The sequence below is a fragment of the Monodelphis domestica genome, chromosome Y (genome assembly GCF_027887165.1).
Source record: "Monodelphis domestica isolate mMonDom1 chromosome Y, mMonDom1.pri, whole genome shotgun sequence".
Taxonomy (NCBI): Eukaryota; Metazoa; Chordata; class Mammalia; order Didelphimorphia; family Didelphidae; genus Monodelphis; species Monodelphis domestica.
In genome coordinates this window covers 1,005,588-1,077,676 of record NC_077236.1, presented here as the reverse complement: position 1 = coordinate 1,077,676, position 72,089 = coordinate 1,005,588, and the positions used below count along the sequence as shown (strand labels likewise).

Here is a 72,089-nt window from a genome sequence, read left to right as displayed (position 1 = left end):
CTATTTAGTGCCATACTCATTGAACTCCCAAAAAATTTCTTTACTGATTTAGTAAAAACCATAAGAAAGTTCATTTGGAATAATAAAAGATCAAGGATATCCAGGGAAATAATGAAAAAAAACCCACAAATAATGGTGGCCTTGCAGTCCCAGACCTTAAACTATATTACAAAGCAGCTGTCATCGAAACAATTTGCTACTGGCTAAGAGACAGAAAGGAGGATCAATGGAATACACTGGGGGCAAGCGACCTCAGCAAGACAGTATTCTATACACCCAAAAATCCCAGCTTTTGGGACAGAAATCCACTATTCGATAAAAACTACTGGGAAATTTGGAAGACAGTGTGGGAGAGATTAGGAATTGATCAACACCTCACAGCCTACACCAAGATAAATTCAAAATGGGTGAATGACTTAAACATAAAGAAGGAAACCATAAGTAAATTGGGTAAACACAGAATAGTATACATGTCAGACCTTTGGGAGGGGAAAGACTTTAAAACCAAGCAAGACATAGAAAGAATCACAAAACTTAAAATAAATAATGTTGACTACATCAAATTAAAAAGCTTTTAACAAACAAAACCAATGTAACTAAAATCAGAAGGGAAACAACAAATTGGGAAATAAATCTTCATAGAAACCTCTGACAAATGTATAATTACTCCAATTTATAAAGAACTAAATCAATTGTACAGAAAAATCAAGCCATTCTCTAATTGATAAATGGGCAAGGGACATGGATAGGCAGTTTTCAGATAATGAAATCAAAACTATTAATAAGCACAGGAAGAAGTGTTCTAAAACTCTTATAGTCAGTGAGATGCAAATCAAAATAACTCTGAGGGATCACCTCATGCCAAGCAGATTGGCTAACATGACAGCAAAGGAAAGTAATGAATGCTGGAGGGGAATGTGACAAAGTAGGGACATTAATTCATTGCTGGTGGAGTTGTGAACTGATTCAACCATTCTGGAGGGCAATTTGGATGCCCAAATGCCCAAAAGGCGACAAAAGAATGTCTACCCTTTAATCCAGTCATAGCATGGCTGGGTCTGTACCCCAAAGAGATAATGGAGATAAAGACTTGTACAAGAATATTCATAGCTGCGCTCTTTGTGGTGGCCAAAAATTAGAAAATGAGGGGATGCCCATCAATTGGGGTTAGCTCAAGAAATTGTGGTATATGTTGGTAATGGAATACTATTGTGCTATTGTACTATTGGCTCCCTCTCTTTCTCTTCAGCTCCTTTTAGAGGTATTTCTCAGCCTTCTGCCCACCCCACCCCAACACACCCCTCTTTCTATTCTGTCCTTCCCAACTTTCATCTCCTCTTTCTTCTCCTTTCCTATCCACCCTCTTTCTCTGCTCCTCCCTTCCTGCTCCCTTACCTCAGCCTCCTATAGTTTTTCGACTCTGTATCCAGTGTGGGTCTCTTCATCCCACTGCTCTCATCCTCTCCCCTCTCCCCATCTCTTCCTTTAACTCTCTTTGCATTATTTTTTCCCCTCTCCCTTCTCTATCCCTTTTTCTCATTTCCTCTTTTCCCTCTCGCCTGCCTCTTTGGCGGACTCCCAACTTTCTCCCTGGTCTCGCCTGCTTCTGCTGCTCTCTCCTTCTTCTGCCTCCAGCCCCTGCCCTCCCATTTCTCTCCCTCTCTCTCTCTTCTTTCCATTTTCGACCCCTCATGTCCCCTCCCCCCTTCCTCTAGCCATACTCCTCTCCTCTTTCCCCCTCTCTACCTTTTCCTGCTCTGTCTTTCCCAACGTCCATCCCCTCGGCTCTTCTTTCCATCCAACCTTTCTCTGATCCACACTCCCCCTTCCCCCCTTCTTACCTCCACAATAATCCTCATCGTCTTTCTACTCGGTATGCTGTCCAGATCTCCTCAGTCCTCTAGTCTTCTCCTCCCGTTTTTTCTTTTCCTTTTCTGTTTTCTCCTCTCTCTTACCTTCCTCTTTCATTGCCAAACCCACCCCGCACCATTTCCCTTCTTTACGTCTGCATGCGCCTGTTCTCCCCTGCCCTCCTTAGCTTCTTTCCTCTGCGTGTCTCTTTTTTATTCACCCCTCTCAACCTCGTTTTCCAAAAGTCATGAGAGGATTCAAGTCAAATAAATCAAGTACATTACCGCTCAGGAAAAGAAACACAAGAGGCACTGAGGCTCAGAGATACAGCCTTCCACTAAGGAAGGCCCTCCCAGCTGGTAGATAATTCATTCTTTCTTATATAATAAATAATGGTTCCAGAATTGAATGTCTGGGTTTCTATACTAGCTTTATGAACTATTTTACATCACTGTTGATCATCAATTTTTCTGGAAGTCTCTTGACCAATTCCTATATAAAGTTGGTTCTTCTGAGAAGAGAAAAATGTAATTAAATAAGAGTAATTATATTCTGAAATCTGAACTCTTCTATCAGTTATTTTTCCCCCACCAAAAAAAGATCAAACCAAGAATCAAAAAATATAGATTCAGTTTTTTATCTCCATCTTCAACTTATTTCAACCATGTACTGTGCCTATATTTATCCATGATAATTTATCCTTGCTTGATGAACACATTTTAGATATTTTGGTAGGAAAATTCCCTGTATCACTATAGTATTATATCTATGTATTTTATCTTATTTTGTCATCAATGGAACTTTTCCCACTTTTGTCGATTCTAAGCAAATAAATGAATGTATAATCTGTTCTTTCTAGTACGAGAACGGTGCACAGAACTTCATTTTATGTTCAAAAGGTGTCATAACAATTGTCTTTCCGCTGCAAATCTTAACACATACCAAACTAATTTATCTAAAATGAGAGGTAATAGCAGGATTTGCTAAAAGGTTTGCTGATAGTGGAATTATAAGAACTAAGTGGAGGAAAAATTAGAGTTTTAATTCATAGAAAGACTCCTAAATGTATTAGGAATGATCAAAATCATAAAAATTATTTTTAATTGCAAAATTAGATTTAGTACCTTAGTTTCTGTTTTGAAAATGATACATTTTTTAAAACCAATATTAAGCTTTGTTTGTAGACATAGCAACATGATTTATTTGACAACTCAGGAGAAACTGTTCAATTTACCTTAGTTATATGTGGACATTTTCTCTGTCTCCTATAATTATAGTCAATTTCCAGCCCATTATTAAAATTCTACTTCTTGTGTAATTTCTGACTGCATACAGAATCTTCGTTGCTTGAAAATTGCAGGTATTATAGAGTGGAATGCTCCGAGTTCAAAGTTCAGAAACAGAATTTTCTGGAAGCTTTCCCAAAGGTACTTCTGTTTCTGAGTCCAGATCCAAGTGTGGCAGATATTTCAGTTATGGTTTTTCTCAGAGCATACGCAAAAGTGAACACATTTGATTTACTATCCCACATATTTTATTTTCGATGGAGATATTATATCTAAATAGATGATATAGATTTTATTCATTGAATATTACATATGCAATATAGAAATTGTATTATGATGAAATTATGTTTCCTAGATTACATAGAAATATTTCAAAGAAGTCATATGATTCTGTAGAAAGTAAATTAATCTTTTAGGGTTATTACAGATTTAAGTCACTTAAATAGATTTTCATTTTCCAAAGTTTCGTCAAGTAATTTGCTTCCTGTTTATCTTCACTTCAGTCATCCAGCAGTCACTTTATCTTTAATAAATGTCTTAGGCGGTTTTCAAAGTTCTAATTAAGTTGAAAGTGCTTTGTAATTTGCTTTTCCCTCTGGTGTTTGGAAAAAGGAAATCTGGGGATGACAAGTCTTTCCAATTGAAGCATACTTCCTGATACTGTATTTAATAATTCTTAGTTTAAACTACTTAAAGATGGCAGGATAGATAAAATCTTGATGAAATATCTGGGTCAGAATGTGACTGAAGAAATTACAGGTTTTCCGACTGACTCGAGGCACGATACTTAAACTCTGCCTTAATGTTCTCCTCCATAAGATGGACCTAAGGCTATAGAGCATGTCATGTAATTTCTAACCCTAGGAACACAAAACATAAACACAGATGTAAGCTTGGAAGAATGATAGTTATATTGTATATTGGATGGGAGGCCAGTCCAACAACAAAACCCTTCTCCTGTTCAAGACCAAGAGACCCTGAAAAGTATGAGAGACCTTATTTTCTACCCCTCAAATTAGAATTTTTAAAAATAATTCTTTCAACATCATTTTATTTTGTCATTTTCACACATTAGTCATTGGAAACAAAGATACTTTTCTATTCCTCCCCGCTGACGCAAGATTCCACTGGATATCACGTGTCCTTGATTCGAACCTATTTTCATGTGGTTGGTATTTGCATTAGGTTGTTCATTTAGAGTCTCTCCTCATTCATGTCCCCTCAACCCCTGTAGTCAAGCAGTTGTTTTTCTCAATTTGTCCTCTGCTTGTGGCTACTGTTTTTTCTTCTAGTTCCCTCCAGAAAGTTCAGGGACTATGTATTGACAATAATTGAGAAGTCCATTTCGCTCGGTTGTACCACAGTGTTTCAGTCTCTGTGTATGATGTTTCCCTAGTTCTAATTCCTTTCACTCTGCATCACTTCCTGGAGGTTGTTCCAGAGTCCCATGGAATTCCTCCGCTTTATTATTCCTTTTAGTACAGTAGTATTCCATCACCAACATATACCAGAATTTGTTCAGCCATTCCCCAATTGAAGGGCATCCCCTCATTTTCCAATTTTTGGCCACCACAAAGAGTGCAGCTATAAACATTCTTGTACAAGTCTTTTTCCTCATTATCTCTTTGGGGGTACAGACCCAGCAGTGCTATGGCTAGATCAAAGAACACACTGTCTTGCCCTCCAGAATGGTTGGATCAATTTACAACTCCACCAGCAATGAATTAATGTCCCTACTTTGCCACATCCCCTCTAGCATTCATTACTTTCCTTTGCTGTTATCTTAGCCAATCTGCTAGGTGTGAGGTGATACCTCAGAGTTGTTGTATTTGCATCTCTCTGATTATTTTCCCCTTGAAACATTTTATTTGGTCATTTCCAAACATTATTCATTGGAAACAAAGATCGTGTTCTTTTCCGCCCCCCAAACCCCACCACCTCTCCCATAGCCGACGCACGATTCCACTGGGTATCACATGTGTTTTGGGTTTGAACCCATTTCCATGTTGTTGGTATTTGCATTAGAGTGTTCATATAGAGTCTCTCCTCAGACGTATCCCCTGCCCCCCCCCCCCCTAGTCAAGCAGTTGCTTTTCCTAGGTGTTTCTCCTCCCATAGTTTATCCTCTGCTCATAGATAGTGTTTTTTAGATCCCTGCAAATTGTTCAGGGACATTGCATTGATACTAAAGGAGAAGTCCATGGCCTTCGATTATACCACAAGGTATTAGTCTCTGTGTACAATGTTCTCCTGGTTCTGCTCCTCTCGTTCTGCATCGCTTCCTGGAGGTCTTTCCAGTCTCCATGGCAGTGCTATAGCTGGAGCACAGGGCAGACAGTCTTTCATCACCCTTTGGGCATAGTTACAAATTGCCCTACAGAATGGTTGGATCAATTCACAACTCCACCAGCAATGAATTAATGTCCCTACATTGCCACATCCCCTCCAGCATTCATTACTTTCCTTTGCTGTCATGTTAGCCCATCTGCTAGGTGTGAAGTGATACCTCAGGGTTGTTTTGATTTGCACCTCTCTGATCATAAGAGATGTAGAGCACTTTTTCATGTGCTTATTAAGAATTTTGATTTCTTTGGCTGAGAACTGCCTGTTCCTGTCCCTTGCCCATTTACCAATTGGAGAATGGCTTGATTTTTGGTACAATTGATTTAGCTCTTTGTAAATGTGAGTAATTAAACCTTTGTCAGAGGTTTTTATGAAGACTGTTTCCCAATGTGTTGCTTCCCCTCTGATATTAGTTACATTGGTTTTGTTGGTACAAAAACTTTTTAATTTGCTGTAGTCCAGATTATTTGTTTTGCATTTTGTGACTCTTTCTAATTCTTGCTTGGTTTTAAAACCTCTCCCTTCCCAAAGGACTGACGTGTATACTATTCTGTGTTTGCCTCATTTTCTTATAGTTTCCTTCTTTATGTTCAAGTCATTCACCCATTTTGAATTTATCTTGATGTAGGGTCTGAGGTGTTGATCTAAATCCAATCTTTCCCACACTGTCCACCAACTTTCCCAGCAGTATTTATGAAATAGTGGATTTTTGTCCCCAAAGCTGGGGTCTTTGGGTTTGTCATATACTGTCTTGCTGAGGTCACTTACCCCGAGTCTATTCCACTGATCCTCCTTTCTGTCTCTTAGCCAGTACCAAATTATTTTGATGACCACATATCATTTATTAGCTCAATGGTTCTATCACTTTCGATTTTATTAATTTCTCCCTTAATTTTTAGGATCTCTAGATTTGTTTTCTTCTGACAAGTGTCAGTAGAAGTAGGGAAATATGGGGTCTGAACCTGAGAAATAGCTCAACTCTCCACATTTTGTACAGTATTCTGCCCAGATTCCATGTGATCTGAATTGCTGGTAATATTCTGTTTTCTTTTTTACTTTGTTTCATAGCTTGCCCTATGAAATGCCATTCTTCTTTAGTAAATACTCCTCGTTCTGAAATGTTAGGACGACATTTCAATATAACTTTAAGTAAGGCCTTGAGCTAACCTTCTGAAATCTTAATTCCTACTTTTAAGGACTTAACAGTCCTTAAGCCAGCAGGAATCCTCCTTTGGGGCAGCCCTAGCACCTAGCACTGCAGTCAGTAAATGGGGATCCTTTGCTTGCTTGCATTGTCTCTGGGTCTCCATTCTTGGCGGATTTTCCTGAACCCCACACCCTTCGTTTATTGTGTCTCTCTCCCTCTCCATTTCTCTCTCCCTCCCTCCCATCTGTGTCTTTTTCTCACTGTCACTTGTCCTCTCTGCCTCATCATCTCTGTGTCTATCCTCTATCTCCATTTTTAATACATCTCATTCTGTTTCTGTCTCTCCCAATCACTGTCTGTCTCTGTTTCTCTGTATCTCACCCTCTGTTTTTTCTGATTCTTTTCCCTTCTATCCACTCCTCTCTCCTCTCCCTTTATTGCTCTTTCCTTGCTTTTGGTATCTTCCTCTTCCTCTCTAAGCCCTCCCTGCCTTACTTCTAATCTCTGTCTCCGTCTCTTTTGCTCTCCCTAAGGACCCTGGGCCCAGAATGGGATCTTGAAGTCTATCTTGTCCTACAGGGTAAGAAAGAAGTGCAAACTAAGGGGGGTAGGGAGGAGGGAGTGAAAAAAGGGAGGGAAGGAGAGGGGGGAGGGAACTTAGCAGACCCTAAAGAAACAAGAAGGGAACAAAAAAAGAGGGCCAGAAAGGGAAGCATGTGAACGGAGGGGAATAGGAGGCTTGACTAAAAGTAAATGACGAGGTTAAAAGGATAAAGCAAAAGATAAAGGACAGAAGTAGGGAAGGATTTCGAAATGCTAGGAAATTCAAAAGTGACAATCATAACTTTGAACGAGAATGGGATGAACTCACCCATAAAATGTAGAAGAAGAAGAGAGTGGATTAGAATTCAGAATCCTACCATATGTTATCTACGAGAAACACACCTGAGGGGGATATAGACTCACAAGTGTCAGAATTAATGGTTGGGGTAAGACCTATTGGGCCTCACCTGATAGAAAGAAGGCAGGAGTTGCAGTCACAGTATTTGACAAAGGCAAAATAGACCTGGTTAAAAGGGACAGGGAAGGTAAATACATCCTGAGGAAAGGGATGATCGATAATGAGGAAAAAACACTCATCAACCAGTATGCACTGTGAATCTTAAAATTTCTCAGAGTCTACCTTAGAACATTTGCTTAGGGCTATTCCCCATTTTAAACAATGAAGGTACTTAAGCAGGAATGTATTGGGAACTTTAAAATTACTTCACCCATACTTAGGCATACTTTAGGGGAAGGTAAAGTTGTAAAACTCCTTACTGAACAATGAAAAATTACTTAACTCATACTTCGAGTGAGGCAAAAGCCCTTAAGTTTGCTATATTTTTAGATCTAATACAAAAGGGTAAATAAAGTGGAACAGGAAGTACATAAAGGAGATTAATTTATTTCTTCATGCTTTAGGGCACTGACAGAGTCCCTCCAGGATCCCAAGCTGCTCATGCAGGAGGTAGGATAGAATCCAATTAAACTAAGCCTGAGAAAGGAAGATCAGGGAACAAAGGAAGATCAGGACAAACAAAGAGATCACAATGGAATGCAAAGTAACACATTGCTAACTATGGATAACTAATTAGGTATCTGTAAAAGTCAATAACCCCTGAGTTTTATCCACTTATCCCTGACCACACACAACTGTGCATGACCTATGTGTTATCCACTTATCACTTACCACAGACATGTATTTATGATAAGCTTGCTTGGTTGAAAAATAAGGACCTGTATGGGAAAGGAAATAGCCTGGATGCTCGTAACTTATATAAACTGTCTCGTAATGCCAGTCGGATACCATTTCCTCTAGGGTAGACTGTTCCGGTTTGTAGGTATTTTATTCTCTCTCAAACAATAAATAACAATTACAAGAAATGAATTTCTGGTTGTCTGACTTAGCTTTAGGGTGTATCCCACATCACTCTGATGATCAGCAATTTTTCTGGAAGTCTCATGATCAATTGCTATATAAAGTCAGCTATTCTGAGGAGAGAAAAATAATCATCAGTAAGAGTAATTATATTCTGAAATCTGAACTCTTTTATTCCCACAAAAAATTAAACCAAGAAACCCCCAAAAATGCACATTCAGCTTTTTATCCCTAGCTTCAATTTATATCAACCTTGTCCTGTGTCTACATTCATCTGTGATAACTTGCCTTTCCTTCTGAACTGATTTCAGATATTTTGGTAGGAAAATTGCCTGTATAACTATAGCTATGTGGTTTCTCTGGCTGGCAATTAGGGAGTGCCCTGGTGGAGGGCAACCTGACATGCCTTCAGGACTCCTTTCCTCCCCTGGCAAAACTCCCCCGCCAGCTCCAACAATCTCAGTGGGCTGGCCCAATTACCCTCCAACATTTCCCTTTTGGCTCCCTCTCATTCTCTTCACCTCCTTTTAGTGGTATTTCTCTGCCTTCCGCCCACCCCCCCCCCACACCCCTCTTTCTATTCTGTCCTTCGCAACTTTCATCTCCTCTCTCTTCTCCTTTTCTATCCACCCTCTTTCTCTGCTCCTCCCTTCCTGCTCTTTTCCTTCAGCCTCCTATACTTGTTCGACTAGGTATCCAGTGTGGGTCTCTTCATCCCACTGCTCTCATCCTCTCCCCTCTCTGCTGTGTCGACAAATTTCATTAGAAAAAACCTCTGAATAAGTTATCACCCTTTTAGGTTTAAGTAGTTTACACGTTGCCCCACCTTTATAGGTACTCAGAATCTCATTGTATCAATTCTAAAACAGTCATGACTCAAAAAACTTCCTGTCCCTTCCATAAGCATGGATCAAAGTACTTTTCATTGTTCTCAAGGAGCTCTCTGTCCTAAAGCAGGCCTAAGTAGGGTGTTGTAGGGATATTCCCAAGGCAAGGAGCCCCCACACTCAAGTAGAGTTCTCACCATCTGCTAGGGAATTTTTTTTAAGTAGAAGATTCCCCAATGGGGGAAACCCCTAGCATTCATAAGTCTGAGAAATTTTGAGGTTTACAATGGTGTTTAGATGAGTGTGCACAAAGACACTTGTGTGTGAAGGAGATTGAAGTGGAAAAGTCGATGCACAGAGACAGTCCCACTCTCTCGGCATTGGAACCGTGGGTCAAATATATAATGTTGCTCTATCTACAAACAAAGCTTAATATTGTTTTCCAAATTTTGTGTGATCTTCAAAACAGAAACTAAGGAATTAAATCTACTTTTACAATAAAAATAATTCCTATGATTTTGATCTTTAACATTTAGGATTCTTCCTATAAATTAAAATTTTATTTTTTCCTCCACTTAGTTCTTTCAATTCCACTATCAGCAAACAGAAAACTTTTTCATTCCTGCGTTTACCCCTCATTTTAGACAAATTAGTTCAGTATATGTTAATGTTTTCATAGTAAAGACAATTGTTATGACACCCATTGAGCATAAAATGATTTTTGTTCATTCTTCTGGTACGAGAAAGAACAGATGATGCATTCACTGATTTTCTTAGCATCAAACAAATGAAAACATTTCATTGCTGAGAAAATAAAAAGAGAAACCACATAGCTATAGTTATACAGGCAATTTTCCTACCAAAATATCTGAAATCAGTTCATAAGGAAAGGCAAGTTATCACAGATAAATGTAGACACAGGACAAGGTTGAAATAAATTGAAGCTAGGGATAAAAAGCTGTATGTGCATTTTTTGGGGTTTCTTGGTGTAATTTTTTACCTAATTAGTTATCCATAGTTAGCAATGTGTTACTTTGCATTCCATTGTGATCTCTTTGTTTGTCCTGATCTTCCTTTGTTTCCGGATCTTCCTTTCTCAGGCTTAGTTTAATTGGATTCTAGCCTACCTACTTCATGAGCAGCGTCACGGACCCCACAACTGTATCTGGGCGGGACCCGGATAGGGGGGAACCTCGATAATACTAAGATTAACTTCAAGAAATAGGGGGGGATCAATAGAATAATCTTTCCCATATAAAGATACACATGGGAAGGGGAGGGGAAGAACTCTCATATGAGAAGGAGAGGAAGAGAGTGTGAAGTGGAATTACTTAAACCTTACTCTCAGTGAAATCAAATCTGAGAGGGAAGAACATCTAGATCCAGTGGGATCCTGAATTCTATCTTATCCATTAGGGCAAGAAAGAAAGGAAAATCAGGGAGGGGGAGAGAGGAGGGAGTAGAAAAAGGGAGGGAAGGAGGGGGGGAGAAGGGAAAATAAAGAGGGTGGGGCTACAAAGGGAAGCATCTCAAAGGAGGGGACTAGAGGGTCTGACCTAAAGTAAATCACTGGTTCAAAGGGAGAAAGCTAAAGAAGAAAGGTCAGAACTAGGGGAAGATATCAAAATGCCAGCGAATCCACAAATAACAATCATAACTTTGAACGTGAATGGGATGAACTCGCCCATAAAACGTAGACAAAGAGCAGATTGGATTAGAACCCAAAACCCTACCATTTGTTGTCTTCAAGAAACACATATGAGACGGGTTGACACTCACAAGGTTAGAATTAAAGGTTGGAGTAAAACCTTTTGGGCCTCAACTGATAGAAAGAAGGCAGGAGTTGCAATCATGATATCTGACAAAGCCAAAGCACAAATAGACCTGATCAAAAGGGATAGGGAAGGTAAATATATTCCGCTAAAAGGGAGTATAGACAATGAGGAAATATCACTAATCAACATGTATGCACCAAATGGTATAGCATCCAAATTTTTCATGGAGAAACTAGGAGAATTGAAGGAGGAAATACACAGTAAAACCATATTAGTGGGAGACTTGAACCAACCACTATCAAATTTAGATAAATCAAACCAAAAAATAAACAAGAAAGAGGTAAAAGAGGTGAATGAAATCTTAGAAAAATTAGAGTAAATAAATATATGGAGAAAAAAAAATAGGGACAAAAAAGAATACACTTTCTTTTCAGCTTCACATGGCACATTCACAAAAATAGATCATACACTAGGTCATAGAAACATGGCACTCAAATGCAGAAAAGCAGAAATATGAACTGCAGCCTTTTCAGATCACAAGTCAATTAAAATATTGATTGGCAAGGGTACATGGAGACCCAAATCAAAAATTAATTGGAAATTAAATAACATGATACTCCAAAATCGGATAGTTAGAGAAAAAAATCATAGAAACAATTAACAATTTCGTTGAAAACAATGACAATGGCGAAACATCCTTTCAAACCTTATGGGATGCAGCCAAGGCAGTACTTAGAGGAAAATTCATATCCCTGAGTGCATATATTAACAAATTAGGGAGGACAGAGACCAAGGAATTGGAAATGCAAATCAAAAAACTTGAGAATGAACAAATTAAAAACCCCCAGAAGAAAACCATACTAGAGATCCTAAAAATTAAGGGAGAAATTAATAAAACAGAAAGTGACAGAACTATTAAGCTAATAAACAAGACTAGAAGCTGGTACTTTGAAAAAACAGACAAAATAGACAAAGTACTGGTTAATTTAATTAAAAAAAGGAAAGAAGAAAGGCAAATTAACAGCATCAAGGATGAAAAGGGGGATCTCACCTCCACAGAAGAGGAAATTAAGGCAATCATTAAAAACTACTTTGCCCAACTATATGGCAATAAATATACCAACCTAGGTGATATGGATGAATATTTACAAAAATATGAATTGCCTAGACTAACAGAAGAAGAAATAGTTTTCTTAAATCATCCCATATCAGAAAAAGAAATCCAACAGGCCATCAAAGAACTTCCTAAGAAAAAATCCCCAGGGCCTGATGGATTCACCATCGAATTCTATCAAACATTCAGAGAACAGTTAATCCCAATACTATACAAACTATTTGACATAATAAGCAAAGAGGGAGTTCTACCAAACTCCTTTTATGACACAAGCATGGTACTGATTCCAAAACCAGGCAGGCCAAAAACAGAGAAAGAAAATTCTACACCAATCTCCCTAATGAATATAGATGCAAAAATCTTAAATAGGATGCTAGCAAAAATACTCCAGCAAGTGATTAGAAGGGTCATCCACCATGATCAAGTAGGATTTATACCAGGGATGCAGGGCTGGTACAACATTAGGAAAACTATCCACATAATTGACCACGTCAACAAGCAAACCAACAAGAACCACATGATTATCTCAATAGATACAGAAAAAGCCTTTGATAAAATTCAACACCCATTCCTACTAAAAACACTAGAAAGCATAGGAACAGAAGGGTCATTCCTAAAAATAATAAACAGTATATATCTAAAACCATCAGCTAATATCATCTGCAATGGGGATAAACTAAATCCATTCCCATTAAGATCAGGAGTGAAACAAGGATGCCCATTATCACCTCTATTATTTGACATTGTATTAGAAACACTAGCAGTAGCAATTAGAGAAGAAAAAGAAATTGAAGGCATCAAAATAGGCAAGGAGGAGACCAAATTATCACTCTTTGCAGATGACATGATGGTCTACTTAAATCAACAACTTTAGCAAAGTTGCCGGATACAGAATAAACCGGCATAAGTCATCAGCATTTCTATATATTCCAAACACAGCTCAGCAGCAAGAACTAGAAAGAGAAATCCCATTCAAAATAACCTTAGACAAAATAAAATACTTAGGAATCTATCTCCGGAGACAAACACAGGAACTTTAAGAACACGACTACAAAGCACTCTCCACACAACTAAAACTAGACTCGAACACTTTGAAAAAACATTAACTGCTCATGGGTAGGACGAGCCAATATAATAAAAATGACCATCCTACCCAAACTTTCATCTAACTATTTAGTGACATACCCATGGAACTTCCAAAAAATTTTTGTTACTGATCTAGAAAAAACCATCACAAATTTCTTTTGGAAGAACAAAGGATCAAGGATATCCAGGGAAATAATGAAAAAAAAATTCAAAGGAAGGGAGCCTGGCAGTCCCAGATCTCAGACTATATTATAAAGCAGTGGTCCAGAGGAGATGAAAGTTGCGAAGGACAGAATAGAAAGAGGGGTGTGGGGGGTGGGGGTGGGGGTGGGGCTGAAGACAGAGAAATACGGCTAAAAGGAGGTGAAGAGATAGAGAGAGAGCCAAAAGGGAAATGTTGGAGGGTAATTGGGCCAGCCCATGGAGGTTGTTGGAGCGGGCGGGGGAGTTTGGCGAGGGGAGGAAACGAGTCCGGAAGACATGTCAGGTTGCCCTCCACCAGGGCACTCGCTAATTGCCAGCACGTTCCTCCTTTTGCTCCTCGGTTTCCCCGGGTAGAGGTGGGGTGTTGGGTATCTCTGGCCTGCAGCCAACCCAGGCTCGTGGCGCCTCTCACCTCCCCATTCCCCCGCCACCCCCGCTGCTTACGACGTTGGAATTGTCCACTCTAGGGTCACTGACGTGTCCCTTTTCCAATCAGAATCTTCGCTTGGCATTGCTAGGTGGGCGGTTCCTTTCAGTTCCTTTCTCCCCATACTCCTGGGAGAAAATTGAACTCCCTCTGATCCAACTTCCGAGTTAACCCTTTCAGTCCCTTGGAAAGCAACTCTGGCTTTGACACTATAGGTCTTTTGTGAGCTGCTCTCTCTGAGCCTCAACTGCCTTCCGTGGTTCTTTTCCTGAGCATCACGTACTTGATTTTGCAGACCCGAACGCTTTCATGACTTTTGCGCTCATTTGCCCAGAATCCCTTTTGCAGAAGAGGCTTGAACACCCTTTTCCCTTCTGGAGAATGTCTCTGGATGAAGTCGTGTTTGCTTCGGTGAGCAAAATTCTGGGTGAAGGCGGAGGTACTCAGCAGGGGGCCCACGGTGGTAGACTCGAGCGATGAAGAGACCTAGACTGGATGAAGACTATAAAAAGTATAAGAGTGAGGTCAGGCAGGAGATGAGAAAGAGGGTGGTTAGAAAAGGAGAGGAAGTTGGGAGGGACAGAATGGAAAGGGGGGGGGGCGAAGGGCAGAGAAATCCGGCTAGAAGGAGGTGAAGAGAATGAGACGGAGCGAAAAGGAATTGTTGGAGGGTAATTGGGCCAGCCCACGGAGGTTGTTGGAGCGGGCTGGGGAGGTTGGCGAGGGGGAAAACGAGTCTGGAAGTCATGTCAGGTTGCCCGCCACCAGGGCACTCGCTAATTGCCAGCCCGTTTCTCCTGTTAATCCTCGGTTTCCCGGGGTGGAGGTGTAACGTTTTACATCTGGGGCCTGCAGCCACCATCTCCACCCCCGCCCCTTTGTGGCCCCTCCCAGGAACTCCCCCTTCCCTGCCCCCCACGGCTTTCACCTTTGGAACAGTCCACTGTGCAGTTCATGGGCCTGTCCGTTGTCCAATCGGAATCTTTGTTTGGCGTTGCTATGGGGGCGGTTCCTTTTAGATTCTCTGGGTTTTCAGAGGAGGAAATGTAACTCCCTTTGATACAACTTCTGAGGTAAGTCCTTCAGACCCTTAGAAAATGATTCCGTCTTCTTCACTATGGGTCTTTTTTGAGCCTGTATCTCTGAGCCTCAGTGCCTCCTGTGGTTCTTTTCCTGAGCAGTAATGTACTTGATTTTGTTGACTTGAACCCTTTCATGACTTTTGCCCTAACTCCCCCCCTCATCCTTCCTGTAAATGAGGCTGGAAGACCCCTTTCTCTTCCGGAGAATGGGTCTGGATGGATTTGTGTTTGGTCCAGTGAGAAAATTCTGGGTGGAGTCGGTCGTCCTGTGCTGTTTCGAGCAACCCTGTCCATTGCGGGGCTGTTTCCCGCATTTCCCCTATCTACGGAGAAGCCATTGATTTCTGTCCCTTTGCTGATCATGGAGGTGTGATTGCTGTTGACCCCTGAGAGTGTCAATAAAATACCGGTTTCCCCCTTGGAATCTCCGGTCAAACGGGAAGTGGAAAAATAGGTTGAGAGGGGTGAATAGAAAAGACAGAGGAAGGAAGGTAAGGAGGGAGGGGGAAGCGGTACACAGAGGGGAGAAAGCAAAGGAAGGAAAAGGCCCTGAGAGAGTATCAAAAAAAAGTGCATTGAAAGAGGAGAACCATCAGGAAATGGGGGGGGGGGGGGCGATGTAGTGTGGAGTTGGGAAGGAAAGGTCAGGACAGGGTAGGCTTAGCGGAAGGAGTGAGAAGGGTGACAACGTGATGGATCAGGGGACAAGACGGGAGAAAGAAGAGAGAATCAGAAGAGGGTGAAATGAAAGAATGGAAAGACAGTTGAAGAAAAGAGAGAAGGGGAGGAGAAGAGTAGAGGGATGAAGAGATCCGAGAAAGCACACAGAGTAGGAAAAGTATAAGAGTTGTAGTCAAAAGGGGAGAGGGGTAGGATGGATCAGAGAAAGGTTGGATGTAGAAGAAGAGGAGAGGGTCTGAACCTTGGAAAGGACAGAGCAGGGAAAGGTAGAGGGGGAAAGAGGAATTGAAGATGGCTAGAGGGAAGAAAAGAGAGTGGGAGAGAAAAGGGCATAAAATATGTGGGATAGTGAACCAAATATGTTCTCTTACCAGTCACCAGAATGTTGAAAATATATAAGTACTCAAAGATCTTTTTGCCTCTGGTCTCAGCAATATAACAACTGAAATCTCTGCCACACTTTGACCTGGCTCTGACACAGAAATAGCTTTGGAGAAGTACACAGAAAATTCTCTTTCAGAACTTTGAACACTGAGCATTCCACTTCATAATAGCTGCAATTGTTCAACAAAGTAGATTCTCTCTGTAGTCAGTAGTTACCCAAGAAGTACAGTTTTAATACAGGGCTAGAAATCGACTAGAAATTGAATATAGAAGTCAGAGAAAATGTCCCCATAAAACTAAGGTAAATTCACCAATTTCTCCTGCGTTGTCAAATATAGTAGTAGTCCTCTCTCGGTAACCGAGGATGACGATTTTCTCTGTGCGTTTTCGTTTATGGTGTGAGATTTAAAATGGTTGAGGTCTTAAACTGTAGTGATTAAAATCGTGGAAGATATAAATGATGATAGATATAAGAGAGGGTGAGTAAAATTTGACCTCAGAAATATGTTTCACTACAGTATCTTGGGTACAAAATCAAATATAAGGTGGTCGGCAGGGAAATATTCCCAATTATTCAAATACCCATGTCATTTGGGTTTTATAGAGATTTTAATTAACAATACAATGAGTAATCAAAGAAAGAGATAGAGAGTAAGAAAGGAATAAGTAGGAAGGGCCTCAAAGCCAGTATGGCCTAGACCTGAGCCTTAAAAGAGAAATCAGACAGTTTTTTATAACTCATCATAATATCTGTTTAAGTAAGGATTTTTTTTTAAACCCTTACCTTCTGTCTTGGAGTCAATACTGTGTATTAGCTCCAAGGCAGAAGAGTGGTAAGGGCTAGGCAATGGGGTTCAAGTGACTTGCCCAGGGTCACAAGGCTAGGAAGTGGTTGAGGCCAGATTTGAACCTAGGACCTCCCATCTCTAGGCCTGGCTCTCAATCCACTGAGCTACCCAGCTGCCCCCTAAGTAAGGATTCCTAATGACACCAGGCCAAAAGCATCTCAGCTACTTTCACCAGCTCCCTCCTCCATCTGAATGTTTCAGAAGCAGTCTCCTCAGAATGAGTCTCAGGCTTAGTTTAATTGGATTCTATCCTACCTCCTGCATGAGCAGCTTGGTGTCCTGGAGGGATTCTGTCAGTGCCATAAAGCATGAAGAAATGAATTAATCTCCTTTATGTACTTCCCATTCCACTTTATTTACCCTTTTGTATTAGATCTAAAAATAGAGCTAACTTAAGGGCTTTTACCACACTCGATGTATGAGTTAAGTAATTTTTCATCGTTCAGTAAGGAGTTTTACAACTTTACCTTCCCCTAAAGTATGCCTAAGTATGGGTGAAGTAATTTTAAAGTTTCCAATACATTCCTGCTTAAGTACCTTCATTGTTTAAAATGGGGAATAGCCCTAACCAAATGTCCTAAGGTAGACTCTGAGAAATTTTAAGATTCACAGTGCATACCGGTTGATGAGTGTTTTTTCCTCATTATCGATCATCCCTTTCCTCAGGATGTATTTACCTTCCCTGTCCCTTCTAACCAGGTCTATTTTGACTTTGTCAAATACCGTGACTGCAACTCCTGCCTTCTTTCTATCAGTTGAGGCCCAATAGGTCTTACCCCAACCTTTAATTCTGACACTTGTGAGTCTATATCCCCCTCAGGTGTGTTTCTCGTAGATAACATATGGTAGGATTCTGAATTCTAATCTTCTCTCTTCTTCTTCTATGTTTTATAGGTGAGTTCATCCCATGTACGTTCAAAGTTATGATTGTCACTTTTGAATTTCCTAGCATTTCGAAATCCTTCCCTACTTCTGTCCTTTCTTCTTTTGCTTTATCCTTTTAATCTCGTGATTTACTTTTAGTCAAGCCTCCTATTCCCCTCCCTTCATATGCTTCCCTTTCTGGCCCTCTTTTTTAGTTCCCTTCTTGTTTCTTTAGGGTCTGCTAAGTTCCCTCCCCCCTCTCCTTCCCTCCCTTTTTCACTGCCTCCTCACTATCTTCCTTAGTTTGCACTTCTTCCTTACCCTGTAGGAGAAGATAGACTTCAAGATCCCATTCTGGGCCCAGGGTCCTTAGGGAGAGCAAAAGAGACGGAGACAGAGACTAGAAATAAGGCAGGGAGGTCATAGAGAGGAAGAGGAAGACACCAAAAGCAGGGAAAGAGCAATCAAGGGAGAGGAGAGAGGAGTGGATAGAAGGAAAAAGAATCAGAAAGAACAGAGGGTGAGATACAGAGAAAAGCACACAGAGACAGACAGTGATTGGGAGAGACAGAAACAGAATGAGATGTATTCAAAATGGAGATAGAGGATAGACACAGAGATGATGAGGCAGAGAGGACAAGTGACAGTGAGAAAAAGACACAGATGGGAGGGAGGGAGAGAGAAATGGAGAGGGAGAGAGACACAGTAAACGAAGGGTGTAGGGTTCAGGAAAATCCACCAAGAATGGAGACCCAGAGACAATGTAAGTAAGCAAAGTATCACCATTTACTGACTGCAGTACTAGGCGCTAGGGCTGCCCCAAAGGAGGATTCCTGCTGGCTTAAGGACTGTAAAATCCATAAAAGGAGGAATTAAGATTTCAGAAGGTTAGCTCAAGGCCTTACTTAAAGTTATATTGAAATGTCGTCCTAACATTTCAGAACGAGGAGTATTTACTAAAGAAGAATGGCATTGCATAGGGCAAGCTATGAAACAAAGTAAAAAGAAAACAGAATATTACCAGCAATTCGGATCACATGGAATCTGGGCAGAATACTGCACAAAATGTGGAGAGTTGAGCTGTTTCTCAGGTGTTGACCCCACATTTCCCTACTTCTACTGACACTTGTATATTACGATTACTCTTTCAACTTTTATGGCTTTAACTGATTCTATCAATTCTTTTCCTAACTTCTCACTGGAGACTGCTACAGAAGCTGTGAGGAAGTCTGACCCTCCCTCACCTTAGAAGGATTCTCTCCATCCTCTCTTCCTCCCACTCCTCCTAAATTACAACCTCCACCTCCACTAAAAACCTCATGCAGGATTGCAATCATCCTAAATCTAGAGAAGAAAGTAGGTACATCAGCTTCTCCAATAGAAATTAGGGATCAATCTGAGAATGCAGAAGAAATTTAGAACAGCACAATAATGTTGCCAGTGCCTAGTTCTGCAATTCATCAATTCATGTCAGAGGATAGTCCTGGAGAAGACCATATTTCAGGATATAGCATCAATTTAAAAGACACCCATGATATCTATCCTCTTTAGATCCTGCTCTAATTCCTGTCATTCTGTTCCTCCTCACCACTATTTCAAAAACTAGTGACCATTTTTTCCCTGAAAGAAGATACTCATTTTACTGGCTGCTGACTCTAGATTACAAACCAGTGCAAAGGAGCAGGAATAATCAGTGTAACCTTCTCAGATCACAATGCAATGAAAACAACAATGAGTAAGGTTACATGGAGAGGCCACTCCAAAATTTACTGGAAATTAAACAATCTGATTCTCCAAAATTGGTTAAAGTACAAATCACAGAAACAATAATTTCTTTGAAGAAAATGACAATGATCAGACATCCTTTCAAAATCTATGGAATGCAGCCAAAGCAGTTCTCAGGGGGAAATTTATGTCCTTGAATTCATATATTCCCAAGGTAAAGAGGGAAGAGGTCAAGGAATTGGGCTTGCAAATTAAAAAAAAACAATAGAAAATGAACAAATTAAAAATCCTCAGATGAAAAGTAAATTAGAGATCCTAAAAATCAAAAGAGAAATTAATAAAATTGAAAGTGAAAGTAATATTGATTTAAGAAACAAGACAAAATACTGCTCAACCTCATTAATAAAAGGAAAGAAGGAATCCAATTTGACAATATCCAAGATGAAAAGTGAGACCTCCCCTCTAATGAAGAGGAAAGTAAGGCAATCATTAAAAACCATAATGCCCAATTATATACCAATAAATATGGCAGTCTAGGTGATATGGATGAATATTTATAAAAATAGAACTTGCCTTGAATAACAGACGAAGAAATAGAATATCTAAACAACCCCATCTCAGAAAAATAAATTGAACAAGCCATCAAAGAACTCCCTAAGAAAAAATCCCCATGATCCGATGCATTGACAAATGAATTCTATCAAATATTCAAAGAACAATGAATCCCAATTTTATATAAACTATGTGACAGAATGAGCAAAGGACTTCTACCAAATTCCTATTATGACACAAATATGGTACTGATTCCAAAGTCAGGCAGGAAAAAACTGAAAAAAAAACCCCAACAACTATAGATCAATCTCCTTAATGAACATAGATGCAAAAATCTTAACAAGAATACTAGAGGAGACTTCCGGTTAAGATGGCGGCTTAGAGAAAACTAAAGTTCAGATCTCCGGAAAACCCTTCTCGACCGATCTCAAACTATAAGCTCCTAAGGCGCCGAAATTCAAAACGATCAACAGCACAGACCCTGGGAACCCTCTTCCTGGACCTGGACCCGGATCGAAAGGTACGGCTCCCCTCAAAAGCCAGAACCCGAGATCACTCGGACCTAAGGGGTAGGAGCGCAGAGTCCAAGGCTCCCGGAAGACGCAGCCCGGCCTGGCTCAGAGAGCAGTGTCCTCGGAACAACAACCCTCAGGGCCTTCTATCTAAGTCCCAGTGAAAGTCACTGCCTGGAGCAAGACAGCCTCAAGGGCTGGATCCTGCTATCCAAGTCTCAGTGAAAGTCCCTGCCCTCGGAGCTTGGGGAAGCTGCAGCCCATCCCCCCGCATGCCGACGAAACAGCCTCATGGCCAGCGATTCTGAAGGCAACTTCCGGAAAGCAACGTGGTCCGACCCTTCCATTCCAGTTCCAGTGAGGCATATTCAATTTAACCCAGGGAAAGCTTACAGAACCGACAATCTGCCCAGGACTAAAGCCTCTGAACACCAGACAGAGATAAGAAAAGCTAATCCTCCACTTTCAGAGATGGCAAACTCCACAGAAGCACAGAAGCCCCCAAATACCAAGAAAAATAAGAAGAAAGGGGCGACTTTGGACACATTCTATGGAGCCAAAATACAAAATACAGAGCAGATAGAAGATAATATACAAGAAAATGCTCCAAAACCTTCCAAAGGAAATGGAAACTCTCCACAAACCTATGAAGAATTTGAATCAGAAATGACCAAAAAGATGGAAGCCTTCTGGGAGGAAAAGTTGGAAATAATGCAAAAGAAATTCACGCATCTACAAAACCGGTATGATGAAACTGAAAAGGAAAACCAGGCTTTAAAGGCTAGAATCAGACAGCTGGAAGACAACGATCGTGTAAAAGAGCAAGAATTAATAAAGCAAAGCCAAAATACCAAGAAATTAGAAGAGAACATAAAATATCACACCGACAAGGTGATAGATCTGGAAAATAGAGGGAGAAGGGATAATTTAAGAATAATTGGACTCCCAGAAAAGCCAGAAATAAACACCAAACTGGACATGGTGATACAAGATATAATCAAAGAAAATTGCCCAGAGATTCTAGAACAAGGGGGCAATACAGCCACTGACAGAGTTCACAGAACACCTTCTACACTAAACCCCCAAAAGACAACTCCCAGGAATGTAATTGCCAAATTCCAAAGCTATCAAACAAAAGGAAAATCCTACAGGAAGCCAGAAAAAGACAATTTAGATATAAAGGAATGCCAATCAGGGTCACACAAGACCTTGCAAGTTCTACTCTGAATGATCGTAAGGCATGGAACATGATCTTCAGAAAGGCAAGAGAGCTGGGTCTCCAACCAAGAATCAGCTACCCAGCAAAACTGACTATATACTTCCAAGGGAAAGTATGGGCATTCAACAAAATAGAAGACTTCCAACTTTTTGCAAAGAAAAGACCAGAGCTCTGTGGAAAGTTCGATACTGAAAATCAAAGAGCAAGGAATACCTGAAAAGATAAATATTAAGGAAAGGGGAAAAATGTTATCTTCTTCTTTTACTCAAACTCTCTTCTATAAGGACTACATTTATATCAATCTATGTATACTAATATGTGGGGAAAATGTAATGTATAAATAGGGGGTAAAGAAAGACCAAATAGAATAATCTTTCTCACACAAAGATTCACATGGGAAGGGGAGGGGAAGAAAACTCCTATAAGGAGAGGAACGGGGGGGTTACTTAAACCTCAATCTCAGGGAAATCAACTCTGAGAGGGAAAAACATCCAGATCCATTGGGATCCTGAATTCTATCTTACCCAACAAGGGTAAGGAGAAGGGAAAACCAAGGGGGGGAGGGGGAGAGGGAGAACAAAAAGGGAGGGAAAGAGAAGGGGGAGGGAGAGGGAAGAAAAAGGGAGGGACTAAAAAGGGAAACATCAAGGGAGGGGACAACGGGGACTGATTCAAAGTAAATCACTGGACTAAAAGGTAGAGCCGAAGAAGAAAAGGTTAGAATTAGGGAAGGCAATCAAAATGCCAGGGAGTCCACAAATGACAATCATAACTTTGAACGTGAATGGGATGAACTCACCCATAAAACGTAGACGAATAGCAGAATGGATTAGAATCCAAAACCCTACCATATGTTCTCTTCAAGAAACACACATGAGGCGGGTTGACACCCACAAGGTCAGAATTAAAGAATGGAGTAAGACCTTCTGGGCCTCAACTGATAGAAAGAAGGCAGGAGTGGCAATCATGATATCTGACAAAGCCAAAGCACAAATACACCTGATCAAAAGGGATAGGGAAGGTAAATATATTCTGCTAAAAGGGAGTATAGACAATGAGGAAATATCACTAATCAACATGTATGCACCAAATAATATAGCACCCAAATTTCTAATGGAGAAACTAGGAGAATTGAAGGAAGATATAGACAATAAAACCATACTAGTAGGAGACTTAAACCAACCATTATCAAATTTAGATAAATCAAATAAAAAAATAAATAAGAAAGAGGTAAAAGAAGTGAATGAAATCTTAGAAAAATTAGAATTAATAGACATATGGAGAAAAATAAATAGGGATAAAAAGGAATACACCTTCTTCTCAGCACCACATGGCACATTCACAAAAATTGACCATACATTAGGTCACAGAAACATAGCACACAAATGCAAAAAAACAGAAATAATGAAAGCAGCATTCTCAGATCACAAGGCAATAAAAATAATGATTAGTAATGGTACATGGAAAACCAAATCTAAAACCAATTGGAAATTAAACAGTATGACACTCCAAAACCGTTTACTTAAAGAAGAAATCATAGAAACAATTAATAATTTCATCGAGGAAAATGACAAAGGCAAAACATCCTTTCAAACCTTTTGGGATGCAGCCAAAGTGGTAATCAGAGGTAAATTCATATCCCTGAATGCTTATATTAACAAACAAGGGAGAGCAGAGATCAATCAATTGGAAATGCAAATGAAAAAACTCAAAAGCGATCAAATTAAAAACCCCCAGCAGAAAACCAAATTAGAAATCCTAAAAATTAAGGGAGAAATTAATAAAATAGAAAGTGATAGAACTATTGATTTAATAAATAAGACAAGAAGCTGGTACTTTGAAAAAAACAAACAAAATAGACAAAGTACTGGTCAATCTAATTTAAAAAAGGAAGGAAGAAAAGCAAATTGACAGCATTAAAGATGAAAAGGGGGACAGCACCTCCGATGAAGATGAAATTAAGGCAATCATTAGAAATTACTTTGCCCAATTATATGGCAATAAATACACCAATTTAGGAGAAATGGATGAATATATACAAAAATACAAACTGCCTAGATTAACAGAAGAGGAAATAGAAATCTTAAATAATCCCATATCAGAAATTGAAATCCAACAAGCCATCAAAGAACTTCCTAAGAAAAAATCCCCAGGGCCTGATGGATTCACCAGCAAATTCTATCAAACATTCAGAGAACAGTGAATCCCAATACAAGACAAACTATTTGACATAATAAGTAAAGAGGGAGTTCTACCAAACTCCTTTTACGACACAAACATGGTACTGATTCCAAAACCAGGCAGGCCAAAAACAGAGAAAGAAAATTCTACACCAATCTCCCTAATGAATATAGATGCAAAAATCTTAAATAGGATACTAGCAAAAAGACTCCAGCAAGTGATCAGAAGGATCATTCACCATGATCAAGTAGGATTCATACCAGGGATGCAGGGCTGGTTCAACATTAGGAAAACCATCCACATCATTGACCACATCAACAAGCAAACCAACAAGAACCACATGATTATCTCAATAGACGCAGAAAAAGCCTTTGATAGAATACAACACCCATTCCTATTAAAAACACTAGAAAGCATAGGAATAGAAGGGTCATTCCTAAAAATAATAAACAGTATATATCTAAAACCAACAGCTAATATCATCTGCAATGGGGATAAACTAGATGCATTCCCAATAAGATCAGGAGTGAAACAAGGATGCCCATTGTCACCTCAAGTATTTGACATTGTACTAGAAACACTAGCAGTAGCAATTAGAGAAGATAAAGGAATTGAAGGCATCAAAATAGGCAAGGAGGAGACCAAGTTATCACTCTTTGCAGATGACATGATGGTCTTCTTAAAGAATCCGAGAAATTCAACCAAAAAGCTAATTGAAATAATCAACAACTTTAGCAAAGTTGCAGGATACAAAATAAACCCACATAAATCATCACCTTTTCTATATATCTCCAACACAGCTCAGCAGCAAGAACTAGAAAGAGAAATCCCATTCAAAATCTCCTTAGACAAAATAAAATACCTAGGAATCTACCTCCTAAGACAAACACAGGAACTATATGAACACAACTACAAAACACTCGCCACACAACTAAAACTAGACTTGAACAAATGGAAAAACATTAATTGCTCATGGATAGGACGAGCCAATATAATAAAAATGACCATCCTACCCAAACTCATTTATCTATTTAGTGCCATACCCATGGAACTACCAAAATACTTCACTGATTTAGAAAAAACCATAACAAAGTTCATTTGGAAGAACAAAAGATCAAGGATATCCAGGGAAATAATGAAAAAAAAACACCCATATGATGGGGGCCTTGCAGTCCCTGACCTAAAACTATATTACAAAGCAGCAGTCATCAATACAATTTGGTACTGGCTAAGAAACAGAAAGGAAGATCAGTGGAATAGACTGGGGGAAAGCGACCTCAGCAAGACAGTATACGATAAACCCAAAGATCCCAGCTTTTGGGACAAAAATTCAGTATTCGATAAAAACTGCTGGGAAAATTGGAAGACAGTGTGGGAGAAACTAGGAATAGATCAACACCTCACACCCTACACCAAGATAAATTCAAAATGGGTGAGTGACTTAAACATAAAGAAGGAAACCATAAGTAAATTGGGTAAACACAGAATAGTATACATGTCAGACCTTTGGGAAGGGAAAGGGTTTAAAACCAAGCAAGATATAGAAAGAATCACAAAATGTAAAATAAATAATCTTGACTACATCAAACTAAAAAGCTTTTGTACAAACAAAACCAATATAACTAAAATCAGAAGGGAAACAACAAATTGGGAAAAAATCTTCCTAGAAACCTCTGACAAAGTTTAATTACTCATATTTGTAAGAGCTAAATCAATTGTACAAAAAATCAAGCCATTCTCCAATTGATAAATGGGCAAGGGAAATGGATAGGCAGTTCTCAGATAAAGAAATCAAAACTATTAATAAGCACATGAAGAAGTGTTCTAAATCTCTTATAATCAGAGAGATGCAAATCAAAACAACTCTGAGGTATCACCTCACACCTAGCAGATTGGCTAACATAACAGCAAAGGAAAGTAATGAATGCTGGAGGGGATGTGGCAAAGTAGGGACATTAATTCATTGCTGGTGGAGCTGTGAACTTATCCAACCATTCTGGAGGGCAATTTGGAACTATGCCCAAAGGGCAACAAAAGAATATCTACCGTTTGACCCAGCCATAGCACTGCTGGGTCTGTACCCCAAAGAGATAATGGACAAAAAGACTTGTACAAAAATATTCATAGCTGCGCTCTTTGTGGTAGCCCAAAACTGGAAAACGAGGGGATGCCCATCAATTGGGGAATGGCTGAACAAACTGTGGTATATGTTGGTGATGGAATACTATTGTTCTAAAAGGAATAATAAAGTGGAGAAGTTCCATGGAGACTGGAACAACCTCCAGGAAGTGATGCAGAGCGAGAGGAGCAGAACTAGGAGAACATTGTACACAGAGACTAATACACTGTGGTATAATCGAACGTAATGGACTTCTCCTTTAGTGGTGGTGTAGTGTCCCTGAACAACTTGCAGGGATCCAGGAGAAAAAAACACCATTCATAAGCAAAGGATAAACTATGGCAGTGGAAACACCGAGAAAAAGCAACTGCCTGAATACAGAGGTTGAGGGGACATGACAGAGGGTAGACTCTAAATGAAAACTCTAATGCAAATACTATCAACAAAGCAATGGGTTCAAATCAAGAAAACATCTAATGCCCAGTGGACTTACGCTTCGGCTATGGGGGGTGGGGGGGAGGAAAAGAAAATGATCTATGACTTTAATGAATAATGCTTGGAAATGATCAAATAAAATATATTTAAAAAAGAATACTAGCAAAAGGTGACCCTAGTTTATAAATCAAATCTTTTTCCTTCTTGAATAGCATATTCCAAGTCTTTGAATCCTTTAATATAGAAGCTATTAGGTCCTGAGTGAACCTGATTGTAACTCCAGGGTCCTTGAGTGGTTTCCTTCTGGTCCTTGAAGTATTTTCCCTTGACTGGGTATCAATGTAATAAGGAATTACTTCCTAGTAGTTATCAGTTGGGAATTTAATTCTGAAGGCAATCTCTGAATGCTTTTCATTTCAATTTTGTTTTCTTGTTGAAGGATCTATTGGCAGGTATTTTAAATTTTTTTCATAATGAAATTAAAATACTAAATTTAAAAAATAATCTTTATTATGGCCTTCAGGTAATAAAATAATTCTGAGATTTTTTTCTCATACATCTATTTTCCAGGTCAGTTGATTTTTTAATATGATATTTGATTGGCCAGAGTCAAGATGGCACCGTCCAGGCAGTAAAAGATAAAAGGTAAGACCTCTGAAAACCCTTCCATACCAATAACAAACTAATGCTCCTAGGGGATTGAAAATCAAACTGAACAACAAGACAGAGCCAAGGAAACCCCCTGCTGGTCTCAATTCAAAAGGTACATCACCCAAAACCTGGAATTCAAGGACATTTGGGTTTATGGTGAAGGCAGAAGGAAGATCCCAGGACCCCCCACCCAGCACCAGAGCGCTAAGCCTCCAGAGGGAGCAGGAATATCTGTGCAGGCAAAGGCACTGGTTTTGAGGGAGTACCTTGCAGGCAGGGCTATGGCAGGCTCAGAGCATCAAACTCAGGTGGTGAGGAAGGAGCTGCAGAGGGAGCACAGAGCAAGCACACTGGTCAGAACGGCAGAGACCCCACATATTGCTCCGGTGTTCCTGGAAGTTTTGGCCTCGGGACAGAGCTACTACAACCCAACTGAACTTAATGCCATCCAAAGTCTTCAGAGCTCAGTGAAGCTAAAGGTCCAACACCCCTCCATCACAGACTCCTTCACTTTAATCCAATCAAAAGCCTCCAGAGGTCAGGGCAGCTGAAACTAAAAGCTGAAATGGTAAAAAAATAAATGAGTACTGGCTAAGATACAGAAAAGAGGATCGGTGGGATAGACTTGGAGTAAATGACCTCAGCAAAACAGTCTATGATAAGCCCCAAATTCCCAGCTTTTGGGACCAAAACCCACTATTTGTTAAAACCTGCTGGGAAAATTGGAAGACAGTATGGGAGAGATTAGGTTTGGATCAACATCTCACACCCTACACCGAGATAAACTCAGAATGGGTGAATGACCTGAAAAGAAAGAAGGAAACTCTTTCGAATATTTTCCCACCTTGCTTCCTTAGCCGTCTAAGCAGCCTCCTGTGCACTTCGCGTAATGAATGATCATCTTGACTTCCTGTCAGGATGGCGGCTTAGAGAAAGCTAAAGTTCAGATCTCCAGAAACCCTTCCCTACCGAACTCAAACTATATGTTCCTAGGGCACAGAAATTCAAAAGGAACAAGAGCATAGACCCCGGGAATCCTCCTCTAGGATCTGGATCAAAAGGTCGGGCCCCCCAAAAGCCAGAACCCGAGATCACTCGGACCTAAGGGGTAGGCAGAAGGAAGGTCCCATGACCCATCCCCCCAACCCAGAGCTCTGAGTCCGAGGCAGCAGAGGGAACATCAGAGCCTCAGGGCTGGCTATTCTGAAGACTGCTTCCTGAAAACAACCTGACTCAGACGAGTGGACACCCAACACAGACAGCAGGGAAACAGAGAGAGATGGGGCGTGGGGGGGGGGTGGAGCTTCTAACCCCCTGGCTGGATCCTTCCATCCAAGTGTCAGGGAAGGTCCATGTCTCAGGGCATACTCAGTTCAACCCAGGGAAAGCTAATCCTCTCAAGAGCCCTCAGAGGTCCTGGAAGCTGCGGCCCCTCCCCCCTCGGAGTGCTGGCTCATCGGGCCGGCTAAGGCACAGAAACAAACACCCCGCAGAAAGGGCCAAGCCAGGCTCAGAGCCTGGAAGTAAGGCAACGGAGAAGCATCGAGAGGGAACTGAGGAGGGCAGTGACTCGGAAACACCAGCAATTCCTGGCTTCCCCGGGAAGACAGAACAACAACTGCATAGAACAGACAATCAGCCTGGGGCGAAAACCTCTGAACACCAGACAGAGATAAGAAAAGCTAGCCCTCCCCACTCAGATAGAGATGGCAAACTCCACAGAAGCACAAAAGCCCCAAAATTCCAAGAAAAACAGCAAGAAGGGGGCGACTTTGGACACATTTTATGGAGAAGAAATACAAAATACAGAGGAGATAGAAGAGGAAACACAAGCAAATGCTCTGAAACCTTCCAAAGAAAATAGAAACTCTCCACATACCCATGAAGAATTTGATTCGGAAAGGATCAAACAGATGGAAGCCTTCTGGGAGGAAAAATGGGAAATAATGCAAAAGAAATTCACGCATCTACAAAACCAGTTTGACCAAAGTGAAAAGGAAAACCAGGCTTTAAAGGTCAGAATTAGGCAACTCGAAGACAATGAGCAAGAACTGATAAAGCAAAGCCAAAAGACCAAGAAATTAGAAGAGAACATAAAATATCTCACTGACCACATCATAGACTTGGAAAATAGAGGGAGAGGAGACAATTTAAGAATAATTGGACTACCAGAAAAGACAAATAAACAGCAAACTCGATATCATAATACAAGATATAATCAAAGAAAATTACCCAGAGATCCTAGAAGAAGAGGGCAATACAGGCAATGAAGGAGTTCACAGAACATCCTCTACACTAAATCCCCGAAAGACAACTCCCAGGAATGGAATGGCCAAATTCCAAAGTTTTCCAGCAAAAGAAAACTTATAGGAAGCCAGAGAAAGACAATTTAGATATAAAGGAATGCCAATCCCAGGGTCACTGAACAAGACCTTGCAAGTTCCACTCTGAATGAACTTAAGGCATGGAACATGATTTTCAGAAAGGCAAGAGAGCTGGGTTTTCAACCAAGAATCAGCTATCCATCAAAACTGACTATATACTTCCAAGGGAAAGTATGGGCATTCAACAAAATAGACGATTTCCAAGTTTTTGCAAAGAAAAGACCAGAGCTCTGTGGAAACTTCGATATCAAAAAGCAAAGAGCCTGGAATACCTTAAAAGGGAAATATGAAGGAAAGGGAAAAGGTGAAAAATATTATCTTTTTCTTTTACTCAAACTCTCTTCTATAAGGATTACATTTATATCAGTCTATGTATACCAACATGTGGGGAAAATGTAATGTGTAAATTGGGGGAAAAGAAAGACCAAATAGAATAATCTTTCTCACACAAAGATTCACACGGGAAGGGGAGGGGAAGAAAACTCCTATGAGAAGGAGAGGAAGAGAGTTTTTACTTAAACCTTACACTCAGGGAAACCAACTCTGAGAGGGAAGAACATCCAGATCCATTGGGATCTTGAATTCTATGTTACCCAACAAGGGAAGGGAGAAGGGAAAACCAATGGGGTAGGGGGAAGGGAACACGAAACAGGGAGGGAAGAAGAAGGGGGAAGGGGAGGGAACAAAAAGGGAGGGACTAGATAGGGAAACATATCAAGGGAGGGGACAAGGGGGACTGATTTAAAGTAAATCACTGGACTAAAAGGTAGAGCTGAAGAAGAAAGGTTAGAATTAGGGAAGGATATCAATGTGGGGTTTTCCTTAATGGACCTCCCTGACCAGCAGGGTCCCACAAGGGAAGGGGCTCACCTTTGTGATGGGACCCGAGGAGAGGTAGGAACTGAGAACCTGGGTGGAAATGAAAGACAGGGACAAGTCAGTGGTTGGATAGGGCAGGCAATCCCTATGATACTCCCTTTGATAAGAGAGTATGAGTACAAAGGAACTGGGGTGGAGGAGATTAAGATAGGAAATGCAGGCCGAGATGGTTACAGCCTCGGGGAAGGAGAAGGTCAAGAGGAGAGAGAGACATAGTCATTGAGGAGCCCAGTGGAGCTCCATGGAAGGGAGAAAGGCCAAGAGACAAGAGGAAGTTCATGGGATTGCCTCTGGATTTTATTCCTGTCCTGCTTGGATGGTACTCCCAAGCACGTAGCAATCACATCACAAAGCATAGACAATCATGATTGGGAGGCAAGGTAGAGGGAACACCTTTGGGCGTGTAGATTGCAAACTGCGCTTTCCTGGGGAATTGAGTCCGAGCATGTTAATGAGTTTGTCTTAGCCAAGGGCCACATGGCCAGTTCAAGGTTACCTTCACAAGCCTCATTGGGATAACCTTATGCTTGGAGACACAGTCGCCATACAGTCATTTATATTTCATAGATGTGAATATGCTTGGGATGCTACAATCAAAATGCCAGGGAGTCCACAAGTGACAGTCATAACTTTGAACGTGAATGGGATGAACTCACCCATAAAATGTAGACAAATAGCAGAATGGATTACAATGCAAAACCCTACCATATGTTGTCTTCAAGAAACACACATGAGGCGGGTAGACACCCACAAGGTCAGAATTAAAGGATGGAGCAATAATTTGGTCTCCTCCTTGCCTATTTTGATGCCTTCAATTTCTTTATCTTCTCTAATTGTTACTGCTAGTGTTTCTAGTACAATGTCAAATACTTGAGGTGATAATGGGCATCCTTGTTTCACTCGTGATCTTATCTTATGCATCTAGTTTATCCCCATTGCAGATGATATTAGCTGTTGGTTTTAGATATATGCTGTTCATTATTTTTCGGAAGGACAGATCTATTCCTATACTTCCTAGTGTTTTTAAGAGGAATGGGTGTTGTATTTTATCAAAGGCTTTTTCTGCGTCTATTGAGATAATCATGTGGTTCTTGTTGGTTTGCTTGTTGATGTGGTCAATGATGTGGATGGTTTTCCTAATACTGAACCAGCCCTGCATCCCTGGTATAAATCGTACTTGTTCATGGTGGATGACCCTTCTGATCACTTGCTGGAGTCTTTTTGCTAGTATCCTATTTAAGATTTTTGCATCTATATTCATTAGGGAGATTGGTCTATAATTTTGTTTCTCTGTTTTTGGCCTGCCTGGTTTTGGAATCAGTACCATGCTTGTGTCATAAAAGGAGTTTGGTAGAACTCCCTCTTTGCTTATTATGTCAAATAGTTTGTCTTGTATTGGGATTCACTGTTCTCTGAATGTTTGATAGAATTCGCTGGTGAATCCATCAGGCCCTGGGGATTTTTTCTTAGGAAGTTCTTTGATGGCCTGTTCGATTTCTTTTTCTGATATGGGATGATTTAAGAAAACTATTTCTTCTTCTGTTAGTCTAGGCAATTTATATTTTTGTAAATATTCATGAATATCACCTAGATTGGTATATTTATTGCCATATAGTTGGGCAAAGTAGTTTTTAATGATTGACTTAATTTCCTCTTCAGTGGAGGTGAGATCCCCCTTTTCATCCTTGATGCTGTTAATTTGCCTTTCTTCTTTCCTTTTTTTAATTAAATTAACAAGTACTTTGTCTATTTTGTCTGATTTTTCAAAGTACCCGTATCTAGTCTTGTTTATAAGCTTAATAGTTCTGTCACTTTCTATTTTATTAATTTCTCCCTTAATTTTTAGGATCTCTAGTATGGTTTTCTTCTGGAGGCTTTTAATTTGTTCATTCTCAAGTTTTTTGATTTGCATTTCCAATTCCTTGTTCTCTGTCCTCCCTAATTTGTTAATATATGCACTCAGGGATATGAATTTTCCTCTAAGTACTGCCTTGGCTGCATCCCATAAGGTTTGAAAGGATGTTTCGCCGTTGTCATTTTCTTCAACGAAATTGTTAATTGTTTCTATGATTTCTTCTCTAACTATCCAATTTTGGAGTATCATGTTATTTAATTTCCAATTAATTTTTGATTTGGGTCTCCATGTACCCTTGCCAATCAATATTTTAATTGCCTTGTGATCTGAAAAGGCTGCAGTTCATATTTCTGCTTTTCTGCATTTGAGTGCCATGTTTCTAAGACCTAGTGTATTATCTATTTTTGTGAATGTGCCATGTGGTGCTGAAAAGAAGGTGTATTCCTTTTTGTCCCTATTTCTTTTTCTCCATATGTCTATTAACTCTAATTTTTCTAAGATTTCCTTCACCTCTTTTACCTCTTAAAGTATATTTTTTGGTTTGATTTATCTAAATTTGATAGTGGTTGGTTCAAGTCTCCCACTAATATGGTTTTACTGTCTATTTCCTCCTTCAATTCTCCTAGTTTCTCCATTAAAAATTTGGATGCTATACCATTTGGTGCATACATGTTGATTAGTGATATTTCCTCATTGTCTATACTCCCTTTTAGCGGAATATATTTACCTTCCCTATCCCTTTTGATCAGGTCTATTTGTGTTTTGGCTTTGTCAGATATCATGATTGCAACTCCTGCCTTCTTTCTATCAGTTGAGGCCCAAAAGGTCTTACTCCAACCTTTAATTCTAACCTTGTGAGTGTCAACCTGTCTCATATGTGTTTCTTGAAGAGAACATATGGTACGGTTTTGGATTCTAATCCAATCTGCTATTTGTCTACGTTTTATGGGTGAGTTCATCCCATTCACATTCAAAGTTTTGATTGTTATTTGTGGATTTGCTGGCATTTTGATATCTTCCCCTAGTTCTGACCTTTCTTCTTTAGCTTTCTCCTTTTGAACCAGTGATTTACTTTAGGTCAGTCCGCCTAGTCCCCTCCCTTGAGATGCTTCCCTTTCTAGCCCCTCCCTTTTTATGCTCCCTTCCCCCCCCTCTCCTTCCCTCCCTTTTTGTACTCCCTCCTCCCACCCCCTCCTTGATTTTCCTTTCTTTCTTGCCCTAATGGATAAGATAGAATTCAGGATCTCACAAGATCTAGATGTTCTTCCCTCTCAGATTTGATTTCACTGAGAGTAAGGTTTAAGTAATTCCACTTCACGCTCTCTTCCTCTCCTTCTCATATGAGAGTTCTTCCCCTCCCTTCCAATGTGTATCTTTATATGGGAAAGATTATTCTATTGATTCCCCCCCTATTTCTTGAAGTTAATCTTAGTATTATCGCGGTTCCCCCCTCCCATTTCCTTTCTTTGCCCCAACTTTCCCCAAATCTTCTTAATGCCCCAATCTTTCCCTATGCATGTTTCTTCTAACTACTCTCATGATGATACAATTCATGAGAGTTACAGAAAACATTTTCCCCACATATTAATATATATAATTTGATGTAAATGTAGTCCTTATAGAACAGAGTTTGACTTAAAGAAAAAGATAAGATTTATCTCCTTTTCCCTTTCTTGAATATTTACTTTTTCATGTTTCTCTTGCTTTCTGTGCTTGGATATCGAATTTTCCACAGATCTCTGGTCTTTTCTTAGCAAATTCTTGGAAATCTTCTATTTTGTTGAATGCCCATACTTTCCCTGGAAGTATATACTCAGTTTTGCTGGGTAGTTGATTCTTGGTTGGAGACCCAGCTCTCTTGCCTTTCTAAATATCGTGTTCCATGCTTTGCGGTCTCTTAGTGTGTTAGCCGCTAAGTCGTGTGTGATCCTTATGGGAGCCCCCTTATATCTGAAGCTCTTCTTCTTGGCTTCTTGTAGGATTTTCTCCTTTACTTGGAAGCTCTTGAATTTGGCAATTACATGCCTAGGGGTTGTCTTTTGGGGACTTAGTATAGAAGTTGTTCTATGAATCCTTTCTATTTCTATTTTGCCCCCTTGCTCCAGAACGTGAGGGCAATTTTCTTTTATAATCGCCTGTAGAATGATATGGAGTTTATTGTTTACCTCTGGTTTTTCTTGGAGACCGATAATTCGGAGATTTTCTCGTCTCCCTCTGTTTTCCAGATCTGTGACCTTCTCAGTGAGATATTTTATGTTTTCTTCTAATTCATTAATTTTTTGGGATTGCTTTATTGATTCTTGCTGTTTTATCATCTCGCTTTCTTCGAGGTGCTTAATTCTGGTCGTTAGGGACTGGTTTTGCTTTTCAGCCTTGTCTGCCCTTCTATTGGATGCTTCCAGTTCTTATTCTGAGCATTTTTATCTCTCAGACAGCTGATCTCTTTCTCCCATTTTTCTTTCCAGGTTTCCATCTTTTGGGTAAGTTCCAGTTTGAGATCTTTCAGAGGTTGTTGATAGTTTCCATTTTGGGAGGCGTGTTCTGAATTTTTTTGGATTTCCTCCTCATTCTCCTCTTTTCCTTGGGTACTTCCACCATAAAAGTTTTCAATAGTCACTTTTTTCCCTTTCTTCGTGGAGGCTTGATTTTGGGCCATGTGAGCCATGCCTTTGGTGGTTATATTCCCCTTTCCTTTTTGGTCTGGGATCTGGGTTATATGGGTGGTTTTTCTGTGAATTTAGGTTGCTTCAGACTAGTTCTTCCCAGCCTCCGAGGTTTCTTAGAGTGCTGGCTCCCTGATCACAGCCACACTGCCCAGGTGTTCAGCTCCTCCCAGATAATCAAGGCGTGGTCCACCCCTGTTGTTTAGCTCCATGGAGATGTTCAGCGCAGCCGCCCCAAGTACAGCTCCGCTGAAGATCTGGATTCTCCAGTGAAACCGCCCTGAGATGTTTTTTCCTGGCAGTCCCCAGATCCCAAGGACCCTGGAGTGCCCCCCCCCAGACAGATACGTTCCCCACTCACTTGCTGTCCCGGTGAGCACTCAGGTAGCTCACTCTGGTTTAGTGGGGGAGGTGTGGTGGGGGAAGGGCGGCTCAGTTCACTTTTCTGTGCAAGCTTTTCCTTCTTATTTTAGTGTGGAAATGTTCAAGCCCCATGTACCTTTGCCTCCGTGGGGTACTGGGGAGTCCTTCTGTTCCTCCAAAGGTGATTTTATGCTCCTTTGATGTAGTCTATTTCGTTTCATTAAACAGTTAATGTTTTCCCAATTGTTCAAGTTTAGTTTAGTTGTGTGGAGAGTGTTTTGTAGCTGTGTTCATATAGTTCCTGTGTTTAGCTCCGGAGATAGATTCCTAGGTATTTTATTTTGTCTCAGGTGATTTTGAATGGGATTTCTTATTCTAGTTTTTGCTGCTGAGCTGTGTTGGAGATATATAGAAATGCTGATGACTTATGCGGGTTTATTTTGTATCCTGCAACTTTCCTAAATTTGTTGATTATTTCCATTAGTTTTTGGTTGAATCTCTAGGATACTTTAAGTAGACCATCATGTCATCTGCAAAGAGTGATAACTTGGTCTCCTCCTTGCCTATTTTGATGCCTTCAATTTCTTTTTCTTCTCTAATTGTTACTGCTAGTGTTTCTAGTACAATGTCAAATAGTAGAGGTGATAATGGGCATCCTTGTTTCACTCGTGATCTTATCTTATGCATCTAGTTGATCCCCATTGCAGATGATATTAGCTGATGGTTTTAGATATATACTGTTCATTATTTTTCGGAACGACAGCTCTATTCCTATACTTCCTTGTGTTTTTAAGAGGAATGGGTGTTGTATTTTATCAAAGGCTTTTTCTGCGTCTATTGAGATAATCATGTGGTTCTTGTTGGTTTGCTTGTTGACGTGGTTAATTATGTGGATAGTTTTCCTAATGTTGTACCAGCCCTGCATCCCTGGTATAAATCCTACTTGATCATGGTGGATGACCCTTCTGATCACTTGCTGGAGTCTTTTTGCTAGTATCCTATTTAAGATTTTTGCATCTATATTCATTAGGGAGATTGGTGTATAGTGTTCTTTCTCCGTTTTTGACCTGCCTGGTTTTGGAATCAGTATCATGTTTGTGTCATGAAAGGAGTTTGGTAGAACTCCCTCTTTGCTCATTATGTCAAATAGTTTGTCTTGTATTGGGATTCACTGTTCTCTGAATGTTTGATAGAATTCACTGGTGAATCCACGAGGCCCTCGGGATTTTTTCTTAGGAAGTTCTTTGATGGCTTGTTGGATTTCATTTTCTGATATGGGATTATTTAAGAATTCTATTTCTTCTTCTGTTAGTCTGGGCAGTTTGTGTTTTTGTATATATTTATCCCTATTACCTAAATTGGTGTATTTATTGCCATGTAAGTGGGCAAAGTAATTTTTAATGAATGCCTTAATTTCTTCTTCATCCGAGGTGATGTCCCCCTTTTCATCTTTGATGCTGTTAATTTGCTTTTCTTCCTTCCTTTTTAAAATTAGACTGACCGGTACTTTGTCTATTTTGTTTGTTTGTTTGTTTTTCAAAGTACCAGCTTCTTGTCTTGTTTATTAGCTCAATGGTTCTATCACTTTCGATTTTATTGATTTCTCCCTTAATTTTTAGGATTTCTAGTTTGGTTTTCTGCTGGGGGGTTTTAATTTGATCGCTTTCAAGTTTTTTTTATTTCCATTTCCAATTGATTGATCTCTGCTCTCCCTAATGTGTTAATATATATATGCACTCAGGGAAATGAATTTACCTCTGACTACTGCTTTGGCTGCCTCCCAAAAGGTTTGAAAGGATGCCTCGTCATTGTCATTTTCCTCGATGAAATTATTAATTGTTTCTATGATTTCTTCTCTAACTAAATGATTTTGCAGTATCATGTTTTTTAATTTCCAATTAGTTTCTGATTTGGTTTTCCATGTACCATTACTGATCATCGATCATTATTTTTATTGCCTTGTGATCTGAAAAGGCTGCATTTATTATTTCTCCTTTTCTGCATTTGTGTGCCATGTTTCTGTGACCTAATGTATGGTCAATCTTTGTGAATGTGACATGTGGTGCTGAGAAAAGGTGTATTCCTTTTTATCCCTATTTATTTTTCTCCACATGTCTCTTAATTCTAATTTTTCTAAGATTTCACTCACTTCTTTTACCTCTTTCTTATTTATTTTTTGATTTATCTAAATTTGATAATGGTTGGTTTAAGTCTCGCACTAATACGGTTTTATTGTCTATTTCTTCCTTCAATTCTCCTAATTTTTCCATTAGAAATTTGGGTGCTACCCAATGAACGATGAAAAATTATTTAACTAATACTTCGAGTAAGGCAAAAGCCCTTAAGTTAGCTCTATTTTTAGATCTATTACAAAAGGGTAAATAAAGTGGAAGGGGAAGTACATAAAGGAGATTAATTCATTTCTTCATGCTTTAGGACACTGACAAAGTCCCTCCAGGACACCAAGCTGCTCATGCAGGAGGTAGGATAGAATCTAATTAAACTAAGCCTGAGACTCATTCTGAGGAGACTGCTTCTGAAACATTCAGATGGAGGAGGGAGCTGGTGAAAGCAGCTGAGATGCTTTTGGCCTGGTGTCATTAGGAATCCTTACTTAGGGGGCAGCTGGGTAGCTCAGTGGATTGAGAGCCAGGCCTAGAGATGGGAGGTCCTAGGTTCAAATCTGGCCTCAGCCACTTCCTAGCCTTGTGACCCTGGACAAGTCACTTGACCCCCATTGCCTAGCCCTTACCACTCTTCTGCCTTGGAGCCAATACACACTATTGACTCCAAGACAGAAGGTAAGGGTTTAAAAAAAAAATCCTTACTTAAACAGATCTTATGATGAGTTATAAAAAACTGTCTGATTTCTCTTTTAAGACTCAGGTCTAGGCCATATTGGCTTTGAGGCCCTTCATACTTATTTCTTTCTTACTCTCTATCTCTTTCTTTGATTACTCATTGTATTGTTAATTAAAATCTCTATAAAACCCAATTGACTTGGGTATTTGAAAAATTGGGAATATTTCCCTGCCAACCACCTTATATTTGATTTTAAACCCAAGACACTGTAGTGAAACATATTTCTGAGGTCAAATTTTACTCACCCTCTCTTATATCTATCATCATTTATATCTTCCACGATTTTAATCACTACAGTTTAAGACCTCAACCATTTTAAATCTCACACCATAGACGAAAACGCACAGAGAAAATCGTCATCCTCGGTTACCCAGAGATGACTACTATTATATTTGACAACGCAGGAGAAATTGGTGAATTTACCTTAGTTTTATGGGGACATTTTCTCTGACTTCTATATTCAATTTCTAGTCTATTTCTACCCCTGTATTAAAACTGTACTTCTTGGGTAACTACTGACTACAGAGAGAATCTTCTTTGTTGAACAATTGCAGCTATTATGAAGTGGAATGCTCAGTGTTCAAAGTTCAAAAAGAGAATTTTCTGTGTACTTCTCCAAAGCTATTTCTGTTTCAGAGCCAGGTCAAAGTGTGGCAGAGATTTCAGTTGTTATATTGCTCAGACCAGAGGCAAAAAGATCTTTGAGTACTTATATATTTTCAACATTCTGGTGACTGGTAAGAGAACATATTTGGTTCACTATCCCACATATTTTATGCCCTTTTCTCTCCCACTCTCTTTTCTTCCCTCTAGCCATCTTCAATTCCTTTTTCCCCCTCTACCTTTCCCTGCTCTGTCCTTTCGAAGGTTTATCCCCTCTCCTCTTCTTCTACATCCAACCTTTCTGTGATCCATCCTACCCCTCTCCCCTTTTGACTACAACTCCTATCCTTTTCCTACTCTGTGTGCTGTCTCGACCTCTTCATCCCTCTACTCTTCTCCTCCACTTCTCTCTTTTCTTCAACTGTCTTTCCATTCTTTCATTTCACCCTCTTCTGATCCTCTCTTCTTTCTCCACTCTTGTCCCCTGATCCATCATTTTGTCACCCTCCTCACTCCTTCCCCTAAGCCTACCCTGTCCTGACCTCTCTTTCCCAACTCCACACTACAGCGCCCGGCATTTCCTGATGGTTCTCTTTCAATGCACTTTTTTTTGATACTCTCTCATGGTCTTTTCCTTCCTTTGCTTTCTCCCCTCTGTGTACCGCTTCCCCCCCACACCCCTCCTTACCTTCCTTCCTCTGTCTTTTCTATTCATCCCTCTCAACCTATTTTTCCACTTCCCATTTGACCGGAGATTCCAAGGGGGAAACCGGTATTTTATTGACACTCTCAGGGGGGAACAGCAATCACACCTCCATGATCAGCAAAGGGACAGCAATCACTGGCTTCTCCGTGGATCCGAGAAATGCGGGAAACAGCCTCGCAATGGACAGGGTTGCTCGAAACAGCACAGGACGACCGACTCCACCCAGAATTTTCTCACCTGAGCAAACACAAATTCATCCAGACCCATTCTCCGGAAGAGAAAGGGGTCTTCCAGCCTCATTTACAGGAAGGAAGGGGGGGTAGGGGGGTGGGGTTATGGCAAAAGTCATGAAATGGTTCAAGTCAACAAAATCAAGTACATTACTGCTCAGGAAAAGAACCACAGGAGGCACTGAGGCTCAGAGATACAGGCTCAAAAAAGACCCATAGTGAAGAAGACGGAATCATTTTCTAAGGGACTGAAGGACTTACCTCAGAAGTTGTATCAAAGGGAGTTACATTTCCTCCTCGGAAAACCCAGAGACTCTAAAAGGAACCGCCCCCATAGCAACGCCAAACAAAGATTCCGATTGGACAACGGACACGCCCATGAACTGCACAGTGGACTGTTCCAAAGGCGAAAGCCGTGGGGGGCAGGGAATGGGGAGTTCGTGGGAGGGGCCACAAAGGGGGGGGGTGGAGACGGTGGCTGCTGGCCCCAGAGGTAAAACGTTACACCTCCACCCCGGGAAAGCGAGGAGTAACAGGAGAAACGGGCTGGCAATTAGCGAGTGCCCTGGTGGCGGGCAACCTGACATGACTTCCAGACTCGTTTTCCCCCTCGCCAACCTCCCCAGCCCGCTCCAACAACCTCCCTGGGCTGGCCCAATTACCCTCCAACAACGCTCCGTCTCATTCTCTTCACCTCCTTCTAGCAGGATTTCTCTGCCCTTCGCCCCCCCCCCCCCCCCTTTCCATTCTGTCCCTCCCAACTTTCTCTCCTTTTCTAAAAACCCTCATTCTCATCTCCTCCCTGACCTCACTCTTATACTTTTTATACTCTTCATCCAGTCTAGGTCTCTTCATCGCTCGAGTCTACCACCGTGGGCCCCCTGCTGAGTACCTCCGTCTTCACCCAGGATTTTGCTCACCGAAGCAAACACGACTTCATCCAGAGACATTCTCCAGAAGGGAAAAGGGTCTTCAAGCCTCTTCTGCAAAAGGGATTCTGGGCAAATGAGCGCAAAAGTCATGAAAGGGTTCGGGTCTGCAAAATCAAGTACGTGATGCTCAGGAAAAGAACCACGGAAGGCAGTTGAGGCTCAGAGAGACGAGCTCACAAAAAACCGATAGTGTCAAAGCCAGAGTTGCTTTCCAAGGGACTGAAAGGCTTAACTCGGAAGTTGGATCAGAGGGAGTTCAATTTCTCCCAGGACTACCGGGACAAAAGAACTGAAAGGAACCGCCCACCTAGCTAAGATTCTGATTGGACAAGGGACACGCCCAAGAACAGCACAGTGCACTGTTCCAAAGGCGAAAGCTGTGGGGGGCGGGGAGGTGAGAGGTCGTGGGAGGGACCACAAAGGGACGGGGGTGGAGATGGTGGCTGCAGGCCCCAGATATAAAAGGTACACCTCCACCCCCGGAAACGGAAGACTAACAGGAGGAACATGCTGGCAATTAGCGAGTGCCCTGGTGGCGGGCAACCTGACTTGTCTTCCGGACTCGTTTCCTCCCCTCGCCAAATTCCCCCGCCCGCTCCAACAACCTCCATGGGCTGGCCCAATTACCCTCCAACATTTCCCTTTTGGGTCCCTCTCTATCTCTTCACCTCCTTTTAGCCGTATTTCTCTGCCTTCAGCCCCCACCCCCCCACCCCTCTTTCTATTCTGTCCTTCGCAACTTTCATGTCCTCTGGACCACTGCTTTATAATATAGTCTGAGATCTGGGACTGCCAGGCTCCCTTCCTTTGTATTTTTTTTTCATTATTTCCTGGATATCCTTGATCCTTTGTTCTTCCAAAAGAAATTTGTGATGGTTTTTTCTTGATCAGTAACAAAAATTTTTTGGAAGTTCCATAGGTATGTCACTAAATAGATAGATGAAAGTTTGGGTAGGATGGTCATTTTTATTATATTGGCTGGTCCTACCCATGAGCAGTTAATGTTTTTTCAAAGTGTTCGAGTCTAGTTTTAGTTGTGTGGAGAGAGCTTTGTAGTCGTGTTCTTAAAGTTCCTGTGTTTGTCTCCGGAGATAGATTCCTAAGTATTTTATTTTGTCTAAGGTTATTTTGAATGGGATTTCTCTTTCTAGTTCTTGCTGCTGAGCTGTGTTTGGAATATATAGAAATGCTGATAACTTATGCCGGTTTATTCTGTATCCGGCAACTTTGCTAAAGTTGTTGATTTAAGTAGACCATCATGTCATCTGCAAAGAGTGATAATTTGGTCTCCTCCTTGCCTATTTTGATGCCTTCAATTTCTTTTTCTTCTCTAATTGCTACTGCTAGTGTTTCTAATACAATGTCAAATAATAGAGGTGATAATGGGCATCCTTGTTTCACTCCTGATCTTAATGGGAATGGATTTAGTTTATCCCCATTGCAGATGATATTAGCTGATGGTTTTAGATATATACTGTTCATTATTTTTAAGAACGACAGCTCTATTCCTATACTTCCTTGTGTTTTTAAGAGGAATGGGTGTTGTATTTTATCAAAGGCTTTTTCTGTATCTATTGAGATAATCATGTGGTTCTTGTTGGTTTGCTTGTTGACGTGGTCAATTATGTGGATAGTTTTCCTAATGTTGTACCAGCCCTGCATCCCTGGTATAAATCCTACTTGATCATGGTGGATGACCCTTCTGATCACTTGCTGGAGTCTTTTTGCTACTATCCTATTTAAGATTTTTGCATCTATATTCATTAGGGAGATTGGTGTATAGTGTTCTTTCTCCGTTTTTGACCTGCCTGGTTTTGGAATCAGTACCATGCTTGTGTCATAAAAGGAGTTTGGTAGAACTCCCTCTTTGCTTATTATGTCAAATAGTTTGTATAGTATTGGGATTAACTGTTCTCTGAATGTTTGATAGAATTCGCTGGTGAATCCATCAGGCCCTGGGGATTTTTTCTTAGGAAGTTCTTTGATGGCCTGTTGGATTTCTTTTTCTGATATGGGATGATTTAAGAAAACTATTTCTTCTTCTGTTACTCTAGGCAATTTATATTTTTTAAATATTCATCCATATCACCTAGGTTGGTATATTTATTGCCATACAGTTGGGCAAAGTAGTTTCTAATAATTGCCTTTATTTCCTCTTCATCGGAGGTGAGGTCCCCCTTTTCATCCTTGATGCTGTTAATTTGCCTTTCTTCTTTCCTTTTTTAAATTAGATTAACCAGTACTTTTTCTATTTTGTCTGTTTTTTTCAAAGTACCAGCTTCTAGTCTTGTTTATTAACTCAATGGTTCTATCAGTTTTGATTTTATTAATTTCTCCCTTAATTTTTAGGATCTCTAGTTTGGTTTTCTTCTGGGGGTTTTTAATTTGTTCATTCTCAAGTTTTTTGATTTGCATTTCCAATTCATTGATCTCTGCCCGCCCTAATTTGTTAATATATGCACTCATGGGTATGAATTTTCCTCTAAGTACAGCTTTGGCTGCATTCCATAAGGTTTAAAAGGATGTCTCACCATTGTCATTTTCCTCAATGAAATTATTAATTGTTTCTATGATTTCTTCTCTAACTAACCGATTTTGGAGTATGATATTATTTAATTTCCAATTAATTTTTGATTTGGCTTTCCATGTACCCATACTGATCAATATTTTCATTGCTTTATGATCTGAAAAGGTTGCATTTATTATTTCTGCTTTTCTGCATTTGAGTGCCATGTTTCTGTGACCTAGTGTATGATCTATTTTTGTGAATGTGCCGTGTGGTGCTGAGAGGAAGGTTTATTCCTTTGTGTCCCTATTTATTTTTCTCCATATATCTATTAACTCTAATTTTTCTAAGACTTCATTCACCTCTTTTACTTCTTTCTTATTTATTTTTTGATTTGATTTTATCTAAATTTGAGAGTGGTTGGTTCAAGTCTCCCACTAATATGGTTTTACTGTCTATTTCCTCCTTCAATTCTCCTAGTTTCTCCATTAAAAATTTGCATGCTATACCATTTGGTGCATACATGTTGATTAGTGATATTTCCTCATTGTCTATACACCCTTTTAAGAGAATCTATTTACCTCCCCTATCCCTTTTGATCAGGTCTATTTGTACTTTGGCTTTGTCAGATATCATGATTGCAACTCCTGCCTTCTTTCGATCAGTTGAACCCCAAAAGGTCTTACTTCATCCTTTAATTCTAACCTTGAGAGTATCAACCCGCCTCATATGTGTTTCTTGAAGACAACAAATGGTAGGGTTTTGGGTTCTAATCCAATCTGCTATTTGTCTACATTTTATGGGTAAGTTCATCCCATTCATGTTCAAAGTTATGATTTTCACTTGTGGATTCCCTGGCATTTTGATATCTTCCCCTAGTTCTGACCTTTCTTCTGTAGCTATATCCTTTTAAACCAGTGATTTACTTTAGGTCAACCCCCCTAGTCCCCTCCCTTGATATGCTTCCCTTTTTAGCCCTTCCCTTTTTATGGTCCCTTAGCACCACCACCATCACACTCCCCCCAGGGTGTATGGGATGCTCAGGGAGGAGTAATATCTTCGTTATGGAGGGTTTGTCGTGCCCTCATGATATATACTGTTTATTATTTTTAGGAATGACCCTCCTATTCCTATGCTCTCTAGTGTTTTCAATAGGAATGGATGTTGTATTTTATCAAAGGCTTTTTCTGCATCTATTGAAATAATCATGTTATTTTTGTTGGTTTGCTTGTTTATATGGTCGATTATGTGGATGTTTTTCCTAATATTGAACCAGCCCTGCATCCCTGGTATAAATCCTACTTGATCATGGTGGATGACCCTTCTGATCACTTGCTGGAGTCTTTTTGCTAATATCCTATTTAAGATTTTTGCATCTATATTCATTAGGGAGATTGGTCCCCGCCTCTCTCCTGTTCTTAAGTTTGAATTTCAGTCCCCGAGGAGCATTCAGTTTGTCGGTAAGGAAGGGTTTTCAGCGGTCTGAAATTTTGTTGCTTCTAAGCCACCATCTTGACTCTGCCTCTCTCCAATTAGAATTTGGTAGACAAAAAGATTACAGAAAACACACACAAATTCCAAAAGAAGAATATGCAAAGGACACAGAGTGTGTAATACCTCAAAAATGACTTCAAAAACAAATTGAGAGAGGTAGTGATAAAGGCAGAAACAAAAAAAGAAAAGCATGCAAGAAGAAATGAAAATGATGCAAGAAGAAATGGGCCAATTGGGAAAGGAGAATCAAAAACTGACAGAAGGATATAAGTTCTTAAAAATGAGAATCGACCATCAAGAAACTAATATCTTGAGAAATCAAGAAACAATAAAGGAAATTCAAAGAAATGATAATGAAAAACATCAAATATCTTATTTTTAAAATTAATTATTTAGTCAATTTAGAATATTGTTCCTTGGTTACAATAATTACAATATTTCCCACCCTCGCTTCCACCCACCCTTCACCCAGCTGACACACAATTTCATTGGGTATGTTCCTTGATCAGAACCTCTTTCTATGCTGTTGATGTTTGCACTATGATGTTCATTTAGAGTCTACATCCCCAACCATATCCCTTCACCCCATGTAATCAAGCAGTTGGTTTTCTTCAGTGTTATTACTCCCACAGTGTTTGCTGTGAATGTATTTAGTTGTTTTTCTCCTGGATTATGGTGTTAATTTTGGACTACTGGATGGTTTTTTCCTTTGAGATTTCCAGTAGCTGGAGTTGTGCTGTGGGCTCCATTAAAATCAACCCATCTTGGTTTCTGACTCAATTCTGCCATCTCCCGGCTCCGTCTCGCCCCTCGTGGAATTTAAACTACTATCCTTTCTCTCTTCTTGAGATATTCGCAGGTGGTGTCTCATATGGTGCCACATGTGGGCTCTTAACCTTTTATTTCACACAGCCTTGGCAGGAGTTGTCCCATCACACGAGGGAACTGACAAAGGATGGTCGGGGCAGAGTCTGAGGAGGCTTACTTCTCTTGTGGCCAAAGAAGGTAAGGCTCTCTCTACCAGAGATGGGGCAATCTGTTTCCTCTCAAACCTGTTAGGTTCGACTCTTAATGTCCTTGATTGAAAAGGGAGGAAGTAAGGTCTCTAAAGCTAAACTCAAAGCTTTGTTAAAGTGATTCAGACAGCTTATCCAGAATTCCTGCCAATGGGGGTTTTAGAGGTTAAGCAATGGGACCTGATAGGACAAAAGACTGAAAGAATATAAGAATGAGGGAAAACAGGTCAGGCAAACAATATTTAACATGTGGTCGGTCATGAGAATGATCTTGGCTGATTTACCTTTCCAAACTTCTAGTTCTGGGGAGAAAGGACCTTTGCAAACTCAGGAATCAAAACAGCAGGCTTTGAAACCGGGCACTCCTGAGGCATCAGAGAATGCTGAAGTAGAGGAAGAGGAGGAGAGTCGCCCATTCTCTAGGGAGCCTCCAATGGTTCCGGGGCCACAACTCAGAAGGGAGTGACACAAAAGAGTCATTTACAACTCCAAAGCTTTACCCTCCCTTAGACAATGGGGCATGCCACTATCCTCCCCCTCCTCCAGACTATCTTTCCCTTTCACTAACCTCTCTCTTGGCCACCCCTCCCCCCAAATTCATGGAGTTCTCTTCCCTTCTGCAGTAAAAGAGGAAGCAGGATATTTAGCTTTCCCTGTATTAGCAAGGGAAAATAAAAATGTCACATCTACAATAGAAGTAAAAGGCAGGTAAAAAATACTTCTCCAACAGGAATTAAGATTTAATTTGGAAGTTGCAAAGGTTAATTCACTAAGGCCTAAGAAAGAGGCATTGAAATCCAGCCTTCTAAACAAATGCAAATCAGACTATATGTTAATCAGGTTCTTGTCACTTCAGTTTACTGAGTTAGGCAAAGACAGCTATTTACATAGCCAGATTATTCATCTCAAGCAAATCTAAGTTTATTGCAAAAAAAATTTCTTTATTTAAAAAATTACTTCCTTCTAAATTCATGCAAGGATCAAACTAAAAATCATAAGGAAATTCATATGCCAAATCAGAAGGTAAGCAGGTAAACTGTGAAGGCTTAACAGGCCATTGTTATGAGGAATTTAAATGCAATTCACCTGAGTAGGAAGATACTTTAAGTATCAGAATCAATTTGCAACAGAGATAATTTCTAAACACCTTTGCTAATAAAACCACAGGTCTAAGCAAAATTAATAACTTAATGAAACAATTCTGAGACACTTTAAAAATTCAGAAAAGCCTAGTTTGAAAAGATATTTTGCGATTCTGTAGTCAAACAGTAAAAGATTTTTTTTTTTATCAGCAAACCTCTACACTCTTTTAGCATTGAAAAAGGGATCTAGGAAGTCCTTTGGTTGAGGTGCTGCCAGGTAAAGGAAGGAGGAAAAATCTGACTTTACAAAGATAATTACAACAGGATGAAATCACAGTGAAATAAAATTTAAGAATTTAAATTGTTCTAATTTAGGTTGGACATGGCAAAATTATAAAGGAATGTCTGATTATATTTCGTGATAGAGAAAGTTAGAAGAGTTAAAAATCTTTCTCTGACTTTTGTGATATCCTACAGAATATTGGGACAAGAGATGTTTTATTTACAATGAAATTTTGGTATAAATGACAATGTAGTTAAGGTGCAAACAGGAATTTTTAAGGTTTGGGCTTAGATATGAAGCTGCATGGATTTTTTTCTCTCAGCCATGTGACTTACCTTTAAACATAAGGTGACCTAGCAACCTAGAGGGTAGCATCCCTGCCACTGACGTTACAAGTTTTTAACTATGGAGGAATTATTAAAATTTTTTAAAACAGGACATAAGAGCAGCAAAGATAAAAAAAATTTAGTAGAGATTATTTAAAGAACCTGAATGAAGTTCAAAAACGTTATATAAAGTACATATTACTGCAACTTTATCCAAAAAGCAAATGATTTATAACTAGTATAGTTTCAATTATAAAAATAAGACACATTCTCAGCAGAGTGGAAGCATGGTTGGAAGGATTCAATCTGTTAACCAGTAGTTAATTATTAAGGTTATCCAGTAATTTGTTAATTAGTCCAGTGACTTATTAATGATTTAAAATGGACAATACTGCCACTTACTCAAATTACAGATATTGAAGCTGATCATGATAGTAAGATGAGACCTATGATAATAATGCAAATTTAAATGTTACTTGCACAATGTGATCTATTTTTGCAGTAAAATTTTGCAAAGTTGATATATAAAACTAATAATTCTAGACACAGTATCGAGATATTTTCAGTTATGAAGCTAACTGTTATAGTTTAGAAATAATAACACCTGTACAACCACTTGATAATGCTGCATATACTTTTACAGCATAAGACCGAACTGTAATATTAATGATTGCACAATATGAATTTTTTTTAAACCCTTACCTTCTGTCTTGGAGTCAATACTGTGTATTGGCTCCAAGGCAGAAGAGTGGTAAGGGCTAGGCAATGGGAGTTAAGTGACTTGCCCAGGGTCACACAGCTGGGAAGTGTCTGAGGCCAGATTTGAACCTAGGACCTCCCATCTCTAAGCCTGGCTCTCAATCCACTGAACTACCCGGCTGCCCCGATAATATGAATTTTGGAAAAAGCAAAAATTGTATACAGATAGACAAATACTTAAGATCACAGCACAAATGGGTAAAATCATACGTGATTTATGGTATGATGGTTTTATGATTATTGGTTTAAAAAAGCAAATGTTGATGCATCCATGCATTCTGTTTTGCAAAGTCAAACAAAACTAGCTGTGAAACTGCTTGCTTTGAGCAGATGGCTGCTAGCATTCTCTGCTATAACAGAGGGCCTCATCTATTGTACATCTATATCCTGTATAAGCAAATGATATTCCTTGCCAATGCAAAATGTTGTGGATTATTTTCAGCTCTGAAAGGTATCCACTGCAGATTTTGGAACAAAGGATGCATTCCAACATGCTCCTGAAATAAAAAAGGTTAATCATGGCAAGGTGATGGGAGATACTTACTCTCCTGGTTTATGGATTTAAGCTCAAAATGAAGAAGTGAGCAAAAGTGATTACAGAACTTGTAAAGAACTGTGCACAGTTGCCTATTACAAACATCTTGGGATAGCAGTGCTTTTAACAGCAATAGATGGGCTGAATCGAATAGCTCATGGCTTAAATGCAAGCTATGGCAAAAAGAGCTCCAAGGAATTTATAAGCCCTAAGGTTCAAAACTGAAGGTATATATGTTCAGTTACTTTATAACTTTATAAGACCCAATGAGGCTTTCATTTAGGGTCGAGATTTTCTGTTTATTTTCTCAGATACGTGAAGTCTATGGAGGATGACCCAAAGCATCTGATGGCAAGAAAATCTGCTCAGAAAAAGGACAGACTGCAGAGGTGTCTGGCACAGGACACCAGAAAAACAGCACATGCACTGTAAAGGCAACAACACGGCCTCATAGGCAGGTCTAACACACTATCCACAGAAATGTACTTATATGAAAAACAATTTAACTACAGAAGAATATCATTGAGTCACTGACAGATATTCTGTTCTATGAATATATGAGTATTTGTTATAAGATCTAACTTTATCACATGACTGAAAAATTTGAATGATATTGGTACAATATGTAACTTGCAATCCTTTTATTGGAATTGTTCCATGTTATACGAATTTGATCGAATACTGAATGGTACAATTGGGAAGGTTATGACAGTACAATAAATACTGTCCAACTGCAGCACAAATTGTTGCTATCATCCATAACATATATATGATTATTGTCTAAAAGGGTCCATTATCTTTGCAAACAACGTGTCTTTATTAGAATGAGACTTATCTAAAAGTCAATTTTGTTAAGCTATGGCATTCCAACTTTCATAAGAAAAAAAGGTGGATATGGTATCACTAACCACCTATCTCTTCTACACCCCAGAAGGAATATAAGTTAAAGCTATGCAATAACAAATGGAATGTCATGATAAAGATTACATTGTATGATATACCTGATTTGGGTTGAATATCAACAAGAGATTAAGACTGTATAAGGGACCCAAGGGGATGATAACATTGGGTCGAGGTCTTGTTTGTATGTTCACAGACAGTGAAAACATCTGGTCACCCACAAAGCATTTCATGCCAGCTGACACAGACCAGGAAGAGAAGCAGATGAACGCTGTTGACATCAGCTAACTACATGCCAGCCACAGTCCAGGCACGCTGGAAGGACACTTCACTGGTGACTAATATCACTCCAGAAGAATGACATTACACTATTAGTGACCTTTGCTATTAGGCTACTGTGGGACACTTGTCATGCTGACACCCACTGACATATTTTACCCAAAACGATATCAAGTATGTTAACTCATATGGACTAAAACACACTCATGTCTGTCTAAGACACCAGATATATCCCACACTCCAAAGACTTTACTATGGCATCGACACGAAATAGCTACAATTGTTTAGCTACTAATGTATACCTTGCATTTTGTATGTCTATGATACTGTCAAAAGAAATTTAATTTGTATGCATTGTAAAACTACCACTTGTATTGTAAGAAATGCTACTATCAACAAGGGTATAGACGTTGGTATGACTCTCCAAAGAGTAGGAGACAGAAAACTTTCATTCATAGCATAGATCTGATACCTCTGACAACAAAAATGAGGTGCTAAGCAGAAGATGCTGCACAGGAATGTTTAATGGACAGATAAGCCTGATGTTTATGAGCGAGCAGGCAAAATGCACTCTGAAAATCTTTAATCAGGAATCTAAGTTATTGAAAAAGATCATTTATATCCAGGCAAAGATTATGTTCCTGACAATACCTAGGTGGACGTTATGTGCCGACCACCATGGGTGTAGTTAAGTGTTAATACCATTGTTAACCATTACTCCTGAAACGCTGTCTTTTTGGGTAATATCTTTATGGAAACAGTTTCTTGCTCTCTCCCAACAGTCCCAGAATTCAGGCAGGCCTCTGGATTCGGGGTCTATTGGCTTTCATATACTGGAAGATGTTCTGGTATATGAAAGTAAGACCTCAGTACCAAACTGAGGACTCTAGGTTTGACAATTTCTGTGGATGCGCAGTCAATGTCTCTCCTAGGTGGAACAAGCAGTTCATGTTTTTCCAATTGCTCAAGTCTAGTTTTAGTTGTTTGGAGAGTGTTTTGTCGCTGTGTTCATATAGTTCCTGTGTTTGTCTCGGGAGATAGATTCCTAGATATTTTATTTTGTCTAAGGTGATTTTGAATGGGATTTCTCTTTCTAGTTTTTGCTGCTGAGCTGTGTTGGAGATATATAGAAATGCTGATGACTTATGCGGGTTTATTTTGTATCCTGCAACTTTGCTAAAGTTGTTGATTATTTCAATTAGCTTTTTGGTTGAATCTCTAGGATTCTTTAAGTAGACCATCATGTCATCCACAAAGAGTAATAACTTGGTCTCCTCTTTGCGTATTTTGATGCCTTCAATTTCTTTTTCTTTTCTAATTGCTACTGCTCGTGTTTCTAGTACAATGTCAAATAGTAGACGTGATAATGGGTATCCTTGTTTCACTCCTGATCTTATTAGGAATGCATTTAGTTTATCCCCATTGCAGATGATATTAGCTGATGGTTTTAGATATATACTGTTTATTATTTTTGGAAGCGACCCTTCTATTCCTATGCTTTCTAGTGTTTTTTAATAGGAATGGGTGTTGTATTTTATCAAAGCCTTTTTCTGCATCTATTGAGATAATCATGTGGTTCTTGTTGGTTTGCTTGTTGATGTGGTCAATTATGTGGATAGTTTTCCTAATATTGAACTGGCCCTGCATCCCTGGTATAAATCCTACTTGATCATGGTGGATGACCCTTCTGATCACTTGCTGGAGTCTTTTTGCTAGTATCCTATTTAAGATTTTTACATCTATAGTCATTAGGGAGATTGGTCTATAGTTTTCTTTCTCTGTTTTTGACCTGCCTGGTTTTGGAATCAGTATCATGTTTGTGTCATGAAAGGAGTTTGGTAGAACTCCCTCATTGCTTATTATGTCAAATAGTTTATATAGAATTGGGATTAACTGTTCTCTGAATGTTTGATAGAATTCACTGGTGAATCCATCAGGCCCTGGGGATTTTTTTCTTTGGAAGTTCTTTGATGGCTTGTTGGACTTCATTTTCTGATATGGTATTATTTAAGAATTCTATTTCTTCTTCTGTTAGTCTAGGCAGTTTTTATTTTTGTATATATTCATCCATATCACCTAAATTGGTGTATTTATTGCCATGTAATTGGGCAAAGTAATTTTTAATGATTGCCTTAATTTCCTCTTCATCAGAGGTGATGTCCCCCTTTTCATCTTTGATGCTATTAATTTGCTTTTCTTCCTTCCTTTTTTAAATTAGACTGACCAGTACTTTGTCTATTTTGTTTGTTTGTTTTTTTCAAAGTACCAGCTTCTTGTATTGTGTGTTAGCTCAAAGGTTCTATCACTTTCGATTTTTTTAATTTCTCCCTTAATTTTTAGGATTTCTAGTTTGGTTTTCTGCTGGGGGTTTTAATTTGATCGCTTTCAAGTTTTTTTATTTCCATTTCCAATTGATCAATCTCTGCTCTCCATAGTTTGTTAATATATGCACTCAGGGATATGAATTTACCTCTGATTACTGCTTTGGCTGCATCCCAAAGGGTTTGAAAGGATGTCTCGCCATTGTCATTTTCCTCGATGAAATTATTAATGGTTTCTATGATTTCTTCTCTAACTAAACGATTTTAGAGTATCATATTGTTTAATTTCCAATTCGTTTCTGATTTTGTTTTCCATGTACCATTACTGATCATTATTTTTATTGCCTTATGGTCTGAAAAGGCTGCATTTATTATTTCTGCTTTTCTGCATTTGTGTGCCATGTTTTTGTGACCTAATGTATGGTCAATCTTTGTGAATGTGCCATGTGGTGCTGAAAAGAAGCTGTATTCCTTTTTATCCCTATCTATTTTTCCCTATGTCTATTAATTCTAATTTTTCTAAAATTTTATTCACTTCTTTTACCTCTTTCTTATTTATTTTTTTATTTGATTTATCTAAATTTGATAATGGTTGGTTCAAGTCTCCCACCAATATGGTTTTACTGTCTATTTCTTCCTTCAATTCTCCTAGTTTCTCCATTAGAAATTTGGGTGCTATATTAGTGATATTTCCTCATTATCTAATGTCCCTTTTAACAAACTATAATTACCTTCCCTATCCCTTTTGATCAGGTCTATTTTTGCTTTGGCTTTATCACATATCATGATTGCCACTCCTGCCTTCTTTCTGTCAGTTGAGCCTCAGAAGGTCTTACTCCATCCTTTAATTCTGACCTTGTGGGTGTCTACCCGCCTCATGTGTGTTTCTTGGAGACAACACATGGTAGGGTTTTGCATTCTAATCCATTCTGCTATTCGTCTACGTCTTATGGGTGAGTTCATCCCATTCATGTTCAAAGTTATGACTGTCACTTGTGGACTCCCTGGCATTTTGATATCCTTCCCTAATTCTAACCTTTCTTCTTCAGCTCTAACTTTTAGTCCAGTGATTTACTTTAAATCAGTCCCCATTGTACTTCCCTTTCTACCCCCTCCCTTCTTATTCCCTCCCTTATTTTCCCCTGTAGTCTTTTTAAAATCCCCCCCACCCTCTCTCTCCCTTGTACTGCTTCCCTCCCCACCAGTCTGTTTTTTACCCTTCTACTCCCCTATAGGGTGCAAATCTATTCTCTTCCCCAATGGATTGGATTGTTCTTCCCTCTTTGGGTCAGTTTCAAAGTACATAAGAGTTGAGTATTTCCTATCTCCAACCTCTTTACCCTTCCAGTGTATCGATGTTCTCCCCCCACCCGCCATGAGCTTCTTTGTGACATATAAATTTGTTTCTTTTCCCATTTCTTTTAGTCATAACCTCTTTTCTTTTTTAGCTTTGGTCATATATATGCTATATACATACATACACATGTATATGTATTTATGCATGCATATATCTATATACCTGTTTATGTCTTGTCCTTTCATCCTATACAGTTTGTCACTGTTCCCTCTGAGTGTAGTTCTTCTAGCTGCTCAGGTGATAGCAACAGTTTTTAAGAGTTGCCAATGACCTCTTTTCTTATATAGATACATATCATTTTAACTTATTGAGTCTCTTAAAATTTTTTTGTTGTTGTGGTTGTTGTTTTTTTCCACTCTTTTTTAATTACATTTTGATAATTCTCTTGAGTTCTGTGGTTGGACTTCAAATTTTCTCTTCAGGTCTGGTCTTATATTTATGAATGCTTGGAACTCTTCTGTTGTGTTAAATGACCATACTTTCCCCTGTAAGAATATAGTCAGTTTTGATGGGTATTTTATTCTTGGCTGTAGACCTAGTTCCCTTCATTTCCGGAATATCCTATTCCATGCCTTTGGGTCCTTCAGTGTGGATGCAGACAGATCCTGTGTTATCGTCACTGAGTTTCCATGGTATCTGAATGGCTTCTTCTTGGCAGCTTGTAATATCTGTTCTTTCATCTGATTGTTTTTGAATTTGGCTATAACATTTCTTGGTGTTGTCAGTTGGGGATTAAATACAGGGGGTGATCTGTGGATTCTTTCAATCTCCACTTTCCCCTCTTGTTCTAGGATCTCGGGACAGTTTTCCTGGATAATTTCCTCTAGTATTATGTCCAGGCTTTTTCTTTTGTCGTAGTCTTCTGGTAGTCCAATTATTCTTAAATTGTCTCGTCTTGAACGATTTTCTAAATCATCTGTTTTGTGAATGAGATGCTTCACATTTTCCTCAATTTTTTTCATTCTTTTTGTTTTGTTTTATAGTGTCCTGCTGCCTTGTGAGGACACTTGATTCTAGTTGTTTTACTCTGGTTCTTAAAGATTGGATTTCATCTCTGGCTTTTTGGTCGTCTTTTTCCTTCTGGTCTGATTTTCTTTGAAGATCATCTTTCATCTTCTTTACCTCGTCTTTCATCTCCTTTGCCTCACTTTCCAACTGGATGATTTTGGCTTTCAGGACACTATTTTCTTGGTTTAGTTCAAGTGCCTCTGTTTCCAGATGACTTATCTTAATTTTTAAGTTCTTTTCCCAATTGTCTTCAGCCTCTCTTAGTTGTGTTTTGAGTTCTTCCACAGCTTATATCCAATTTGCTGGGATTTCTGGTTTATCGTTTGCTGATCTCTCCCCCTCTGTTCCATTTGGTGAGTAGTAGCTGTCTATTGTAGTTTCTTTCTTCTGTTTTGGTTGTTTGTTCAAATTCACCCCTTCTTTCCTCCCCATATTTGTCTGTGCTCTTGTTCCTCTTTTTTTTTTTTTTGCTTTTTGGGGACTTCTATTGGTCTTCGCTCTTGGAGCTTTAACAGAAGATCTCGTGGTGTTATCTCTGGGGGAGGGTTTTTGGGGGTTTGAGCTTTCTTGTCCTCTGGAGGCTTTTGATTGGCTTAAAGTCCAGCAGTCAATGAGGATGGATGGGGAGCCTGGGCTTCCTTGCGTTCTGGAGACTTTTGGTGGGATTGAGTTCAGCTTAGTTGGGCTGGGTTTACTCTGAGTTTTAAACTTCCTGGACGGCTGGAGCAGATATGGAGGATCTCCAAAGCTCTGGCCAGGCTGCCAGGTCTATGCTCCTTCTAGGCTGCCATCTTGACTTTGCCTCTAGGTTTCTGTTTTTTCAGAAGACCCTGCTCTCTAAGGGGTGAGGTGCATGGCCTCCCTGGGCTCTGAGTGCTCCTGATGGGATTAGGTTCACTTGGTTTGGGCCAGATGAGCCCTCATGCAAAAAACCTCCTCACAATCTGTGTTGAAGCCTGGAGACTGGCCCGGTTGTTTTCAAGGTAAGCCCTTTACAGGCCCTGAGGTTTTTGTTCTTTCAGAAGCTCTGAGGGCTCCTGATGGGATTAGGTTCAAGTGGTGTGGGCGGAATGATCCCAGAGCCAAAAAAAGGAAGAAAAAAAAACCCTCCTCCTCCACAGTCTGAGTTGAATGCCCGGAGACTTGCCCAGGTTCCTTTCAAGGTAAGCTTTTCGGAGCAACCCCTTTGCCAGCCCTGAGGTTTCTGTCCTTTCAGTAGCTCTGAGGGCTCCTGATGCGATTGGGTTCAGCTGGTGCCCTAAAGCTGGGATCTTCCTTGAGACTCAGGTGGAAGGTCCTAGCCAGGGGGTTATGGGCATCCCCTTTCTCTCTATGTTTCCCTGCCGTCTGTGTTGGGCGCCCGGGAGACTAGCTCAGGTTGCTTTCAAGGTGAGTCCTCAGAGCCCTGACGTTCTCGCTGCTGCCATGGGCTCAGCACTCTAGGTTGGGGGGATGGGTCCTGGGACCTTCCTTAGATCCAAGTGATCTAGGATTCTGGCTTTTGGGGTGCGGTACCTTTTGATCCAGGTCCAGGAGGAGATTTCCCCAGGTCTATCCTGTTGTTCAGCTTGAATTTCGGTGTCCTGGGAGCACTCTGTTTGTGATCAGTAAGGAAGGGTTTCCAAGGTCTGAACTTTTGCTGCTTCTACGCTGCCATGTTGACCGGAAGTGATGGGTTTATTTAGACAAGCACAGATTTAAATAAGGTTGAGATAAGAAATATGCAGTCAGAACTTGAAATGTCACTTCATTATCCTCATCCGGGTTATTTAAACTACAAATCAGAATGTAATGTGTATGGGAATATTGGTATTTGTTTATAAAGTTCACAATAATTGTTGTATTAATGTTTTTGCAAGGCCTTTATTGGTGCAAAATTATGTTCATGTACAAGGTGAATTTTGGTCAATTTAGATTAGGAATTAGAAATCATTGGGATTGTAAATTCTGATATTACATATTGGTTCAGCTTCAAACATACCACAGAAACAGTGAGCCAAGAGTCTAAAATTGTGTATTAATTTTTGGGATCATGTTCCCAGGATCATTTTGTATGTTATACACATGATCCTCCAAGATTGCTCAGAGAGGATGTTTTTCTTTAAAGGTATCTCTCCCAACAATAACAACAAAAAAAGTAAAAAGAAAAAAGGGAGAAGAATCTTAAAGATGTCAGTATTTTCATATTATAGAACACTTTTGATTCACTTTAAACTATTTAACTTTGATTTTTCTTTTGCAGAACTGCTGCCAAAATTTTTAGTACATGGAAAGTATTGTTAACACTGTTCCTGGGTTATGAAGGTGCAAGTATTTTACTATTGCAGACAGAAAACTCAGGGCTGGCAAAGGGGTTGCTCCGAAAGTCTGCAACCATGAGAACATGGCAGCATTTGTTAATTTTCAGATGACTATTCTGGAGAGTGATGTCTGACTGCATGAAAGGGGAACCATAATGAATATATCATTATGGACGAGACAGCCATAGCCACCCACCGATGCAAATTCCATATGAAATGGATGTTTAAAGTTCGGGATGCAGAGACATGGTATACTGACGCTCTCAGTCACTGGTTGTCCTGGCATTAAACTTCCAACCGTTTTCCTATGTGGCAGGCATCTGGAAGTGAGCACAAATAGATCCCTAAGATGCAGTATCAGTACAAGAGAAAGGAAGGACTCATCCTTCATCTCCAGAGATAGTCTTTTTGATAACTGTTGAAAAGGCTGACAGCTTCTGATAGTCCTGACTATGAAAGGTGGCATGTCTGATTATTGCCCCTGTCTTGTGAGCCAAAAAACTTCTATCTCATCGAACCAGGATCGCTAGAGTGAAAAATATTTTCTTAATAGTTTATATTTACTAAGACTGTTACATTTATTTTGATAAGCAGATAGGTAGATAGGGAGTTCAATTTTAAATTTGTTAGATTTATCACTGAATCAGTTTATGCTGATGATCACACTTGATTTTTATATTTAGGTTTTACAATCTGGTTTGGTTTTTCACCTTTGAATTATGTTATGATTATGCACCAGTATGTTTGTATTTGTTAAGGTGTGTTTTGTCACATTTTGATATTGCACTACTTATTTTTATGTCACACAAAAAGGGGGAGATATCTCGGATGTCACACATTGCCTTACACTGTCTCTTCTCTACTTCTCTTCTCTCTCTCTCACCTGGGACCTGGCCTTTGGCCAGGGGCTTTCCTTTTCCAATGCTAATACCTAGCTCTTTCTAATTCATCCTATTATCTACACCCTATTCTCTCAGCCCTAGGGTTCCTGCTTGGCAACTAGTCTGAGGAACCTACTCTAATCTCTGAGCTAAACTCTATCATTTCTCTGACCTGAGTGGTGTTAATTTTGGACTACTGGATGGTTCTTTCCTTTGAGATTTCCAGTATCCGGAGTTGTGCTGTGTCTCCCGGCTCCGTCTTGCCCCTCGTGGAATTTAAACTACTATCCTTTCTCTCTTCTTGAGATATTCACAGGTGAGTGTCTCAGAAATAAAGCATATACCTATAGTCAGGATGAACCCCAAATATTCTACTTTAGGGAGGAAACACTGAACCGTATCCTTCAACATCTTATGCCCTCTTTTGTGTAATTCCAAAAGGAGGTTTTTGCTATTTAACATAGTAATAGAAAGACTAGTAGTAGCAATTTGAGAAGAAAAAGTAATTGAACGTATTAAAATAGACAATGAAGAGACGAAACTATCATTCTTTGCAAGTGATATAAAAGATATCATTCTGCATGAAAGACAAACCATCTATATAAAGTAGAATGTCAGGATTGTCTAATTGTGTATCTTTCAAATGCAGCCTTACTTGTTCTATTAATTGGACTGCTTCAGTTTAGTCACGTAATGACTCTACATTTGTACACAAATCAGGTCATAGTGTGGCTGGATGTAAAACATTACAACTTTTCATTTGTATGTTTTCATTCCCATGAAGAACTATATCATATTTGGCTTTACATTGGTCAGCAAAAGCCTGAGTGTGATATTATGACATCATGGTGTCAAACTGGTTTGAACAAATTACTGTCATTTGGTACCTGAGGACTAAACCAGTTGACTTCTGAATTAACAATACATCAGCAATCACTCCACTCAAATATGCTTCACAAGCGATATCAAACTCTGTCTCCCACTGAATGCCCTTATGAGGATATGGTCTCATGAGGAAGATTCCTCATACATAGTAGAAGTGTGGAATCAAGGAGGTCAGAACAACGTCCCTCTGGGGGCCAGGACTAAACTTTTACACAAGACAGCATAACTGTTCCAGCAGCTAAGCAGACACTCCCTGTATTGTGAACCCCTTGGCTAGCTGCAACTGCCAAATCACCACATCCTACTGTTCAACATTTCATCCTAACCCCGTATACTATAAAAGGCGTTCCCCTAGCCAACCCAACAGGACTTCTCTTTGGGCAGACCTAGTGCCTAGTGGGCTAGGAAATAAAAGGTGATCCTTTGCTTACTTGCATTCCTACCTCCAACCCTACACCCTTTGTTTACTGTGTCTCTCTCCCTCTCCATTTCTCTCTCCCTCCCTCCCACCCATCTGTGTCACTTTCTCCCACTGTCACTTGTCCTCTCTGCCTCACTCTCTCTGTGTCTATCCTCTGTCTCCATTTTTATACATCTCATTCTGTTTATCTCTCTCCCAATCACTGTGTTATTCTACCTTTATCAGTATCTCTGGGTGCTTCTCTCTGTATCTCACCCTGTGTTTTCTCAGATTTTTTTCCTTCTATCCACTCTTCTCCCTCTTCTCAGACTCTATTTCAGAAGATTTGGTTAAGCTAAACCCATTTTAAAACAATGAATGGACTTTGTTCAGATAGGTGGGAACTCTAACATTACTCCACCCACACTTAAGCATACTTGAGAGGAAGATAAAGTTGTAAACTCCTTACTGAACAATGAAAAGTACTTAACCCATACTTAAAATGAAACCCAAACCCTTAAGCTAGGTCTACTTTTATATCTAATGCAAAAAGGTGCTAAGTAGGTATGAAGGTCAAATTAATCACTAAAAGGTCAGGCAACATGCAAGCTTGCAAGGGAGAAGTTTAACAAATGAGGTGTGAAGTTTTAGTCTACTCAGGTGGGAATTACTCAAAAGTTTTAGTCTACTCAGGTGTGAATTAAGAATGGTCCGTCCTGTGAAAACTTCTACTGTGATTGGTAGATGTGAAAACTTAGGGGAGGTGACATAGGAGAAAATGTTCTTTGAAAGGCCTCTGAAAAAGTTCAGTTTGCCAAAGCTGAATTGGAAGGTTTGGTGGCTGAACATAGTGGAGCTGAGGAGCTAAACTGGAGGGTCTCTCTGAACACCAGAATTCTTCCTTGGGACAAATCTTCTGGTGAGTGGATAAAAGACTGACTGGTCTCTCATACATTATTTCCTCTTACTCTCTCTCCCGTTCCTTGATTGCTTAATTGTACTAATTAACATCTCCATAAAAACCGAGCTGACTGGGGTATTTCATATTTCAGAATTTTTCCCATGCCGACCACTTTATTTTTAATAAAAAATCAAGACACAAAAACTTATCTTGAGTTTTGGCAATCACAATTTAAGGCAACCACTCTTTCAACTGTTACACCACGTTCCTTTTCTCTCCCACTCTCTTTTCTTCCCTCTAGCCATGTTCAATTCCTCTTTCTGCCTCTACCTTTTCCTGCTGTTCTTCCCAACGTTCATCCCCTCTCCTCTTCTTCTAAATCCAACCTTTCTCTGATTCATCCTACCTCTCTCCCCTTTTTACCACAACTCTTATCTTTTCCTACTGTGTGCTGTCCTGATCTCTTCATCCCTTTACTCTTCTCCTCCCCTTCTCTCTTTTCTTCAACTGTCTTTCCATTCTTTCATTTCACCCTCTTCTGATTCTCTCTTCTTTCTCCCGTCTTGTCCCCTGATCCGTCACTTTGTCAACCTCCTCACTCCTTCCCCTAAGCCTACCCTCTCCTGACCTCTCTTTCCCAACTCCACACTACAGCGCCCCCCATTTCCTGATTGTTCTCCTCTTTCAATCCACTTCTTTTTTTGATACTCTCTCAGGGCCTTTTCCTTCCTTTGCTTTCTCCCCTCTGTGTACCGCTTCCCCCTTCCTCTGTCTTTTCTATTCATCCCTCTCAACCTATTTTTCCACTTCCCATTTGACCGGAGATTCCAAGGGGGAATCCGGTATTTTATTGACACTCTCAGGGGTCAACAGCAATCACACCTCCATGATCAGCAAAGGGACAGACATCACTGGCTTCTATGTGGATAGGGGAAATGCGGGAAACAGCCTCGCAATGGACAGGGTTGCTCGAAACAGCACAGGACGACCGCCTCCACCGAGAATTTTCTCACCAGAGCAAACACGAATCCATCCAGACCCATTCTCCGGAAGAGAAAGGGGTCTTCCAGCCTCATTTACAGGAAGGATGGGGGGGGAGTTAGGGCAAAAGTCATGAAAGGGTTCAAGTCAACAAAATCAAGTACATTACTGCTCAGGAAAAGAACCACAAGAGGCACTGAGGCTCAGAGATACAGGCTCACAAAAGACCGATAGTTAAGAAGACGGAGTCATTTTCTAAGGGGCTGAAGGACCTCGGAAGTTGGATCAAAGGGAGTTACATTTCCTCCTGGGAAAACCCAGAGAACCTAAAAGGAACCGCCCCCGTAGCAACGCCAAACAAAGATTCCGATTGGACAACGGACACGCCCATGAACTGCACAGCCGACCCTTCCAATGGCGAAAGCAGTGGGGGAGGCCGGGGGAGGCCGTGGGAGGGACCACAAGGTGGGGTGAGGTGGCTGCAGGCCCCAGATGCACAACGCCACACCTCGACCCCGAGAAACCGAGGACTAACAGGAGAAACGTGCTGGCAATTAGCGAGTGCCCTGGTGGAGGGCAACCTGACATGCCTTCCAGACTTGTTTTCCCCCTCGCCAACCTCCCCAGCCCGCTCCAACAACCTCCCTGGGCTGGCCCAATTACCCTCCAACATTTCCCTTTTGGCTCCCTCTCATTCTCTTCACGTCCTTTTAGCGGTATTTCTCTGCCTTCCGCCCACCCCACCCCCACACACACCCCTCTTTCTATTCTGTCCTTTGCAACTTTCATCTCCTCTCTCTTCTCCTTTTCTATCCACCCTTTTTCTCTGCTCCTGCCTTCCTGCTGCCTTACGTCAGCCTCCTATACTTGTTCGACTCTATCTCCAGTGTGGGTCTCTTCATCCCTCTGCTCTCATCCTCTCCCCTCTCCCCGTCTCTTCCTTTAACTCTCTTTGCATTATTTTTTCCCCTCTCCCTTCTCTATCCCTTTTTCTCATTTCCTATTTTCCCTCTCGTCTGCCTCTTTGGCGGACTCCCAACTTTCTCCCTGGTCTCGCCCGCTTCTGCTGCTCTCTCCTTCTTCTGCCTGCAGCCCCCGCCCTCCCATTTCTCTCCCACTCTCTCTCTTCTTTCCATTTTCGACCCCTTATGTCCCCTCCCCCCTTCCTCTAGCCATACTCCTCTCTTTCCCCCTCTCTACCTTTTCCTGCTCTGTCTTTCCCAGCGTCCATCCCCTCGGCTCTTCTTTTCCATCCAACCTTTCTCTGATCCACACTCACCCTTCCCCCTTCTTACCTCCACAATAATCCTCATCGTCTTTCTACTCGGTATGCTGTCTAGATCTCCTCAGTCCTCTAGTCTTCTCCTCCCGTTTTTTCTTTTCCTTTTCTGTTTTCTCCTCTCTTGTACCTTCCTCTTTCATTGCCAAACCAACTGCCAACCCTTTCCCTTCTTTACCTCCGCATCCCCCTGTTCTCCCCTGCCCTCCTTAGCTTCTTTCCTCTGCCTCTTTTTTTTTTCTTTTTAAACATTATTTTATTTGGTCATTTTCAAACATCATTCCGTGGAAAGAAAGATCGTTTTCTTTTTCTCCCCCCTCCCTCCCACCACCTCTTTCATGGCCGACTTGCGATTGCACTGGGTATAATATATGTCATTGATTCGAACCCATTTCCATGTTGTTGGTATTTGCATTAGGTTGTTCATTTAAAGTCTCTCCTCAGTCATGTCACCTCAACCCCTGTAGTCAAGCAGTACCTTTTCCTCAGTATTTTTCCTCCGACAATGTGTTCTCTGCTAGGGGATAGTGTTTTTTCCCTTGATCCCTACAGAATGTTCAGGGACTTTGTATAGACACAAATGGAGAAGTCCATTAGATTCGATTGTACTACAATGTTTCAGACTCCGTGTACAATGTTTTCCCAATTCTCCTCCTTGCGCTCTGCACCACTTCCCACAGGTCTGACATGTATACTATTCTGTGCCCACATAATTTACTTATTGTTTCCTTCTTTATGTTCAAGTCGTTCACCCATTCTGAGTTTATATTGGTGTATGTGAGGTGCTGATCCAAACCTAATCTCTCCCACACTGTCTTTCATTGTTCCAAGCACTTTTTTTTGAAATACTGGGTTTTTGTCCCAGAAGCTGGGATCTTGGCCTTTGTCATAGACTATCTTGCTGAGGTCACATACCCCAAGTTAATTCCACTGATCCTCCTTTCTGTCTCTTAGCCAGTACCAAATGGTTTTAATGTCCACTGCTTTATAATATAGTCTGAGATCTGGGATTGCAAGGCTGCCTTCCTTATTTTTTTTTTCATTATTCCCCTATATGTCCTTGATCTGCTCTTCTTCCAAATGAACTTTGTTATGGTTTTTTCTAATTCTGTAAAGAAATTTTTTTGGAAGTTCGATGGGTATGGCACTAAATAAAGATAAGTTTTGGTAGGATGGTCATATTTATTATGTTAGCTCATCCTATCCATGAGCAGTTAACGTTTTTTCCAATTGCTCAGATCTAGTTTTCGTTGTGTGGAGAGTGTTTTGTAATTGTGTTCATATAGTTCCTGTTTGTCTGGGCAAATAGATTCCTAAGTGTTTTATATTGTCTAAGGTGATTTTGAATGGGATTTCTCTTTCTATTTCCTGTTTCTGAGATGTGTTGGAGATATATAGAAATACTGATGACTTCTGTGGGTTTATTTTGGGTCCTTCTACTTGCTAACATTGTTGATTATTTCCACTAGCTTTTTAATCTATTCTCTAGGATTTTTTAAATAGACCATCCTATCATCCGCAAAGAGTGATAGCTTGGTCTCCTTATTGCTAATTTTAAGACTTTCCATTTGTTTTTCTTCTCTAATTGCTACTACTAGTATTTCTAGTACAATGTTAAATAATAGAGGTGATAATGGGCATCCTTGTTTCACTCCTGGTCTTATTGGGAATGCATGTAGTTTATCCCCATTGCAGATGGTGTTGACAGAAGGATTTAAAAAAGATACTGTTTATTATTTTTAGGAAAGACCCTTTTATTTCTATATTTTCTACTGTTTTCAATAGGAATGGGTGTTGTATTTTGTCAAAGGCTTTTTTTGAGACTAGTGAGATAATCATGTTATTTTTGTTGGTTTGCTTCTTGACATGGTCAGTTATGTGGGTGGTTTTCCGAATTCTGAACCCTCCTTGTATTCCTGGTTATAAATCCTACCTGATCATAATGAATAAGCCCACTGATCATTTGCTGCCGTCTTTTTACTAGTCTCTTATTTAAGATTTTTGCATCTAGGTTCATTAGGGAGATTGGACTGTAGTTTTCTTTCTCCATTTTTGACCTGCCTGGCTTTGGAATCAGAACCGTATTTGTGTCATAAAATGAATTTGGTAGAATTCCCTCTTTGCTTATTATGTCAAATACTTTGTATACTATTGGGATTAGCTGTTCTTTGAATGTTTGATAGAATTCACTTGTGAATCCATCTGGCCCTGGGGAATTTTTTTCTTAGGGAGTTCTTTCAGTACCTGTTTGATTTCTTTTTCTGATGTGGGATTATTTAAGAATTCAATTTGTTCTTCTGTTAATCGAGGCAATTTATGTTTTTGTAAATATGCATCCATATCTCCTAGATTGACATATTTATTTCCATATAATTGTGCAAAATCGTTTTTAATGATTGCCTTAATATCCTCTTCATTGGAGGTGAGTCCTCCCTTTCCATCCATGATACTGTTAATTTGGTTTTCTTCTTTCCTCTTTTTTATTAGATTGACGAATACTTTCTCTATTTTGTTTGGATTTTTTTTAAAGTGCCGCTTCGTCACTTTGGATTTTATTAATTTCTCCCTTTATTTTTAGGATCTCGAATTTGGTTTTCTTCTGGGGGTGTTTAATTTGTTTGTTTTCAAGTTTTTTGATTTCCATATCCAATTCATTGAACTCTGCCCTCCCTAATTTGTTAGCATATGAACTCAAGTATATAAATTTTCACCTGAGTACTGTTTTGGCTGCATCCCATAGAGGTTGAAAGGATTCCTCATCATTGTCATTTTCTTCAATGAAATTATTAATTATTTCTCGGACTTGTTCTCTAACTAGCCAATTTTGAAGAATCATATTATTTAATTTCCAATTAATTTTTGATTTGACTGTCCATGTGCCCCTATTGATCATTATTTTCATTGCCTTGTGATCTGAGAAGGTTGCATTTAATTTTTCTGGTTTTCTGAATTTGTATGCCATGTTTTTATGACCTATTTTGAGGTCAATCTTTGTGAATGAACCATTTGCTGCTGAAAAGAAGGTGTGTTCCTCTTTATTTTTCTCCATATATCTATGAACTCTATTTTTTCTAGGATTTCTTTAACCTCTTTTACCTTATTCTTATTTATTTTTCATTTGATTTATCTAAATCTGATAGTGATTGATTCAGATCTCTCACTAGTATAGTTTTACCATATATTTCCTCCTTCAATTCTCCTAGTTTCTCCATTACAAATTTGGATTCAATGCCATTTGGCCATACATGTTGATTAGTGTTATTTCCTGATTATCAATACTCACTTTTATCAGGATGTATTTACCTTCCCTATCCCTTAAAATTTTTTTTTTATTTGAGCATTTCCAAACATTATTCACTTGAAACAAAGATCATTTCTTTTCCTCCCACCCCAGAACTCTCCTATAGCTGATGCAGGATTCCATTGGGTATTACATGTGTTCTTGAATCGAACCCATTTCCATGTTGTTGGTATTTACATTAGAGTGTTCATTTAGAGTCTCTCCTCAGACATCTCCCCTCAAACACTGCAGTCAAGCAGTTGCTTATCCTCAGTGTTTTTACTCCCACAGTTTGTCCTCTACTTGTGGATGTTTTTCTCCTAGATCCCTGCAGATTTTCAGGGACATTGCATTGCCACCCCACCCCTCTTTCTCTGGTCCTCCCTCCCCCTCCACACTCTTATACTTTTCCTACTCCGTAGCCAATCTAGGGGTCTTCAGCCCTATAGTCTTCTCCTCTCCCCCCCTCTCTTTCACTTCTTTCTTTTTTCTCCCTCTGTCCTCTCCATTCCTTTCTCATTCTCTCCTTTTTCTCCCTTCTTGTCCTCCTCTCTCTCTCTCTCTCACACACACACACACACACACACACACACACACACACACACACAGACACACAGACACACAGACACGTTTCCTCTAGTCTTCCCCTGACTCTTCCCCTGGCTTCTACACCTTTCCCTCTTTTTCTCCAACTCCATCCTCTCCTGACTCACCCACACACACACCTTTCCTGACTTTTCTTTCATCTTCCTTTCCAGTTCCTTTCTTTTTCCTACTCTCACCACCTCCTATCTTCTTTCACTGCTAAACCCACTCTTCTCCACCTCCCTTTCTCTTCTTTCCCTTTGTTCCCTCCCTTCTGTCCTCCTCCTTCCCCCAGTCTTCTTTTTTTCCTCTGTCTCTTTTTTATTGTCCCCTCGCACTCCCATTCCCCTCTTTTACTTTCTCTCATTTTCTTCCCCCTATCCTTATTTTTCTCCATGGGATTTGTGTGAGATGAAATTATCCCAGCATGCTCGTATTAGTAACTTCCTGTAGAAAAAATGTGGTTAGGAACCCTCCACTAAGAGAGATCAATATTTCTCCTTTTGAAGAGTAGAAGAAACCCCCCACCCACCCACCTCTTAGTATAGGCCTTTGATAGTCTTCTCAAATGTGGCAAAAGAGCCCCCCCCCCTTCCTCGTTCCCATGGGAAGAGGTTTGGTGTCCTAATTCCTATGAGAGAAGCCTCAAAACTTACACGTTAGAAAAGTTAAAATACATGATTACTAAAACCCAAGAACTGTTATATAATGCTGCAAAAATCCTTCCACAGCCCTACAAACTACAAACCTAATGAGTAACACCTATAAGCTTGAAAGACTTGAGAAAGATTAAGGAGGATAGAGAATGGAGGATTGAAAAGATACTCCATGATGGGAAAATGGACATGGGGCACTTTGATGGATCTCCATAAAATCTGAGTAAATCTGGGTACCTCTCTGCCCTCTCAGACTCTGGAGCCTCCCTTCCTCTCTCCCCCCCCACCCCCAACCATCTCCCCCTTCTCTCTCCCTTCATCTGGCTCCCCTCCCTGTAGTGTTCCCTCACTCCATGCACCCCCACCCAGCCTCTGAATAAAGCTATATGAATTCTGCCAGCCTCAAATCTCCCATGTGCTCATTAGAATGATTCCTGGGGAGATGAGCCCATTTCCCCCCCACCCCCATTCCGCTCCACAGAAGTGTTACCAAAACAGGTACTCTATACAAACAGGATTCTAAAAAAACCTCATGTTTGCTTGCAATGAAAGTAACAAAGATAATACCACCATCGCGAATTAGGCTAGTGTTGACTCTCTTCCATGTCACTGAGCAGCCATAGTTAATCAAGAAAGTGGAAAGTTAGCTCCCTGCAAAATTGTTTACCCTTTTCCGGTAGGAATTGGAAGAACTGCCAAATAGTTGAAGCATTTTCAGGGAGTACTGAAACCTAGAAAAGACTGGAAATTCATTGCAAAGAAAAAATTGGTGTTCCTGACTGGTAAAATCAAATCTTTTCATGTGCGTGTATACATGCGCACGCACAGACACACACAGACACACAGACACACACACACACACGTTGCTGAAATTTGCCCTTTGGGTATCAGGGTGTTTCGGGGTTTTTTTGAGTTTTTCATTCTTACCTGAAGTCTATATTCCTTCCCCTCCCTTTTATCCTTGCAAAGCAAATTTCTGAAATCAAAGCAAAGTGAAATAATCAAAGCCCCAGGAATTTAAATCTTGTGTACAGCAATCAAATATGTTGCCCTTGTGATGCCCGGGCATAGGCTACAGAACCCCTCCCAAAATGAGTGGGGGGTGGGGAGGCTCTTTAGTCATCTTTGAGAATAGGAAAAAGCCTATATTGCTATCTAAAATAACTGCTATTATAACTGAGGGGAGAGGAGGTTCTTCTCAACAGAAAATTGCCAATACTGATCAATAGATGTGGGGGAATAATGCACAGTTTCATCCCACATACTTCCTCCTCTCTTTTCTCTCCTTCCCTTATTTGTCTGTCCTTTTCCTCTCTCTACCTCTCCTCCTTTGTTCTCTGTCCTTATTTGCCCCCAGTACTTCTTACTGTCTCTTTCCCTTTCTCACTTTCATCCCCTTGCTCTTCTTTCTTTTGTCTCTCTTTGATTCTGTAATTCCCTCTCTGACTACTTTGGAATCTTCTCTACCCTGGCCCCCACCCCACCCCACCCCCTTCCTCTTTTCCTACTCTGTATGTCCACTAGGTCTCTCTTCTTCTACTTTCTATCTGTCCTCTCCATTTCTCCCTTGTCTGTCCTTCCCCCTTTCTCAAGCCCCTACCCCTTTTCCCTCTTGTTCTCCTGGACTCCTCATCAGCCTCTCTGTCACTCTCTTTACTTCCTTTGCTCCTGCCCTTTCTCTCTCCCTTTCACTGTCATGTCTCTCATTCCGTCTAAATTTGTCTCAGGGTGTCTCTGTGTCCTCTCTGGCTATCTCAGTCTCTATCCTCTTCCTCAATCCCTCTCTCTCCCCTACTCTTTTTCACTGTCAATCTACGACAACCTCGGTCTGCCAGACCTTTGCCCTCTTGCCCCCCCTCCCCCGCACCACCCTTTCCTCTCTCTTGTTCACTATCTTCTTGCCTCTCTATATCTTTCTTTCCCCAACCTCTGTCTCTCCCTTCCCAGTTATTCCCTTTTCTTCTCTGGCATTCTCTAGCTCCTTCTCTCTCACTGCCCCTCTCTCTCTCCCATATCTATGTCTCCCTCTGTGGTTTACTTTTTTGGTTGTATGTCTCTCTTGCTTTACAGACTCTGTCTCCTCAGTCTCTCCATCTCTGTGTCTATCTGGCACATTCCAGGCTCTAGCTCTCTCTGCATCTGTTTCTTCCTGTTTTTCACCCTGTGTCTCCTGAGGGCTCCCCAATCACTGTCCCCATCTTTCTCTCCCCCCTCCCTTTCAAATCCTCTCTGCCACTTCCCCTTCATCCCAGTGCCTCACATCCCAGTGTCTTTCTCTCTCATCCCTTCTCTATTTCTCTCCCTCATCTATTCATTCATTTCTTTGGTACTCTCTGACCTCAGACCCTTCTGTCTGTCTCTCTCTCTGTTGTTTCCCCACCTAATCTCTCTCCCTCTATTTCTTTCCCTCTCTTGCTTTCTCTCTCTTCACTTTCTATCACACAGTATCTCGCTCTCTCTTTCCCCTTTAATTCTTTACTGTGTCTCTCTCCCTCCCTCCCTCCCATCTCTCTTCTCTTTCTCCCACTATCACTTGTCCTCTCTCTCTGTGTCTATCCTCCGTCTCCATTTTTAGACATCTCAGGCCCAGTCTCTCTCCCAGTCGCTGTCTGTCTCTTGTGTGATTCTCCCTTTATTTTACTTTGTCTCTGGGTGCTTCTCTCTGGATCTCACCCTCTTTTCTCTCTGATTCTTTTTCCATCTATCCACTCCTCTTCCCCCTCCCTCTATTGCTCTTTCCCTTCTTTTTGTGTCTTCCCCTTCCTCTCTATCCCTTCTCTACCTTACTTCTAGTCTCTGTCTCCTTCTCTTTTGCTCTCCCCATGGACCCAGAGCCCAGAATGAGGGAAACTTCAAATACCTTCCCCATCAGGTTTTCCCTCTTCTCCCACCCCCTCCCCCTTCCCCTTTCTCTCCCACTCATTCCCTTTCCCTCCCTTCTCTCTCTAGCCATATTTCTCTTCTCCTTCCCCCTCTCTACTTCTTCCTTCTCTACCCTTCCCAACTTTCATCACCACTCTCTTCTCCACTTCTATCCCCGCCTTTCCTGGGTTCTCCCCTCCCCCTACACCTCATTTACCATTTACTTACTGGATATCTGGTCTAGGTTTCTTTTTACCTCTAGTCTTTTCCTCCCAGCTTGCTCTCTCTCTCTCTGTCTCTCTGTCTCTCTCTCTGTCTCTCTCTCTCTGTCTCTGTCTCTCTCTCACTTTAAGTATCATTCCATGATTTTTTCTCCCTCTCCCTTCTCCATCCCTTTCTCATTGTCTCCTCTTTCTTCCCTCCTGTCCCCTCCCTGTCCTTGCTCCGTCCTCTTGCCATCCCCTGACTCTTCCCCTGGCCTCTTTACCTTTCCCGCTTTTCCCCAACTCCATCCTCCCCTGAGACTCTTCCCCCCGCCCCCACTTTCCTGACTTTTCCATTACCTACTCTCTCATACCTTCCCCTCTTTTGTTGCCACACCCACTCCCCTCCCTTTCCCTTCCTTCCTTCCCTCTGCATCTCCCCTCTCTTCTCCCCTCCCCTCTTTATCTTCTTTCACAGGTCTATCTCTTTTTTTATTCACGCCTCTCAACCTGTTTTTCTACTTCCCTTTTTACTGGAGCGTCTAAGGAGGACTCTGGCACTGCTTTTACACTCTTGGTGGGCAACAGCAATCACACATCTAGAATCAGCCAAAGGAAAGAAATCCCTGGCTTCTCCTTGGACAGGGGAAATGCGGGAAACAGCCTCGCAATGGACAGGATTGCTTGAAACAACAAAGGACCTCCACCTTCACCCAGGAGTTTGCTCACCGGAGCAAACACGAGTCCATACAGAGACATTCTCCAGAACACAAAAGGGTCTTCCAACCTCACTTACCAAAGGGATCTGGCAGAAATTAGGGCAAAAGCCATGAAAGGGTTCAAGTCAACAAAATCGAGTGCGTGCCGCGCAAGAAAAGCAGCACAGGAGGCGCTGAGGCTCAGAGCTCACAAAAGACCGATAGTGAAAAAAAAGACAGGGTCCTTTTCCAAGGGGCTGAAAGGTTTACCTCGGAAGTTGGAGCAAAAGCAGTTCAACTTCTCTCCCAGGAAAACCAGGAGAAACTGAAAGGAACCGCCCACCCAGCAATGGCCACGCAAGGATTCTGATTGGACGACGGACATGTCAGTGAAAGGCCCAGGGGAAGATTCCAACTTCCCTAGCCACAGAGGGGTGTGTGTGGGAGGGACCACAAGCCGGGGGTGGCTGCTGGCCCCAGATACCAACACCACACTTGCACCCGGGGAAACGCAGGACCAAATGGAGAAACTTGCTGGCCCTTAGCGACTGCCCAGGTGGCGGGCAACCTCGCATGCCTTCCTGACACGTTTTCCCCCTCGCCAAACTCCCCCGCCCGCTCCAACTTTCTCCCTCCGCTGGCCCTCTTCTCCCTCCAACACTTCCCTTTTCTCTCCCTTTCATTCTCCTTTCCCTCCTTCTAGCCATATGACTCTCCTCTTTGCCCCTCTCTCGACCTCTTTCTAGTCTGTCCTTCGCAACTGTCATCCCCTCTCTCTTCTCCTTTTCTATGCCCCCCTCTTTCTCTTGCTCCTCTCCTCCCTCTTTCATTGCCACACCCACTCCCCACCCTTTCCCTTCTTTCCCTCTGCATCACCTCTCTCTTCTCCCCTCCCCTCCTTACCTTCTTTCCCAGCTCTCTCTCTTTTTTTTTATTCACCCCTCTCAACCCGTTTTCCCACTTCCCAGGTCACAAGAGACTCCAAGGAGGAATCCTGTACGCGATATACACTCTGAGAGGGCAGCAACAACCGCACATCCAGGATCTACAGTGAGAGCAAAGAAATTCCTGGCTACTCACTCCTTGGATGGGGGAAATGGTGAAAAAAGACCCCCGAGGTACAGGGAGCCCTGAACCAGCATTGGCCCGCTGCTGATACCACCGCCTTCACCCAGGATAGTTTGCTCCCCGGGGCAAACACCACTTCACCCAGAGACATTCTCCGGAGCAGAAAAGGGTCTTCACGCCTCATTTACAAAAGGGATCAGGGAGAAATCAGGGCAAAAGTCCTTAAGGGGTTCACGTCCACAAAACCTTGGACAATTTAATGCTCAGGAAAAGAACCACCCAGGCCGCTGAGGCTCACAGAAGATTGATGGTGGAAATGACAGTCATTTCTCAAGGGGCAGCAAGATTTACCTCCCAAGTTAGAGCCGGGGGAGTTCCATTTTCTCCCAGGAAAACACGGAAAACTAACAAGAACCGCCCACCTAACAACTCCCAGCGAAGATTCTGGTTGGACAACCCTCAAGTCACTTCTGCAGCGCGGACAATTCCAATGGGCCAGGGTCGGGGGAGCGGCTGGGAGGGGGGAGGAACAC

At 40.6% G+C, this 72,089-nt stretch overlaps 1 long non-coding RNA gene across 4 annotated transcripts; it reads left to right on the top strand.

Annotated features, from left to right (window-relative positions):
* The first annotated feature begins 15,000 nt into the window (after positions 1 to 15,000).
* LOC130456230 (uncharacterized) lies at positions 15,001 to 49,248 on the top strand. 4 transcript variants are annotated; one of them, XR_008914823.1, is made up of 3 exons: positions 15,001 to 15,054; positions 45,624 to 45,716; positions 49,024 to 49,248. It is a non-coding gene; the product is annotated as an uncharacterized LOC130456230 (long non-coding RNA). The 4 variants fall into 4 exon arrangements; XR_008914824.1 differs by lacking the exon at positions 15,001 to 15,054 and adding an exon at positions 38,842 to 38,977; XR_008914825.1 differs by lacking the exon at positions 15,001 to 15,054 and adding an exon at positions 40,660 to 41,105.
* The last annotated feature ends 22,841 nt before the right edge of the window (positions 49,249 to 72,089 follow it).